This window comes from Cervus canadensis, chromosome 18, assembly GCF_019320065.1.
Source record: "Cervus canadensis isolate Bull #8, Minnesota chromosome 18, ASM1932006v1, whole genome shotgun sequence".
Taxonomy (NCBI): domain Eukaryota; kingdom Metazoa; phylum Chordata; class Mammalia; order Artiodactyla; family Cervidae; genus Cervus; species Cervus canadensis.
Window position 1 is genome coordinate 39,527,000 of NC_057403.1, and position 71,493 is coordinate 39,598,492.

Genomic DNA, 71,493 nt, shown 5'->3' on the forward strand with positions numbered 1-71,493 from the left:
TGACTCATTGGGGAAGACCCTTATGCTGGGAAAGAATGAGGGCAAAAGGAGAAGGGGACCACAGAGTTTGAGAATGGTTAGATAGCATCACGGACTCAATGAACAGGAATTTCAGCAAACTCCTGGAAATGGTGGAGGACAGAGGAGCCTGGCTTGCTGCAGTCGATGGGTCACAAAGAGTCGGACATGACTTAGCGACTGAACAACAACAAAATGAAGAAGTGCTCGATTTTTTAATTCTGTTAATTCCACAAGAGATTTTTGAAGTATAGTAAAGCTCTTATTGGCATGTTTAAAAAACATTTTTAACAAAGCGCGAATGGGACATGAAGAAATATTTTCCAGAGGGAAAAGCAACCAAGTGGACTAGTAATCCAATTGTCACTATCTCCCAGGATGAAACTTTCAGTTTCCCAGAAGAAAATGTCAGCCCAGGTTTTGAGCTTGACGGGCTGACCCCTGAGCATGCGAGAACAGCCATCACTGAAAAAACTCTCTGTAGTTTTGGAGTCCACGTTTAATCTGAATACACTGAACTGAATATCTGATGGAAACTCTAGAACACACTGTGATTTCGGATGTCCTTTAGTTGAGAGGTAAGATTTTCTAACTTAATGAAAATAAAGAAAACAAGTAAAAAATGACAGGTTGAAAAATTGAATGTTTCATGCTGTCACTGTCCTGAACATGAAGCCCTTGGTGTAAGACTGCAAATGAATTTCCTCTCAAAGATATAAAATAAAAATTTTATTATTAACCTTATGGAATCAAGTAATTATTTTAAATGTTGTGATGAATTTTTAAAAAAATTATCTAAAGTTGACAGTCTGTATTAAGTGGCCCAGAGAGGATGGAAATTCGAGGCCCACTGTCTGTAAGGTTGGGCTTCCCTGGAGGCTCAGTGGTAAAGAATCCACCTGCCAATGCAGGAGACGTAGGTTTGATCCCTAAGTCAGGAAGGTCCCCTGGAGAAGGAAATGGCAACCTGCTCCAGTATTCTTGCCTGAGAAATCCCATGGACAGAGGAGCCTGGCGGGCTACAGTCCGTGGGGTTGCAAAAGAGTAGGGCACGACTTAGGGCATGCATGTACACATGTCTCTAAGGTCTGCTGGACACCTGTAGGTTTCTAAGTCTTTCTTACTGTGGGTTATGCTAGCTCCCTCCTGTGAGGAGACAGAGTGTTTCTGGCAGCTTGCACATGGCTTCTTTTCTGCAGAAATTTAAGAAGGAATCTGGAGAGAGTCAACATCTTGGGTACCAACGTCAGCATCCCCATTCTTCAAGAGCAGCCCCCGACTTTGCCCCAATCACTGTTTCTACTTCCATCCTCCATCAAGCATGTGGTCCAGGCTGAGAAATGCCGACTTGGAGCTGGTTGACCACCCTGGAGTTGAAAGGTTGGAATCCTGCCCATGTTTCCCAGGTGTTCGGCTCTAGGAAGTGACTTTCCCACCCTGAGGCATGGTGTTTCCACCTGGAAAGCTTGGGTAATTCCCTCATCCTGGCAAGGGTGATTGTGAGTCCTGAATGAGAAATTGTGAAAACTCTTTGAGACCTGCAATATGCAGAGCATATTGAAGGATCAGCAACTCTGGTTTCTCCCACTGCCAAAAATCTTTCCCATTCCATTCTCCCTCCTTGGGGTTGGAGGTGATGCAGGCTGGCGAGGCACACAGCATGGATGTTAAGGAAACCAAGAAGGGAAGGAGGCCGTGGTTTCTCTCTCGTCAGGTTTTGCTTTCTATCCAGCCATCCTTTACCTATCAGTCATTCATCTGTCCAGTCAATGCCAGCAGCCCTCTGTGTCTGGGGAATTACATCTGACCACAACGTTGTCAACACTTTTCTGAAGTCCTGGCCCTTGTGCTGAAGCCTGGGCTGTTTGTAGCTGCTGGATGCAGATCCACCTAGCAATTGTGGTCTGGCAAGGCACTTCTGGTAGCTCCACGTGGACCCACAAGCTGGGGAGCTAAAGAAAACGGCTGAGCCTCCAGGAAACCACACTGGGAGTATAAGAATGCTGTCGGGGTTGGAAAAACCAAACCCTTCCAAGTCGTGGGCTTCCTCCCTCCAGTCGGACAGACTCATGTAGACACAGGGCGGGTGCCGAGGAGGCAGACAGACCACGGCCGTGACTGGACAGGGTGCTGTGACCTGGCGAAAGGGAAGTTGTCTCAGCCAGACTTGGGGAGAGGCAGGCTTCCAGAATAGCCCTGCCAAGTTTATGAAACAGGCCGGCTTTTCATCCCCGATCCTCCCGTGTCCCCATGTCCAGACGTTTGCTTCGTGGCTCCATGGTAACCGTGATGCCACAATGGAATATTCTTCCCAAGGTGCTAGAAGGAATCCCTAGGTTGAGCTCTGTGGTATAAGGTCAGAGTGAGTTCACTTCTCCTTTTGCAGGAGCAGTTCACGGAAGAACTCTGAGAACCATCCTGACGGCAAGAAACGTCTGGCATCATGAGCAGAACATGGTGACTGAGAACAGCCCACGCGGGTTCCCAGGGCCCTTGTGCATTGTCTGAGGCGAGGGTAGGCCTGGTGGTGCAGAGGATGGAGGAGCACGCCTGGGCTTTGAACTCCAGCTCCATGACCGGGCAGCCTTGGCTGACCTTGGGTGGGATTCTTATGGTCTCTGAGTATCAGTTTCTGAATCTGTAAAATGGGGATGAGGGCTTCAATCCCTGGGTTGGGACGATCCCCCGGAGAAGGAAATGGCAAACCATTGAAGTATTCTTGCCTGGAAAAAATCCCACAGACAGAGGAAACTGGCGGGCCACAGTCCATGGGATTGCAAAGAGTCAGACACAACTCAGCGACTTTACACACACACACATACACACACACACACAATGGGGATGATGATGGTTGTCCACTTCACAGGGTTACTGTATGAATGAACTGAGCGAAATGCTGGGGCAGTTACCATGTAAAAATCTGAGCTGTCATCAGTGAAAAGAAACCCAGCATTACTTAAGCCAGCAGAGTTTAATGTGTTCAGTTGCTCAGTTGCGTCCGACTCTTTGAGACCCCATGGTCTGTAACCCACCAGGCTCCTCTGTCCATGGAATTCTCCAGGCAGGAATACTGGAGTGGGTAGCCTTTCCCTTCTTCAGGGGATCTTCCCAACCCAGGGATCGAACTCAGGTCTCCTGCGTTGCAGGCGGATTCTTTACCGTCTGAGCCACCAGGGAAACCCATAAGAGGGGCAAAACCAGGGTGGGCTTTTACAGAACCCCCACACTGTGCTTTTCAGCGGCATCCTATGGCTACAGAGTTAAGGCGAGAGTTGAATTCCACGAGTCAAAAAATAACCTTTCTCTGAGACCTGACGCTGTGGGGAAACCCAGGGACCCTGGCGGGGTTGTGCAGAAGACCAACCAGCGTGGCTACCTCCTCTCCTTGGGCCGTCTTACGAGTCACTGGCTGAACATCAGGGCTGGGCAGCTGGTCCTGGCCTTCTTACTGCTCGGAACCAAAGAACAGGGACCTAACAGGTCTGATTCCCGTGTCTCGGAAGTTTTGTGGGTGGAAAGGCAAGGGACAGGGACTCCGATACGGGGGTGGGGGTGAGGGATGTCACCAGCTCGGGGAGGAGAGGAGAAGGCCAGGCGCCCGGCACTTCTGTGTTCACAGCTGCCCATGGTGTCTGCTGCGGCCTTCTCTGGGGATGGCAGCGATGACAGGGGCGCTCCTGATGCTGCTCTGCGTCTCCCACGCGTCTGCCAGTGAGTGAGCTTCCCTCTCTGCTCTCCCGTCACGACTTCAGCTGACCGTGCGACGTGGCAGGGGGAATCATCCCAGAAAAGGAAACTGTCCTTTTAATGTCCAGAGAGGGACTCGGGGGCGGGTGACTCACGACGCCTTGCTCCGGGCAGCATGAGTTGGTGGAGGGAACCAGGGGAAGAAGTGGAACGTCGGGGGTGGATGTAGGACACTGGGCTTGAGCAGTCTGGTGTCAGGACTAGTCCTCGGAGAGAGTCTGCTTAGGAAAATAAAGCTTAGGCTACAGAGAGGGCCCCCCTGGGGCGAGGGGGTCAGAGGGGGTTGGCATGAGCTCCTGGCTCTCCACTCCCAGCCCCTGCCCCTGCTCTCCCCAGGACATATCCTCCAGGCTCCATCCTTCCTGAGCTGGAGTGCAGGGGTGAGTAAGCGGAGGGCAAGATGAGTCTTATGCATTTGGGAACCAGGCCTTTCAAGTGTTTCTATTTCAGCTTTGGATGAAAGCCTTTATCCTTAAACTTTTAACATTACCTCTAAACTGATTCCCAGCTGCAGGGCTGGGCCCAGGGGCTGGGAGAGGTGCCTTAGAGGCTGCCTGGCCTCAGTCGGCAGAAGTGGCAACTGCAGTCACCTCCCCGATCCCCAGGTTATAGATTCCAGCCTGGAAGGGGGCAGATGGTGGGGCACCTGATGAAAGCAGCCTCTGTGCCAGCTCCTGCCACCCCAGCTGGCTCTCTCCTGTCTTCCTGGAGTTAAACAGGAGACACGAGAGAGCTCCCCACACACGTGCACACACACCAAGGGGACCAACCCACCTTCCTGGCCTCCTCCACCTCCTTGCAGGCCAAGGAGACAAAACACAGGAAAGGCCTCTCCTCCCCTCTAAAAAAGCCTCAGGCAAATGACCGGGGGCCAACATTTCATCTCTGGGACAGATTTCCTCATTATATCCTGGCCTTTCAAGGATTTTAAAAGGTCATGAATGAATGAATCAGCCAACAAGAACTTTGAAAAGGTAAAAGTCATCACACACTTATAGATTCTTGCTGCATGAGGAAGGGTTGGTTAGTGCCTTGTTCACCACAGATGGCCAATATCCTGTGGAAAACAAACAAACAAACCAGAATTCCCATCTCTGGTGACCCTGAAGCACTTGACGGCCTTGCAGCCATCATCCTGCTAACAACCAGCTCTGTCACTGTTCCAGCAAAGTCTCCAAGTGTCAATTCACAGAGATGTGAATCTGATCACATGGTACCCTGGCACGGAGTGGTCCTTTGATGACTGCGCTGAATATTCAGTCAACTCCAGCATCATCGTTTGGAAATGCTCTGCCATTGGTGCTCACCTCAGAGGTCACATCCTGGGGGAAGCCCTCCCAGACTTCATGTTCTGGGCAAAACCCATGTCCCCTCTTCTGGGTACTCTGGGGACATTCTCTTGTGTCACAGGTCTCTCTGTACACTGTCACTCTTCAGTGTGTCTGTCTCCCCCATGCACTGTGACCTCCCCTGGGGTGGGGACAGGACCCTGAAATGTGTCCCGTTAGCCCAGCCCCTAACTCAGCAGCGCTGTGTGTGTAGTTAGATGAATGAATGAAAAAGAAGCCACCGATGACCTGACCTTGTCAGCCGGGGCTACCCACCACGTGACACACAGCGCCAACTTAGACACACACGCTGGGTACTCAGGCAGTGGCTGCCAGAGCAGCGGGGGTGGGTAATGCCATCATCCACTGGGCTCAGCATTATCAGTCATGGGGACACACCTCTCCTCTTGTGAGAGGTGTGCATTACCCCACCTCTCATAAAAGGAAACTGAAGCCCAGAGAGGTGAGTGGCTCTCCCCAAGTCCCAACGCATAAGGGGCCAACTGGACTTGGGACCCGGTGTCCAGATAATAGTTTTAACCTGGCAGACCCCAGAAAGGGTCTTGAGGACTCCCGAAGGTCCCGGACTACACTTTAAGAATTGCTGATATATATGAAAGATTTCAGATAAACAGCTTAGTATAAGCTGAGTGGGACTTCCCTGGTCTCCTTCATTGGCAGGGAATCCTTTTTCACTGAGCCACCTGGAAGCCCCCAGTGGTAAAGAATCCGCCTGCTAATGCAGGAGATGTGGGTTCAATCCGTGGGTCAGGAAGATCCTTTGGAGAAGGACTATGACTATGGCAACCCATTCTAGTATTCTTGCCTGGAAAAATCCCCTGGATAGAGGAGCCTGGCGGGCTACAGTCCATGGGGTCACAAAGAGTTGGACCCGACTTAGCGACTAAACAAATGGCAAATCTGCTAAGAGCTAAGCGTGCAATAGACGAGAGTGATCATTGTTAGCCTAACATTTTCAGATTCAAAGATGTCACCAAGGGTCTTTGATGGGGAAGAAGACCTCCTAGGAAAATAAACGAGGGTGGTATGGTTATGGCAAGCCAGAAGAAGTGGGGGAAACGGCAGGAGAGCGAGCGGGTCCTGAGGTCTGATGTGGCGGTGGTGGTTGCGGCCACAGGCCTCCAGCTGCTTGCCCGGCAGTCAGGCGCCTGCACACCCCCTCCAGGTTGCGGCATCCAGAAAAGCAACATTGCGGTCACTTCCGAGGAGGGTTTGGTGGAAGAGAAGGAGTTCCCGTGGGTGGTGTCGCTGCAGGATTCCCAGTACACCCACCTGACTTTCGGCACCATCCTCAGTGACTTCTGGATCCTCAGCATCGCGTCCACCTTTCAGAACAGGCCAGTACCCCTGCTTTGGAGCCGACACAGCCCACTGAGGCGGGTGGGCTCCGGGGACTCTGCTTCCTGCTCAGCTTGGGGAAGCCTGGAAGGTGGATTCGTGGTGTCAGGGCAACACGGCTTTTTTTTTTTTTTTTTACCAGCTCAGGGCTTGCCGTGAGCTTGGGGGTCCTAAAATCACCAGCTGCCAAGGTCGGCACTGCAGTGCAGAAGACTGCAGTCTTCTCTGCAGTAAGGACTAAGAGCTGCACCACTGTGGAGTGAAAGGATGCGCTCGCCATCCTCTGTAGGAAGGATATTGGCTCCCATTTTATGTACTACAATCACAAAGGCACGGACTCTTGACACTTAGAGGTCCTTACTGTTTATCTTGTTAAGGGAACTGATAAGACTCCTAACAAGGAGTCTTGTTAAGGGAATTGAGAACAGCATGTATATTATCTATGGTGAAACAGATCACCAGCCCAGGTGGGATGCATGAGACAAGTGCTCGGGCCTGGTGCACTGGGAAGACACAGAGGAATCGGGTGGAGAGGGAGGTGGGAGGGGGGATCGGGATGGGGAATACGTGTAACTCTATGGCTGATTCATATCAATGTATGACAAAACCCACCGAAATGTTGTGAAGTAATAAGCCTCCAACTAATAAAATAAATAAATAAATAAAACACTTAAACCTCAGACTTTAACCATGAGACTGCCACAAATATACGCACATAGAGAAAAGGCTTGAAGGAAATACACGAACACTTGAAGAGAGCCCATCTCTGGATGCTCAGAGCACCCATGATTCCTGTTTTCTTCTTTGAACTTCTCTGTATTCTCCAAATGGTTTACGGTAAAGGGACATTCTTTTAAACGAGATTTAAGAAAAAAAAAAAACAAAACACCATATGTGCTACATATATTGCCCACCAGCCCGCCAGAGAGGTTGTTTTCTTCTTAGCGATTTCATTTCTGCTATTTTCTATCTGATCTGCTGGTTTGGTTGATTTCCTTTTTGACTCCGGGTTTTATTAAAGACCATTTAAAAATATCCAGTTGATAGGATGCTTTGCTTTGTTTTCTAACATGATTTAATTTTGAGTTAGACGGCAAGGTGATCTATTAAGGAATTCGTTCATGTTGTCTTTGGGGTCTGCTACATGGTCCGTGTGACTATTTTCATAGGTAAATTAAAAAGTTCACCTCTGTCCTTGGAATATAATTTAATATATAAAATTGGAGCATGGAGTCTACTTGATCTTTCCTGGGCTGACCAAGGCAAATTACAAACTCCTGGCTTTTTTTTCATTTCCTGGAATTTAATTCATGAACATTGTGTCACTTGTTGCAATGAATTCTTCATTGTAGATCAAATTCCTTATCACCATGAGAAGCCTTTCTTTGTCTGTTGCATGCTTTTCTGCTCTGATATTCAGAATAAAACTCCTGCTTTTTGTTTTTAGATTATGTCTTCTGTTTTTCTTGCTTCCAGTTTTCCTTTTCGTTATATGGCTTTGTTTCATAGGTCTCTTCTAACAGATATGGAAAGCTTGAATTTGTTTTCTTACAAATGTGTTCATCTTAGAGTTATAATTTCATGGAAAATACCCAAGTCTTCTGTTTCTCTCTGGATCATCCTCTCAAGACTCTCCCATGGCTGATGCCAGAATTCCTATCGTTTCACTCTTTCCTTCTCTCCTCATGACCACTCAATGTTAATAGGTTACTTATGTACTTTAATGTCTGCACACTCTTGTTATTTCATATATTAGCTGTAAATAAATAACAGTTTAGACTCCCATGAAAGATGAGAAAATTGGTGTATGCAACCCACCTCTGCTTTCTTTTCAGTTTTTGTTACACCATTTGATTATTGCCAGGGTTTACATTATTACTCCAATCTATGGCTTTAAAAGTTTTTCTTTCATTTTAACTTTAGACCCACAAATAAATAAGCATAGAAGAAAGATAATCAGCCATAACATACCAGATTATCTTTAGGTGGTAGGCTATATGCTTCTAAGATAGAAGAATCTTTAAAGGATGATGACACAAGTGTAGGGGTTCAGAAAAGATTTCCTGACAAAGTACTATAAAATCTATAAACGACAAAGTCTTACTGTAGCATAGGGAACTATATTCAATATCTTGTGATAAGTCATAATGGAAAAGAATGTGAAAAATAAAATATATTATTGTAATATATTGTATATAATATATGGAATACATTTATATGTATGAAATATATTTCATATACAATATATGAATGTTTCATGTATTTCATATATAATATATATGAGCTGAATATATAAACTGAATCACTTTTCTGTATACCAGAAACTAATACAACATTGTAAATCAACTACACTTCAATAAAATGAAAAAAAAAAAAAAAAATTCCTGGGGACAGGGTTCAAAAAGCTGAGTAAAAAGTAGCCCCAGGAAGATGAGTTGGATAGAGCAGAAAAATCAATACACACGAAAACAGGGACGTGTGAAGCTTCCTCGGTGCCTCGGCTTCTCAAGACCTCCCTGTTCTCTCTCTCCAGGAAGGATGCTGTGGCTATAATCGGTATAGCTAAGATGGATGCAAAACTGATCGCTCATGAAGAGTATCCTATCAACACCATCATCATCCATGAGGACTTCGACAATAAGACGATGAGAAATAACATAGCCCTCCTGAAGACAGACACGGCGATGCAGTTCAACAGCCTGGTCCAGCCCATCTGCTTCCTCGGCCGAAAGCTGAACAGGCCGCCACTCCTGCTGAATTGCTGGGTGGCAGGATGGAACCCCACATCTGCAGTTAATGGCTTCCTTCTCCTAGAGGAGGCTGTGTGTGTGCCAGTGGTGGGGGTGACCAGGGTGAACCATTCCAGGGCTTAGCTCAATAATTCAGGTGGCCTGAGGTTCTGCAGTTGGGCTGGGACCCCCACTGAACCGGTCAGGATTCCCAGCGCTTGCCCTCTTTGAGGTCACTTTTACATTTGGTCCTTTTTCTTTTATCCTTACACCAAAACTGGACATACATGGGTAGCGAATGCCTGAAATGACTGCAAGGTTACTGAGGGGCGAGGGGACATCATTCCCTGAACCAGAGCTTTCAGTCCTCTTCTCTGACCCATCCTTATTTTCTCTGATTCTTGGGAAGCAAACAAGAAAAAGAAAAGAAAGGGTAAACATTCTCTGCCTGCTTTCACATTCAGCTTCTTGGCTTTCACAAAGGTAGTCTTCAGTAAAAAAGCCAGACACAAGTTGTGATTTCTATGAGGAAAAGGGGGTTTATTAAACATTTCTTACTGACTCCCATCTGATATATGAGTTGTAGTTGAGTTGACTTGGGGGAATGTCTTCCTGTTAATAATTCTTGGGCTCTCTGTTGCATGGTCCAGACAGGAAATCACATGACAATGAGTATCCTGAGGAAAATCTCCGTGAAAGACATTGACTCGTGTCCCTTAGACAGAGTGCAGAAAACAGGATGTGGCAACCACCTAGAGATGGAGACCAACGCTGTCTGCTTGGTAAGAACACGGTGGAATAGAAGCTGAGAGTAAGCAGAGGTTACTTCACGGGGGGCTTGGGGACTCCCCCTGGCTGGATGGTGAGCTGCGTGTGGTCAGGGACTATCACTTGGGATTCATAGATATCTCTAGGATGAGCAGCACTTGGCAAATAAGCTCAATAACTCAATAATACTAATACATAATAAAAATAATAATAATATGCTGAATGGACTAACCAGTCACCGTTGTCAGTGTGACATAACTAAGCATGGCTAAGTAACATGTTTTTTCATGAGCTAAAAGTCTGAAAGAATGAGTCCCAGCCACACATGGGGATATCTGTTGAGTGTGCTTACAGCACAGACTCACTATAATTGGCTTCTTTGGAACCTAGACTGATGCTATTGCTCATCAGTTACTGGGTTTCTTTTTTCCGATAAGAAACCCTGCCCTCTACCTGGATGTGGGCTGTCCTACTGCCTCAGGAAAATGCACAGAATTCACAAACACCTGTCCATGGCCCTTGTATTTATACCTGGAAAAAGCGTGGCTTACCAGGGCCACATAGTTAATAAACATTAAAGACGAGAACCCAGGTCTGCCAGACTTCCAAAGTTTCCCTCCTCTACTCCATCAACCACTTTTCTCAGAATAGTCTTCAGGATTCCCCAGTGGGAAAATTTTTTCAGAGGGCTAAGGGAAAGTTTTTTTAAGAGAAAGGGAAAAAATACTTAGATATGGACAATTCTTTCTCAAAGTCATTTCACTGCAAAAGCATGAAGGACTGCCTTTCATCAGACAATAAGTTTGCTCTCCCAAAGCCGGTTTAACATTTATTGAGTGTTCTACATTGTACTGCAATGTAGTCCATGGGGTCACAAAGAGTTGGACCCGACTGAGCGACTGAACCGACATTGTACTGAGCTCTGTCAGATGCGGGATTGTAGCAACTTCTTAGAGAATGTGTTAAAATACAGAAGAAGATGTAGCTACTTAGCAAAATCCTGTCATCAGCCACTACGTCAATCTAGAGCACACTTCATCAGATCCAGATACTATCAGTTGTAGAGCACACCATTATTTTATGTAATATTGAGAAGGGAAAAATGCTGGAAGAAAAGTGCATGGAAATTCTGGAATCAACTGATTAAAAGACACATCCCATTTCAAAGATAGAAAGTTTTAAGAGAATCTTAGAGCATAGGAATATGGTAAACTCCTTGCAGGCTTCCCCAGTGGTTCAGGGGTAAAGAATCTGCTGTAATGCAGGAAACTCCAGTTTGATCCCTGGGTTGAGAAGACCCCCTAGAGGAGGACATGGCAACCCACTCCAGTATTCTTGCCTGGAGAATCCCCAAGGACAGAGAAACCTGGCGGGCTACAGTCCATGAGGTCGCAAAGAGTCAGACACAACTGAAATGACTTGGCACACAGCACACACAAACTGCTTACAGTCTAAATGATCACTTCTTTAAACCACCCACAAAATTCAGATGGGTTTTTAACTGCAGCACACCTGTAGACAGTCCTTTGCTTTTTAAGAGAATTATGCTTACAAACTGTCTCAGACCATTAAAAGAAACTAGAAACTAGCTAGAGTCCCAGGAATTGTGTTCTAGTGTCCAGGAGTCCTCAAAGCCACACTTCTCACATGTAGAATAATTCACCTGGGTTCAGTGTATGCTCTGGGTTTCCCAGATAGCTCAGTTGGTGAAGAATCCACCTGCAATGCAGGAGACCCTGCTTCGATTCCTGGGTCGGGACGATCTGCTGGAGAAGGGAAAAGCTACCCACTCCAGTTATTCTGGCCTGGAGAACTCCATGGACTGTACAGTCCATGGGGTCTCAAAGAGTCGGACACGACTGAGCGACTTTCACTTTCACGTGTCTGCTCTAATGAGTCCCCAGAGACCCAACAGAAGCCGAATCACTCTGAATTCACTCCTCCTTCTTCCCAAACTGTTCGGGCTTTTGCTGAATGTTGAGGTTGAGGATCGCCCAATGAAAGGGTCGCTCCCCCAGGAGATGAACTGAGACTGCTCCAGAGGAGCAGCTGGTACTTTTTGTCTCCATTGCTTATGCTGCAGAGGTCTCAGCCTTACAGGTTATGGCGAAGAGAAAAAGCAGCATATTCTACATCTGAGTGGAACAGCAGCTTGCAAAACCACCCGAGAGCCAGGGATGGCAACCACACAATCATTTGTCAAACCATTTATCCTGAACTGCATTCCTTTTCTCCCTCAAGCTGTAAAAACACAGTTAAAACAAACTGGGAGTGGGTCTGGTGAACACAGTGGAGATTACTCCACGCTTGGCCAGAAACCCTCTGTGCCCCAGGCAGACACAACAGGGTGCAGATGAAAGAGCCTGTTCACCAGTCCCAGGAGGACTGGCCAGCGCTCTGGGATGAAGTTTCTACCTTCTGCTGTTTGGCAGCAAGGGATGAAAACAGTAGAGTGTGAAAAGCTGAAAAATGAAGAGTTCCATACTCAAGCATCCCCTTCCATCTGATGAGAGGCACAGAACGAAATCCAGAATGTTATCCTCATGTGTATGTGTGGCCGTGAGATAACCAGGGAATTACGGCAGCCTTGCCGAGCACGCCTCCCCTGGCCCTGCTTGCGGAGTGGCTCTTGTCTTCTTCCGTTCATTTCTGTTCTGGCACGGCTTCCTCAGAAAAAGGAGGGTTCAGTGAAAGAGGCTGCAAGTGCATAGATACCCAGGAAGGCTCGGGCACCGAGGCCTGGCAACCGGCAGGGACTGATGTGACCACTTTTGCGCCTCTCTGATTCTCATGGTTGAATTTGTTCAGACTGTTTGCTATTGTCAACTGTAAGCCTCCTCCCCCATGCCTCAGTCCAGACAGTGAGAGTGAAGTGTAATCGCCCAGCCTTCGATGATAAACCCACCCCTGCCTGGACCAAGAGGACCACAGGCCAGGGCTGGGGAGCAGGTATTCCTTTAAGAGGAGGCCTGGGGGATGGGGGCGGGAGAGGACTGTTAAGATAAATTATTCCTAGTTGCTGCCTTATTTCTTCTTCCACATTTCTCAGTTTTTCATGTAAAAACGATGGCCTTTTCTCGACACCAGGGTAATAGCAGCTAATTGTTTACTGAGTGCATCCTGTAGGTCAGGCACTGTGCTAGGACCTCGGCCGGTGTCACAGAGGTGAACTGAGTCCCAGTTTAGCTCAGAGAATTAGGTAACCCGCCAGGGTTACATGTCCAGCCAGCTGTGTCAGGCTCCTGCCCACTCACCTGAAGGGAGATCAAGTCTGTATGGCAGAGCTCCCGAGGCCCGGAGGACAGCTCTCTAGAGTCTTGGACGGGGATTGCGGGGGCAGGGTGCCTGGCTGACAGCTGCCAGGCTGATTCATCTGTGAGTCCAGCCTGGCGGCATATGCTCCCCCAGAAGCCCGACTCTGACCCTAGCTGGACTGTGGGTGGGTGTGAGCAGCTTAAATCGAAACAAAACAGAGAAGAGAAGGGAAAAACCGGCCCATTCCAGGCCAGAAAGGAACAAAATAACATTTGAGAAGTGAGAAACCAGAAGAGAGGTAGGGTTTATTCAAAGGCCTGGAAAGGGGCAAGAAAATGAAATGGGAACCAGGAAGCTACAGGCAAACTGCAGGAGCCTTCAAATAATTTGTATGATAAAAGAAAAGGGCATCTTGTTGGAATTTGTGGGGACAGTGGCCTAGATTAGAAACAGTATCTTATAATTTACCTCATTTCTAGTGAGAACCAGCGAGAACAGGCCAGAATAGTGTAAAACTTTTCTAGAACAGAGAGTAAATAGCACTAGGACATATTTTTTAAAAAGAGAGAACGCGTTTTTTTCCTAAGACCTGAAGCCTTCTGTCCTTTATCACAGGGGGACCCGGGAAACCCAATGATGTGCCAGCTGAAGGAAATGAGTCTGTGGGTGCTGAGAGGAATCCTGTCCCAAGGAGGGGAGAAATGCCCGGGCCTGTTTCTGTACATCAGGGTGGAAGACTACAGCGACTGGATCACGTCCAAAACCAGGAGGACCAGCTCCCCCCTGTCTTCCTTCCATCACTGGGAGAACCCCAGTCCTTTACCCAGCTACTCATCACGGGATCTCATCACACACAGAAAACAGGCTGGGCTGAGCCAGCTTGCGTGGCCCCGACTATCCTTCCAAGGACAAGAAAGGTCCACAGTGCATTCCACGCGTTCACTGCCAGACAATGGCACTCAAATGAGTCTAGACTTCCGGGAAAAGGGGCGGAGGGAGCCAGGCGGGTCTGAGATGGCCATCCAGCCCACGTACTATGACTACTACGGTGGGGAGTTCATGGCGCCTGCGCCCCCTTCAGGCCAGACCAGGTTACATCAGCCCCAAGAAATTACCTTATTTTTCCTTTGCGCTCGTTTTCTTTGGTAATGGGATCTTCGTCTAGGAGCTAGCCCTCCAAACCGAGGAGGAAGCTCAGAACGCTGAGTGCCAGGCATTCACCATGCTGTGTTTCGGTGTCTCTTTTTGAGAGTCGCGCAGCTGGGCTGCCGCGGATAGGCCCGCGGCTCAGACTTGGGCCGGCTCCCTCTCCTCTAGCCCCACTCCCGCGAGCAGGAAGGTCGCTTTCGTGTGTGCTTGTGAACTAAACGTGGGCTAACAAGTGTCAAACCATTAGAGTGCCCTGTGTTTCTTTCAGTGTTCCCGGGTTCCCGGGGCCAGGCTGTGAAAACACTTCCCCAGGGGGCTGAGGTGGCCTGGGAGGTGACCGGCATCCTGGCTGGAGAGTTGGGGACCCCAGCCAGCACAGAGAACAGTGAGCCGACTCCATGACTTAGACAGGAGCTGATGACTTTAATGGATCACTTTTTGGTTGGCAGCCGTAGCTTCCTTCTGGCTATTTCCCAGGGCCGGAAGTTGCCTGCAACTGCTCATTGGTGGTTTTCATCTTATTCCAAGCTTTGCGGTAGCCTTTCAAGGACATCTACAAAAGGAGAAAGGGGGTGGGGGGAGATAGTCATTTGAGACAAACGGATTGTGCTAATCGCACCCGCATCCAGCCCTGTGATGGCGCGGATGACCTTGTGTTAGGCGCAGTGTCTGCGTGCAGGCGGTGGCCACCGGCCACCTTGGGGCATCGGAAGATTCTCCTAAAGAGCTTGTTTCTGTTCTGTGAAATGAGAAGTTGCAGGCTCCTGGTGTGATTCTCTGCTACTTCTTGGCCCCAAATATGATGGGCCCATGTTTGGACCCTAGTTTATTATCCTGCTGCCAAGTGACCACGGGAAAGGCAGAAGGAAGCACCCTGGAAAATGGACCTGGGGTTTACATGCCAGAATGCTAAGCTTCCCAAGTGACCTGACTGGGTTTTTGCGCTGCTCTAAGGCTGTCTCTAGTGTCCTGTGTGTGCAACCTGGCCTGTGGCAGTCTCAGTGCTTCCCTTTTATCTTTTTTTAGACCGCAGCGTTTCATTTGCACTTTTCCTTTTTCTTCTCCACAGCTCACAATGGGCAAGGGGGCTTCCGGGCACACTGTACCGTATGAAAAGGCTGCGGACTTAGCGGAAAGACCCATGTCAACTGTGTAAATGCATGGAATCAGGCTCTGAGTGGTATTAAAATCCATTATTATCTCATTTTTTAAAAACCTGGCTTATCCATGTATTAAATAGCAATCACTTAATTATCCATGGTGGGGAGAGGGACTCAGAAGCTTCCAGAATTCAGTAAGAAAATAAGCAACTAAAAACACACAATTGCTACAGAGTGTCTTCCTGATAACCTGAAAAGGCCCTGTCTCTAACAAGAAAAAGGAGCTTTAAGGGAAAAACTTTTTCAAAAAGCCATCTTTTATTTTGGTGTAAGCCTTGAAGCAATGACTGAGACTTCTCACAGACATTACACATCCAAACGCCTGCATTCTTAGCTCAGAAAACAAAATCCTAAACAAAAGATGGGGATGGGGGCAGTGCATAAGACACTGGGGGTCTTGGGACTCACCTCTGCGATCTCCACTTTCCTCTCCCACACCCTGATGGTCTTCTCCAGGTCCCCGTTGCGGATCTTCTCCCGGATATACATCATCACCTGTGGAGCTCGGAACTCAGACAGCTGCTTCCGGAGCTGCCTGTTCAGAGCCAGGGCCTTGGCCCGGTCCTGGGTGGGGGAAGGGACCAATTAGACCGTGGGGCTCCCAAGGCAGTTCCAGCCTCCTGGGACTTACTGGCCCTGGTAACTCCCCCTACTTTCAATGTCGTTCTAAAAATAACATTTACATTTTCAAAGGAGTGGGTGAAATCACAAGATTCTGACTCTTTACAGATCCTGACATGTTTGTCCAGTTCAGAAACACTAAGGGCAGTCTACAGTCTTTCTTCCTCCCTTCCTTTCTTCCTTCTTCCTTTCCTTCCTTTATTAAGGAATGTGCTTTACTTTTGATTGCTTAGGGTTTTTGTGTGTGTGTGTGTGTGCAAAATATACATAACATGAAATTGCCCATTTTAACCGTTTTTAAATGTACAGCTCTGTGGCATTCAGTATACTTGAATTGTTTTGCAGCCTTCATCACCATCTGTCTGCAGAAATTTTTCATTTTCCCCAACTGAATCTCGGTATCTATTAAACACTTAACTTCCCATACCCATCCCCAACAGGTCCTGCAACTACCATTCTATTTTATGTCTCTATGAATTAAAAAAAAATTTTTTTTGGTCTCACCGTGTGGCTTAAATGAGCTTAGTTCCTTGGACTGCTAGGGGATTCATTCCTCCACTCTCTATGAATCTGACTACTCTAGATATGAGTGGAATCATATAATAGTTGCTCTTGCATGACTATCTAATATTCACTTAGTAAATGTCTTCAGAGTTCATCCATTTAGTAGCATGTCAAAATTTTTTCCTTTCTAAGGATGAATAAAATTCTGTTACATGTATGTACAGCTCATTTTGGTTATTCATCCATCTGTCAATGGACACTTGAATTGCTTCTACATTTCAGCTATTGTAAATAATGCTACTGCAAACCTGGGTGTACAAATATCTGTTGTTCAAGTTCCTGCTTCCAAATTATTTGGGGTATATACCTGGAAGACAACTTGCTGGATCATACGGTTATTCAGTTTTTTTGAGGAATCTGTCTTTTAAATTTTTATTTTTTTAAATTATTATACAGTAAAATTAACTAGTCTTTTTCTTGAGTGGATTTGGAATTAGCATTGTCCTTTTAACAATTGTTTTGAATAGGCAACACATTCCATCCGAACGGTATAAAAGTGCACATGACAAGCTCCCATCCCACCCCCATCTCCAGCCACACGGGTCCACCTTCCGAGAAGCGTATACTGCTCTTAGGTTTCCTTCATCCTTCTAGAAATCTCTCAGTTCCATTCAGTCGCTCAGTCGTGCCGGAATCTCTGCGACCCCATGGACTGCAGTACACCAGGCTTCCCCGTCCATCACCAACTCCCAGAGCTTGCTCAAACTCATGCCCATTGAGTCAGTGATGCCATCCAACCATCTCATCCTCTGTCATCCCCTTCTCCTCCCGCATTCAGTCTTTCCCAGCATCAGGGTCTTTTCCAATGAGTCAGCTCTTTGCATCAGATGGCCAAAGTATTGGAGTTTCAGCTTCAACATCAGTCCTTCCAATGAACACCCAGGACTGATCTCCTTTAGGATGGACTGGTTGGATCTCCTTGCAGTCCAAGGGACTCTCAAGAGTCTTTTCCAACACCACAGTTCAAAAGCATCAATTCTTCGGTGCTCAGCTTTCTTTTTAGTCCAACTCTCACATCCATAAATGACCACTGGGAAAACCATAGCCTTGACTAGACAGATCTTTATCGGCAAAGTAATGTCTCTGCTTTTTAATATGCTGTCTAGGTTGGTCATAACTTTTCTTCCAAGGAGCAAGCATCTTTTAATTTCATGGCTACAGTCACCATCTACAGTGATTTTGGAGCCCCCCCACCCAAAAAAGTCTGTCACTGTTTCCATTGTTTCCCCATCTATTTGCCATGAAGTGATGGGACCGGATGCCATGATCTTAGTTTTATGAACGTTGAGTTTTAAGTCAGCTTTTTCACTCTCCTCTTTCACTTTCATCAAGAGGCTCTCTAGTTTTTCTTTGCTTTCTGCCATAAGCGTGGTGTCAGCTGCATATCTGAGGTTGTTGATATTTCTCCTGACAATCTTGATATGTTTGAATGGATAGAAATCTCTATATTTACCTTTTTTGACCCAAAGAGTAGCCAATTTTATTCACTTTTTTTAACTACAATAACAGGAAGATCATTAATGAAGGGGTATAAATCATTGTTTAGAACTATAATAAAGCCTACAGTTTATCAAGCACCTTACATACACAACTCCTTTCAGCTCTCAATGATTCCAGGAGGTAGGAAGGAATCACTATCCGAGACTCAGAAACATTAAGTGATTTGCACAGAAATCTCACAAATTGTATCACTTTCAAACACCTGCTACCAAATTCCAGACTTTCTCAATGTTAAAGTAGATGGTTGTGAATATCTGCTTTGAGCCTCAGTTTCCTCATCTAGAAAGCAAGACTAATCAGATAACCTACATAGTGGTTATGCAAATCCAATGAAACTCTTAAGTGGCTGTCAGCTCTTAGCACAGGGTAGGGTACACAGTAGCACTCAGTAAATTTTAAGAATGATCATACAAAGTTGTATCAATTCGATACACCTTCAGCAATATAAACATGTCTGCAAGCTGATGAGGACCAGAAAGAGGAAGGAATAATGAAAATGTATGCTGCATGGGTAAGGCAAGAGCCAAAGAACCCCTTCCCTTTTTGGAATTAATTTGGCTTTAGTACAATAAGTAGAAATCTGGGGGAAAACAAAATTAGAATATACAAAATTCTCCTAAAAGGAATTGGCATCTCTGGGTGAGCCTCATATTAAATCTGGGATCACTGCCTCTGGGATACTTTGAAATAATAAACTCAGCAAATGTGCCCACTGGAGACATCTCGTGGTGTGGGGAAGCGGCCAGTGGATGGCGCGGTTTCACCTGCCCTAGGGACCAAGGAGGCATTTATTGGCCTCAATAATATACTAGGCTTCCCCAGTAGTTCAACTGGTAAAAGAACCCATCTGCAATGCAGGAGATTCTGGTTCGATTCCTGTGTCAGGAAGTTCTCCGGGAGAAGGGATAGGCTACCCACTCCAGTATCCTTGGGCTTCCCTGATGGCTCAGACGGTAAAGAATCCGCCTGCAATGAGGGAGACCTGGGTTCGACCCCTGGGATGGAAAAATCCCCTGGAGGAGGGCATAACAACCCACTCCAGTATTCTTGCCTGGAGAATCACATGGACAGAGGAGGCTTGCAAAGAGTCAGACACAACTGAGCGACTAAGCACAGCACAGCAATGATATACTAGGGCTTGTTGATCAGACTCCCTTAAAGATCGCTCCTTTTCTTTTCTCCTCCATCTTAAAACTGAGACTCAGAAGCTTCTCAAGCAAATGTCCAGGTAGTTGGTAAATAGATTCAAGTTTGCTCCCCATGAATAGCAACATTCCAGGGGAGACACTGCAATGAAGAAGTTCATCTAGCATGAAGATGGTCTCCAGCTGGGCATACAGTCTCAACTCTGCCGGCTTCTATCTCTGAGAGTTTTCTCCAGAAGCATCAGCTTAGATCTGTTCTAGATTCTAGAAGAGGCACTTCTGCTGCTCCATTTCCACACTTGTTTCTCTCCAAGTAGGGAAGCTGGGAGGTACAATCTCTGTACAACATAATCTCCGACACCGACACACTTGAGAAGCTGCAAGAAGCCGCGAAGTCACCATCACCCATTCCAAAATCCCAAACCTTAGTGGTGGTTTTGTAAGACAGGAAGAAAGAGGACTGGATCTTCCAGTTCTGAGAGCTCCTTATCTTAGACACCTTTGCTGAGCTTTCCGAGTAGGGCAGGGCCCCAACAAGGGTCCTCCTGCCAGGGGTTGTTGGAGCCAATAGAATGAGAACGCATTCACTTCAAAAGCAAAGGAAGGTTTTCTTCTTTGATTAAACAAGTGAGATCTAGGAGTACCCACTCCAGAGCACACCGCTCCCGACAGGCTGCTTTATGGGGATCTCTATTCACTTTTATTTATCCAACGTTTTTCTCCCCCTCAATACATCTTGAAGAATCTTCTGTATCAGCACATGAAGAATTTACTCTTTTTAAACAGCTGCATAATTTTCCATTGTATGGATATACCATAATTTAACAAGTCCCTACCCACAGTCACTTAGCTTCTCCATCTCTTGTTACAACAAACAGTGCTGTGATTACAAATCTTCTGGGTATACATCATTTTGTAAAAATGCAAATATATCAGTAGAATAAGCTACTGAAAGTGAAATTGCTTATTCTAAGGCAGTGGTTCTCAACCAGAAGCTATTGGCCTGCAGGAGACATTTGGCAATGCCGGGAGACATTTTTGTTTGTCACAGTTAGGGGAGTGCTACTGACATCTAATAAGTAGGCTGAGGTCAGGGATGCTACTGAATACCCTACCAGGCACAGGACAGACCCCACAACAAAGCATTATCTGACCCAAAACGTCAGTAGTGTCTAGGTTGAGAAACTCTGCCCTAAGCATGTGAGTGTACACAATTTATGGTGCTAACTTGCCTTCTATTATAATGATCAAGCCAATATACTTCTGCAGCAATGTTTGAGACTGCCTGTTTTCCCTATTCTCTCAACACAATCGTACTATTTCATCTTTGTTAGTTTAATGGAGGAAAAGGGTACCTCATTATAGTTTTACTTTTTTCTGACTCTTATGGGTGAAGAGGAACATTTTTCATATGTTTGAGATTTTTTAGCTTTTTTGTAAACTGTTTAAGTCTTTAGCCTACTTTTCCGACTTTTTGTTAGATTTTTCCTATTAATTTCTAAAATGCATTTATGTTATAAGAAAATTAACTCCTTGTGATGTTAGATACAACATTTTCCCAGTAACTTATCTGTTGGCCTTACTTATGATGGTTTTTGTCATGCAGAAAAATTTTTATTTTTATATAGTTGACTTTATTGATTTCATGGTTTATGGGCTTTACATTTTAAATGTCTTCCCCATTCCAAGATCATAATAAAAATGTTCCCACTATATAAATTTAGGACTTTAATGGCTTTATTATTTACATTTAAATTTATGATACAACTGGATTAATTTCACTATTACATATAAGTTCCAAGTTAATTGTTACTAACTGAATAATCTGTTGTCTTTTATTACAATGTCACTTTTATCATAAACTAAATGTATCAATATTAATGGATACTTATATCAATTGGCTTATAGTTTTTCTTTGATCTTCTAGTCTATTCATGGTCTTTTTTTTTTTTATGGTCCTGTTTTAAATACTGTAACCTCATGACATGTTTCAGTTTCTAGTAGGGCTAGTCTCCTCCTTATTAAGAATTTTAATTTTCTTATTTTTCCAAAAAATTTTTGAGTCAGTTTATTTAAGCCTTTCAAAAATTTTTGCTATTTTAATTGGAATATTGTTATTTCACAGATCAACTTAAATAGAACTAACATTCTTATGATGTTGACTCTTCCTAACCTAGTATGTTATTTTGATTCCTTGCTTCACAAAAGAATCACCATCTTGTGACACTGGCATCACCTGGGAACTGGGTGAAAATGCAGAGTCTCAGGCCATCTATCCAATCAGAAGCTGCTTGTAACAAGATACCCAGTCATTGATTGTCTCCTTCTGGTTTGAGAAGTGCTATTTTAATTCAGTTTAAGGCAACCTAATAAAATTAATTTTCTATTAACTTGTTTTCAGAATACAGTAAAAATTTGTCGGGAGGGGTACAGTGCATACCTACTATCTGTCCAGCATGTCACACAACTGTAGGGAGACCTAAAAATATATTCAGAACCATCAGTGGACACTCCTGTGAGAATGATGATTAGAGAATACCTGAGATGAAATATAATGAAGTAAGAACTAAAGCATTAAGTACTAGCTATGAGGGAAATGTTCAGAAGAGCAGGGACTGCAATCCTACCCAGAACCCCGCTTGAAGAGCAGAGTAAAACCACAGGAAAGGCAGGCCACCGTTCCCACGCCCAGCTCCAGAGCAATGGTGCAGGGGCGAGGCTGTGAAACAGAGCTCGGGAACGCGGCCTAAGAAATGAACTTGACTTGGAACAGTGGGGATATCATACCTAAGGACTTGGTGGGAAACAGTGGAGATCTTTGGGGTGAGCGGTTAAGATCAATCTGATAGTTTCATAGTAGTAGCAACAAGCAAAAAGTAGATCAGTTAGATCTTTAACATAACTAGAGAAAGAGACAATTAAGAAGAGCCTTCCTGAGAGTCTCTTAGACTCAAGGAGATCAAGTCTGTCATTCCTAGAGGAATCAACCCTGAATATTCATTGGAAGGACTGATGCTGAAGCTCCAATACTTTGGCCACCTGATACAAAGAGCTGACTCATTGGAAAAGACCCTGATGCTGAGAAAGATTGAGAGCAGGAGGAGAAGGGGGTGACAGAGGATGAGTTGGTTGGATGGCATCACTGACTCAATGGACATGAGTTTGAGCAAACTCCAGGAGATAGTAAAGGACAGGGAAGCTTGGCGTGCTGCAGCCCATGGGGTCGCAAAGAGTCGAAACAACAAATACGGGGTTAGAACAAGCCTTAGTGACTGACAATGCTTTGCCCCTGTGATCGAGTCTGATTTTAATTAGATCAAGAATGTGGAGCAATTAACGTCTCAGGGTGTTAAGGCAGTAGCGCCATCAGCTAGTAATGAATGGAGACTAACAGCTAGGTGTGGTACCAATAGAGGCAGACAGGTGAGAGGTTTAGCTGGAAGATGGAGGAGTCAAAGAGAACTCAGCTGAAACCGCCCTGGTTGTCAGGGAGATAGAATCCATGAGCAAGGCTGTACCCTCTGAGGAGCCACATCAGAGGCGACTAACAGCAGGAGAGGGAGACCTTACTGAATAGTGCAGCCAAACCAGTAAACAACAAGCAAAACCAATAACAAGACCAAGATACTGTTGCTAAAATATATTATCTAAAATGTCCAGTTTGCAAGAAAAATTATGAGATAGGAAGAAACAAGGAAGTGTGATCCACACAGGGATAAAAAGAGGCAACATAAACTGCTTTTCAGAGAATCCAGAAGAAGGGCTTGGCAAAGTCTTCAAAGCACCTATCATGAAGATGATAAAGAAACTCAAGGAGGGAACTTCCCTGGTGGTACAGTGGATAAGAATCCGCCTGACAATGCAGGGGACAGGGGGTTGATCCCTGGTCTGGGAAGATTCCATCTGCTAAGGGACACCTAAGCTCATGGACCACAACTACTGAGCCTGTGCTCTAGAGTCTGTAAGCAGCAACTGCCGAGCCCACACGCTGAAGCGTCTGAAGCCCGTGCACCTAGAGCCTGTGATCTGTAACAAGAGAAGCCATTGCAACTAGAAATCCTTGAAGAGTAACCCACGCTCGCCACAACCAGAGAAAGCCCAGGCGGCAACAAAGATCCAGCACAGCCAAAAATAAATTAAATAAATAAATCTAAAAAAAAAAAACAAACTGGGCAAAGGGCTTGAATAGACATTTTTCCAAGACAGACAGACATGTAGCCAGAAAGCGTATGAAAAGATGCTCAATGTCGTTAGTCATAAAGAAATTCAAATCAATACCACTTCCCACCTATTGCAAAGCATTGAAGAAAGCACCTGAAAATAACAAGTGTTGGTGAAGATGTACAGAAATTGGAACCTTCACACATACCTTTTTGATGGGAATGTAAAATGGTGCAGCCGGTTTGCAAAACAGCTTGGCAGCTTCTGTAAATGTTAAGCATAGAGGTACTATATATACAGGGCTTCCCTGGTGGCCCAGGGGTAAAGAACATGTCTGCAATGCAGCATGCGGGAATGCTGCTGCTGCTGAGTCACTTCAGTCGTGTCTGACTCTGTGCGACCCCATAGACGGCCTGCTAAGTCTCTCCAATTGTGTCCGACTCATTGTGACATAATGGACTGTAGCCCACCAGGCTCCTCTGTCCATGGGATTCTCCAGGCAAGAAGACTGAAGTGGGTTGCCATGCCCTCCACCAAGGGACCTTCCCAACCCAAGGACCAAATCCACGTCTCTTCCGTCTCCTGTATTGGCAAGCAGGTTGTTTACCACTAGAGCCGCCTGGGAAGACCCTATGAGAAAAGGCCAATTCACAGAGACACGAAGCTGATTAGTAGTCACCTGTGGTTACCTAACAGAGGCAGAAGATATTAAGAAGAGGTGGCAAGAATACACAGAACTGAACAAAAAAGATCTTCACAACCCAGATAATCATGATGGTGTGATCACTCACCTAGAGCAAGACATCCTGGAATGTGAAGTCAGGTGGGCCTTAGGAAGCATCACTACAAAAAAAGCTAGTGGAGGTGATGGAATTCCAGTTGAGCTATTTCAAATCCTAAAAGATGAAGCTGTGAAAGTGCTGCACTCAATATGCCAGGAAATCTGAAAACTCAACAGTGGCCATGGGACTGGAAAAGGTCAGTTTTCATTCCAATCCCAAAGAAAGGCAATGACAAAGAATGCTCAAACTATCACACAATTGCAATCATCTCACACGCTAGCTGGAGAAGGAAATGGCAACCCAATCCAGTATTCTCGCCTGGAGAATCCCAGGGATGGAGGAGCCTGGTGGGCTGCTGTCTATGCGGTCGCACAGAGTCGGACACGACTGAAGCGACTTAGCAGCAGCAGCAGCAGCAGCACACGCTAGCAAAGTAATGCTCAAAATTCTCCAAGCCAGGCTTCAGCAATACGTGAACCGTGAACTTCCAGATGTTCAAGCTGGTTTTAGAAAAGGCAGGGGAACCAGAGATCAAATTGCCAACATCCGCTGGATCATCGAAAAAGCAAGAGAGTTCCAGAAAAACATCTATTTCTGCTTTATTGACTATGCCAAAGCCTTTGACTGTGTGGATCACAATAAACTGTGGAAAATTCTGAAAGAGATGGGAATACCAGACCAGTTGACCCACCTCTTGAGAAATCTATATGCAGGTCAGGAAGCAACAGTTAGAACTGGACATGGAACAACAGACTAGTTCCAAATCAAGAAAGGAGTACGTCAGGCTGTATATTGTCACCCTGATTATTTAACTTATATGCAGAGTACATCATGAGAAATGTTGGACTGGATGAAGCACAAGCTGGAATCAAGATTGCCAGGGGAAATATCAATAACCTCAGATGTGCAGATGACACCACCCTTATGGCAGAAAGCGAAGAGGAACTAAAAAGCCTCTTGATAAAAGTGAAAGAGGAGAGTGAAAAAGTTGACTTAAAGCTCAACATTCAGAAAACTAAGATCATGGCATCCGGTCCCATCAATTCATGGCAAATAGATGGGGAAACAGTGGCTGACTTTATTTTGGGGGGCTCCAAAATCATTGCAGATGGTGACTGCAGCCATGAAATTAAAAGACGCTTACTCCTTGGAAGGAAAGTTATGACCAACCTAGACAGCATATTAAAAAGCAGAGACATTACTTTGCCAACAGAGGTCCGTCTAGTCAAGGCTATGGTTTCTCCAGTAGTCATGTATGGATGTGAGAGTTGGACTAAAAAGAAAGCTGAGCATCAAAGAATTGATGCTTCTGAACTGTGGTGTTGGAGAAGACTCTTGAGATTCCCTTGGACTGCAAGGAGATCCAACCAGTCCATCCTAAAGGAGATCAGTCCTGGGTATTCATTGGAAGGACTGATGTTGAAGCTGAAGCTCTATTCAATACTTTGGCCACCTGATGCAAAGAGCTGACTCATTTGAAAAAACCCCAATGCTGGGAAAGATTGAGGGCAGGAGGAGAAGGGGATGACAGAAGATGAGATGGTTGGATGGTACCACTGACTCAATGGACATGAGTTTGGATAGACTCTGGGAGTTGGTGATGGAGAGGGAGGCCTAGCGTGCTGCAGTCCATGGAGTCACGAAGAGTCGGACATGACTAGCGACTAAAGTGAGTGAGTGAGCACTTGGCGGGTGGGAATGAGGTGAGGTAAAATGAAGGACTTCTAGTGGATCCAGGGTTTCTTTCTGAGGTGATGAAAATGTTCTAAAATACTCAAGCTGATGGTTACACAACTCTGGAAGTATACTATAAACCACTTGAAGCTATACTTTAAATTGATACATTATTTGATAAATGAATTATATCCCAATTGAGCTGTTTTTTTAAAAGTTAAGAAAATGAAAATATACTAAGTAGTTAATGCCAGGCTTTTAAAGGTTGATCTCACATTTTACTTGTCATCTAAGAAGTATCAACCCAAATAAAGAAGGACCACAGGAATTCCGCATAGAGAGAACACACAGATCTTTGCTTTGACTTTGTTACAGGCCTCTGTACTGAGAGTGGCTTTTTTTTTTTTTTTTTTTTGTAAAGGATTCGGGCTCTCCACCAAGAATATGATGCGGACACCATGGCAAAACTGAGTCACATGTAGTAATCCCGTGGCTTCAGGACTGTTGTAGGCAGAGTCGGGGACACTTCAGACTCATTTGAGACAATGACAATAATAACTGAACAGGTGGATGGTTTTAAGAGGTTGACAAAGCACCCTGTCTGATCACCGCAACAAAGGCTGTGACGTCTTTTGCCTGGGTGAGGAAACTGAGTTCTGTCTACTTCAAAGGCTTACTCAAGGCTAAAGACGCAACATCAAACCTGATGCCAGGCCTTCTGAATACAAGTCCAGGGCTCATTGTCCCCCGTCTTCCCCTCAAAGTCCCTTTTGAGGATCCCAGGTGCATTTAGGTTGCTGGAATTCAACTCTAGGTGCTCAGCAAAATACTGAGACACTCAACCCCCATGCAAACGGAGGGAGCTCAGATGTTCGCATGGTGACCACGGGCCCTGGAGCGCACTGGGACAGAGGTCACAAGTCTACCATCCGAGCAACGATCATACCAAGGGAGAGCTCCATGTTTAAGAAGGTTCCTCTCCTTTGCAGAGAACATTATAATTTGCTGTGTGTTCTTTTTCTCATATTGGTTACATTATTATATGCATCGTACATTTTTTTGCCAGGTTGAATACACTATACTTTGAATTTGGTACCTTATGAATCACTTAAGGAATTCTCGAGGGTGATTTGGACTCTGTGGTTTCTAGATGATTTCTGACTCTAGGTTCTAACCCAGCAGTAATTAAAACACCAACACCATGGACTGGGAGCCTTCTCCTCTGATGGCCGAGAACTATTTTGATTTTTCTGATCTAGGCTTTTCTAGACAAAAACCAAGGTGGCTGACTCAGAGTCCTTGTCGACAGAAGGAGAAAAACACCAGAAAGAGCGTGTTTTACCCTCGCCTACCTCCTCTGCTTGTAGGGTTTCTTTTTCAATTTTTTCAAGTAACTCTTTTCTCAGCAAGAACTCCTTGGTCAGAGTGAGGGACATTTCCATGGCGTGGTGTAGCTTGCTCTGCAATATAACAACACGGGAAATCTTGAGCAAAGATGATCGCTATAGGAAAAAGAGACAGACAACTCTTTATTCAGCAGAATAGCAGGACCATCCAGGAACTTGGGTCTGTCCTTCTTATGACTCCAGATTTTCTGAATCCTGGTGCCTAAGAGTCAGGGGAGGAGAGGTCCTCAGGAGGCTGCTCACCTTCAAAGTACCTAGACACACCTGGACCCAAACCCCACCCCACCGTTTACTAAGAGAACCTCTCTAGACTTGGCTGACTGCTTTGTAGGGCTGTGGTGCTGAGTCACTCAGTCGTATCTGACTCTTTGTGATCCCATGGACTATAGCCCTCCAGGCTCCTCTGTCCATGGAATTCTCCAGGCAAGAAAACTGGAGTGTGTTCCCATTTCCTTCTCTAGGGGATCTTCTCAACCCAGGGATCAAACCTGGGGTTCCTGCATTGCAGACGAATCCTTTACTGTTTGAGCCACCAGCAAAGGCTTAACAGAGACAAATCCTGGTGAAGTGTTGAGCACAGCGCCTGACACACGGAGATCACATGGCATGTGACCACCATCATTTGGACAAAGAGGTGGATGCTACTGCGAGCATGTGAGACCGCATATGTGAGATCTCCCCAGACCAGGGATCGAGCCCATGTCTCCTGCAATGGCAGGCAGACTCTCTACCATGGGGCCACCAGGGATGCCCCAAGGGGCTCCCTTGACTGAGACTCACTCATACAGCTCACAGAAGAGAAGACACTGTTTCTGCCTCCTTCATGGCTAAACCCCCAGCACTTAGCCCTGTGCCTAGTATGCCATAGGTTCTCATATATTTAGTAATAGAGGCAAATTACTCTGCATATTTTTTTTATTATTTTAAAAATATGCATTTGTTTGGTTGTGCTGAGTCTTAGACGTGGTGTGCAGGATCTTTCATCTTTAGCTGTGGCGGCATGTGGAATCTAGTTCTCTGATCAGGGCTTGATCCCAGGGCCCTGCATTGGGAGCAAGGAGTCTTAGCTACTAGACCACCAGGGAAGTTCCATTCTACATATTTTTAATGACATCTCCCACTTGGGTGCTTGACATTAAAATGAAAATGATCCAACCTGCTGCCCATCCATCCGTAAACATACACCTGAATTTTTAGCAGTTTTTTGACAATTCTGACTGAGCACCTGCTTTGGTACTGTCTTCAATGCTAGGAACACATCACAGACCAGTCAAGCTCTGTCCTGATGGGTAGTCACAAAAACCTGCTTCTGAGAGGGGAAGCATCGGCCCATGGTTCCCAGTGGAGTCACCATTCAAACCCAAGTGAGGCCTGACTCGACAGCTCACCAGTGCTGGGCCCTGCTTTCCGCAGGAGACCTGAGAACTGAGATACAGAAAAGTGAAACCGTGTTTCTCTCAGCTTCTTGCTGTGTCACCTTAGGTCTCCTGTAGGCGTCTACTCCCAGCTTCACCATCTGTTTGCTGTTATTCTCAACAGGCCGACAGGTACCCTAGCCCCTGGGATTCTGACCAGAATGGCTCCCGTCCTGCCCACCACGGCCTGTGTTCCAGATGCTTGGGTATCACCATCAATCTGCACTGTGCGTTCTGGAGCTCGAGACCTGGGCCTGGCTGTCATATTAATATTTTATAGCCAGTAGCTCCACTCCAAAGCCCTGGCTTTTCCCCACAAGACCAGACTGGCCCTGGGCCCCTTAGTTGATTCCTCAGGATCAGATCAAGGTCCAGTGTGATGTAACCACATACCTTGCAGCTCTCCAGCTGGACACAAGAATTTCAGAATGTGAGCACAACCTTGTCTACACACATTTTGCCAGAGGAAGGCAGTGGGATACACACCGGACTAGGAGCCCCAGCTCCGTCACAGCATGTGGCTTGAGTCCAGCAATTACTCTCCCTCTTTAAGCCTCAGGTTTTTTATTTGTAAAAGGAAAACATTGAACAAACATAAGCCTAATATAAACACATTCGAATTCACAGTTTTAAATGACACCATGTGGGCCAAATGAAGTTTACTTGTGAGCTACCTAAGTCCATCGTTGCTGTTGCCACCGAGGCACTAGGCCAAGGGTCAGCAACCTTGTTCTGTAAAAGGTTAGATGGGAACTATTTCAGGTTTTGCAGGCCAAGAGGCAAAATTGAGGATATTGTATATTAACAAGAGTGCTCACTTCGGCAGCACATATACTAAAATTGGAACGATACAGAGAAGATTAGCATGGCCCCTGCGCAAGGATGACACGCAAATTCGTGAAGTGTTTCATATTTTTCTTTAAAAAACTGGAAATAGAACTGCCATATGACCCAGAAGTCCCACTCCTGGGCATACACACCGAGGAAACCAGATCTGAAAGAGACACGTGCACCCCAATGTTCATCGCAGCACTGTTTATAATAGCCAGGACATGGAAGCAACCTAGATGCCCATCAGCAGACGAATGGATAAGGAAGCTATGGTACATATACACAATGGAATATTACTCAGCCATTAAAAAGAATTCATTTGAATCAGTTCTAATGAGATGGATGAAACTGGAGCTCATTATACAGAGTGAAGTAAGTCAGAAAGATAAAGACCAATACAGTATACTAACACATATATAAGAAATTTTAAAAAATGGTAACAATAACCCTATATGCAAAACAGAAAAAGAGACACAGATGTAGAGAACAGACTTTAGACTCAGTGGGAGAAGGCCAGGGTGGGATGTTCTGAGAGAATAGCATTGAAATAAGTATACTATCAAGGGTGAAACAGATCACCAGCCCAGGCTGGATGCATGAGACAAGTGCTCAGGGCTGGTGCACTGGGAAGACCCAGAGGGATGGGATGGGGAGGGAGGCGGGAGTGGGGATCGGGATGGGGAACACATGTAAATCCATGGCTGATTCATGTCAATGTATGGCAAAAACCACTACAATATTGTAAAGTAATTAGCCTCCAACTAATAAAAATAAATGAAAAAAAATTTACATGTAAACTATATTAACAAGAGAAAAAAACAAACTGCCACAATTGTTTTATTGATAAATTCAAAATTAAATAATTAAGTATAATATTTTGGGATACCGGTCTACAAATGAGAAGAATGAAATTTCTAGGGGAGAAATCAATTTTACTTAACTGGGTGTCAAAGGGAATGTTCTCTATCAAAATCAGTTGCAAATATTCCTCTGTAAAAACCATCCTTGTCTCCTAGGCCAGTGGGTAGGGTAGATGGGCCACTGCATCAGACAGTTGCCAGCAGAGTGACCAGGCCGCCTGGTCTGCCAGGGTCAGGCCATGCTCATGCCCATAATCCCTGCTTAATTATCAATATTGCCTCTTTCTCACCAAAAACAGTTCTGTGTAGGTAAGGAATTATTTAGTAGTTTTTTTTTTTTTTATTTATAGCTAAGATGATTTCCTCTGCAGAGTTTTAAGCAGGGAAGTGCTTACTGTTGTTCAGTTGCTCGGTTGTGTCTGACTCTCTTACAATTCCACGGACTGTAGCCCACCAGGCTCCTCTGTCCATGGGATTTCCCAGGCAAGAATACTGGAGTGGTTTGGCATTTCCTTCCCCAGGGCATCTTCCCTGTTAAGACAGGGATCGAGCCCAAGTCTCCTGCATTGGCAGGCAGGTTCTTCACTACTGAGCCACCAGGGAAGCCCCAGGGAAGTGCTTATTACAGACTAAATTAAATAGAGCCCTAATTGTGGCTGGTTCTTAAAACTCACAGTGCATAAAAATCATCTGGGGAGTTAAAAAAATGTATGGCTCTCACCTCCTAATTCAATTGGTCAGGGTTGAACTAGAGTGTCTATCTTTTAAAAAAAAATAAAGGCTCCTCAACTGGTTTTAACACATAGTCAGGGTTATAGAGACATTTGGGGGATTTTAGGAGATATGGCTTTGTCGGGAGAAATCAGAGAGCAATGGGGGATATCTAGGCTCTCAGTGAAGCCACAGTGATGTCCCAGAACCTCGCTGTGGCATGGGAAACCCCAGGCACCGGGGCATGAGCTTGGACCTTACTTTGTACGCGTTAAGGATCTGCAGGGTGTTTCCAGATGCCAGCTTCATCTGGATCAGCTCTTGATTCCTTGCTTCAATCGTCTCTAAAAACTGAGCATTCTCGATCTTCAGCTGCTGGAAGTCAACATCGTGGAGGGCCTCGCCTACCTCTTCCTTCTACAGCTCAGAAAGGAGAGTGACACAAGTCAGAAAGACAAAAACAAACATATATTAACGTGTAAGTGTGAAATCTTAAAAAACTGACACAGAGGAACCTACTTGCAGGGCAGGAATAGAGATGCAGATGTAGAGAATGGACTCGGGGACACAGCGGGGGAAGGGATGAGCTGGGAGACTGGGAGCGACAATGTGTAAAAGAGAAAGCCAGTGGGAAACTCCAGTACAGCTCAGGGGGCTCAGCTCGGCGCTCCGTGATGACCCAGAGGGGTGGGACGGGGTGAGGGGGGCCGAGGGATGTATGTGTACGTATAGCTCATTCACTTCATTGTACAGCAGAAACGAACACAGCCATATAAAGCAAATATACGCCAGTAAAAAAATAATAATAAAGAATAGAACATGGCCAAAAACGAAAAAGAAATGATGTGAGGTTGTGACTTCTGTATAGCCATACATTCAATTTCAGGTGAGCTTTTGGAAGTCAGTCACCATTCAGTCATTCTACAAACTTGGACTGGGGAATCTGCTTGGTGCCAGGCATGGTGTTAGGCCCTTGGGATAGAGATCTGAGTAAATACAATACTCCCATGCTCAGTGACAGTTCACAGGCAGGTCACAGCGTGGTGTCGTGGGACACACAGGGGCAGCAGGCAAACAGAAGCCCCTCAGTCAGGCCAGGAGAGTATGGAAGGCGAGGTCAGGGGAGGCTTCCCCGAGGAGGTGGTGCCTAAACAGGACTGTGAAGGAAGAGGCCATTATAAGTTGTTTCTAACCTGGAAAACTCAGAATAAGCAGCTCATAAATGCCTTTCCTTTGCTCACATGACGTTTCTGCACTCGGGCTGCATCAGCGCGTTGGGTTGCCTCCCTAGCCTTCACCCCACTTACCTGTCCCACCAGCTCTACGGCATCTCACGTCTGTGGTCACAAAAGCCAAACTTGGGACTGCTCCCCACACCCACTTGCTGTTCAAGCTGTATACCTCCTAAAAGACAACTTCTTCCCTTCCCCCAGAATAACACAACAATTTCCTTAAGCCCTGACTTAACCCATCCTCCAGCTCAAGCTGTTTCCATCTTCCACACCAGAAGGCAACCCCTCCCTCCAGTCCGTCTCTGGATTCTGTGGCTCCTGGTCGTGGCTTCTGTGGTCTCCATCTAGCAGTTACGCATCTACGCCTTTTCTCACCATCACCTCTCCCTGTGAGCCTGTGAGGACAGGACCCCGGCGGTGTCATCTCTGGGTAGCAATGGCTTTTAGGTTCAAGGTCGGCCAACTGCGTCCCCTCTCATGCTTCTGGATGCCTGAGCTTGCAGGAAGCCCAGAGAACCAGGAACTCGGTATCAGGAGGCACGTTCTCGAAAACGTGCTGGGGCCACATTCCTTCTTCCGCTGAGCTCAACTCTCCTTCTCTGACATCTCCACCCTGGCTCCACCCTGGGGACGCCCCCAAGCGGTATGTTCCTTTCCCACAGCAGCCAGAGCACTTGGAGGCAGCAGCCACAGGCCTCGTGGGCGCCTGCTCCTTGGCCCCATGAGCCCCAGGTCCCCTGATGTGTCCTCGGTTACCTCTCCTATGGAACTCTAGTTTGCAGATTCCCTCAACTGTGGAGCTCTCCGTGAGACACGATGCTGCAGGTGGGGTTACTCAGAACATCAGAACAGAGGGCAGAGAGACCACCCCTTTGGGGGTGGGCACTGTGGAGTGCACCGTAGGCCACAGCATGGCCCCCAGCTGAACTGAATGTATCAGCTGCTCCATGACTAAGCCACCCAGGACCTGTGCAGGTATTTGGGGGGAATCAAAGTGAAGGATTTCACATTTGTCCTTAGTTACCTCACATGTTAAAGTTGCCCCCAACCTGTTGAGCCTTTGGGATCCCAAGTCAATCAACCCACAGGCCCCAGACATTAATTCTCCTGCCTGACTCTGTCACTGTCAGCAGCCACCTCTGATGCACACGCCATCAGTGCCTGCATTGGAGTTAATGACAGAAATACTGAGCCCAGAGAGGAGGGAACCATGTAACCACATTCGAGAGGCCCTGTGCCGTGTCTGCCTTTAATCAGGAGCCTTTTGGATCAGCTGTTCAAAGACTCAGCAAAGCCACACTCCCCAAAAGGGTCAACAAGTATGTCATGAGGGGTTTTTTCAATATATAATTTTCTTTACTTTTTTTGGCTGTGCTGGGTCTTTGTTGTGGGGGCTTTTCTCTAGTTGAGGTGAGCGGGGCTACTCTCTAGTTGCAGTTTGTGGGCTTCTCATTGCAGAAGCTTCTCTTATTGTGGAGAGTGGGCTTGCACACGGGCTTCAGTAGTTGTGGCGCCTGGGCTCAGCAGCTGTGGTTCCCGGGCTCTAGAGCACAGGCTTAATAGTTGTGACGTAGTTGTTTTGCGGCATATGGAAGCTTAGTTACAGGACCAGGGATCGAACCTATGTCTCTTGCATTGGCAGATGGATTCTTTACCACCGAGCCACCAGGGAAGCCCCATGAAGGTTTTTTAAATTCAAGCCAGCTCCATTACAGATTTATCAGCATGGAAACTGTATTAGTTTCCTATTGCTACCATAACAAATGACCACAACTGCAGGGGTTTAAAACAACAGAAGTGTATTACACTTATGAGCTCATTACACTTACAGCTCATGAGGTCAGAAGTCCGAAACAGTTCTTTGGATTAAAACCAAGGAGTTGGCAGGGTGGCATTCCTTCTGGAGGCTCTAGAGGTGAATCTGTTTCCTTGCCATTACCAGCTTCTACAGGTAGTCTGCATCCTTCATTCATGATCCCTTCCTTCACTCTGATGTCTGCTTCTATTCCCACATCTTCTCTCTTACTCTCCTGCCTCCCTCTCCTAAGGACTCTTGTGATTACATTGGACCCACTCAGATACTCCAAGATATTATCCCCATCTCAACATCCTTGATTTTATCACACCTGCATAATCTTTATGCCACGTAAAGTAACATAGTCACAGACTCCAGGAATTAGGACATGGACATCTTTGGAATTTGGGGTCATGGACATTTTTGGGAGGATGTTGTTCTACCCACTACAGTAACCTTGAAAAAAAAAAGAAAGAAAGAAAAACAAATCCACATACCTGTCTCAACTGTAAAAGCAACTTTTTCCTTTGGACTTTGAGTGAAACATTTTTCAAACGTAATTTATCCTTCATATTATCCTAAAAAATAAAAGCAAAGTTTAATCCATTGTCCTTCTTCCCTATCGGCAGTCTGCAACTGCAAAACTAAACTTTGAGCCCTAACATACAGTCACTTATTTTCAACTCTTTGATGTCTACTCAAGCTAGTGTTGCTACATTATCCTTGCTCGTGAGCAAGCAGCAGGGGAAACGGTCTGCTCTATACAAAATTTATATTAGTTTTAAATTCAAGATAACTTGAGTATATTGTTGGACATAGGGGCCTTTCCTGACAAAATGATCTTATGATTCCTTGATCTATTATCCTCTTGGTAATTTACATAATTTTTTATTACATATAACATGTTAGGGTTAGTACCACTACCTATCTGCAGGATCCAAAGCTTGATACGCTACAAAATCTTTGAACGTAAAGGAATATTTTGTCTCATTCTTACACTAATGGAACTCAAAGAAATTAAGGTTTACTTGTCCTACACTATGTAGTCACCTGACTAAACAGGTTCACACTTTTCTCAAGAAAACTGCCAATCTTGAAACAAACAAGAAAATTAAAAGGGAGAAGCTGATCTGAGATAACTATGAATATCCATTCTGCCTGTTTGATTTTGGCTTTGATAAACTTGCATTTTAAGACCCACAAGCTTTGAGGGACACAAAAAAATGTTCATATGTGGGCAACAGTTATGGTGGAAAAAATGGAGTGGGGCAGCCTCATGTGGACCACTTCTGTGTCATCGTTCTATGAAAGTATTCCCCTCTCTAAGCTCTAACCACCTGCCAACTCACCCTCCGGCGATTCATGTCCTCAATGTACTTCATCACTTTCTGAGTGGCCAAAATACTCCCTTTCTTCTTGGATATGGTCTTTAGAATATCTTTTTCAAACTCATGCACTTCTCTCTGGACTTCTGTCCATCGAATTTCAGCTTCCTCGATGATGGCCTGGGGGAGTCAGTGCAAAGAGAAGACAGTTTTCAAAACTTTTCAAGAAGATTTCCATCTAAAGAAACCTAAGGTCTCAGGCCTATTTGGGTCCCAATGCCTAATGTTTCTTCTTAGTCTTAGAAAGATATCCTGAAGATACGAATGGGACCATATGAATATTGTTATTAAAAAGCATGCCTCAAAAAAGTTACAGTGTCTATTATATATAAAGGGGAAGAACAAACAAAAAAGGGCCTCAAGTATCTCCAGAAATATGTATTTCCATATCTGAAATATTATTTATCATTAAAATTATAACACTAATATCTATCATATATCACCATATCATATATATATGTATATGTCACACATATATGTATATATCATATATATACCATATCATATATATGTGTGTGTGTGTATATATATATATATATATATATATATATATATATATATAAAATATCTGGAAGGTTATATGCCAAAACAATAACCACAGCTGTATCTGGAAAGATGGACTAAGAGGGAGGAAGAGAAGTATTCTTACTATATACTTTTATAATTTGAAAAAAAATGTTATAACAAATCTATAAATTGATACAGAAAGACATTATTAAGTGAAAAATACAATTCACAAAATAATATGATACCTTTTTATAAAGACATTCATACATACATAGGAAATCTAAACTCTAGGAGATAAACATAGGAACCAACAGTAATTACCTCTAGGTGGATGTTTTCAAATGTTTCTCTTTTAGCTTACCTGCATTTTAAATTTTGCTACAACAGAGATTATCTTTAAATTTAAAAATGCAAACACACATACATTATTTTAAAGAATAAAATGAGTAGCCACAGAACAAATCATCTTTGTTCAGGCTCTTTCACTGGGCTCCAAGGAACAAAAGCATCTTCCTTCGCTGGCCAGCATCTAGCCATAGCCTCCTCCCTCTGTATCAACTTCACAGGCCAGGGCATCCATCCACCTTAAACGCTACTTTCTATACATTACTGGAATGCAAAAGTAGGAAGTCAAGAGATATCTGGAGTAACAGGCAAATTTGGCCTAGGAGTATAGAATGAAGCAGGACAAAGGCTAAGAGAGTTTTGCCAAGAGAATTCACTGGTCATGGCAAACACCCTCTTCCAACAACACAAGAGAAGACTCAACACATGGACATCACCAGATGGTCAATTCTGAAATCGGATTGATCATATTCTTTGCAGCCAAAGATGGAGAAGCTCTATACAGTCAGCAAAAACAAGACCAGGAACTGACTGCGGCTCAGATCACAAACTCCTTATTGCCAAATTCAGGCTTAAATTGAAGAAAGTGGGGAAAACCATTAAACTATTCAGATATGACCTAAATCAAATACCTTATGACTATACAGTAGAAGTGACTAGATTCAAGGGATTAGATCTGATAGACAGAGTGCCTGAAGAACTATGGATGGGGTTTGTGATATTGTATAGGAGGCAGTGATCAAGACCATCCCCAAGAAAAAGAAATGCAAAAAGGCAAAATGGTTGTCTGAGGAGGCCTTACAAATAGCTGAGAAAAGAACAGAGGCAAAAGGCAAAGGAGAAAAGGAAAGATATACCCATTTGAATGCAGAGTTCCAAAGAATAGCAAGAAGAGATAAGAAAGCCTTCTTCAGTAATCAATGCAAAGAAATAGAGGAAAACAATAGAATGGTAAAAAATAGAGATCTCTTCAAGAGAATCAGAGATACCAAGGGAATATTTCATGCAAAGATGGGCACAATAAAGGACAGAAATGGGACGCCTAACAGAAGCAGAAGATATTAAGAATACACAGAAGAACTGTACAAAAAAGATCTTCATGACCCAGATAACCACGATGGTGTGATCACTCACCTAGAGACAGACATCCTAGAATGCGAAATCAAGTGGGCCTTAGGAAGCATTACTACAAACAAAGCTAATGGAGGTGACGGAATTTCAGTTGAGCTATTTCAAATCCTATAAGATGATGCTGTGAAAGTGCTGCACTCAATATGCCAGCAAATTTGGAAAACTCAGCAGTCGTCACAAGATTGGAAAAGGTCAGTTTTCATTCCAATCCTAAAGAAAGGCAATGCCAAAGAATGCTCAAACTACCGCATAATTGCACTCATCTCACATGCTAGTAAAGTAATGCTCAAAATTCTCCAAGGCAGTCTTCAACAGGACATGAACCACAAACTTCCAGATGTTCAAGCTGGTTTTAGAAAAGGCAGAGGAACCAGAGATCAAATTGCCAACATCCACTGGATCACTGAAAAAGCAAGAGAGTTCCAATGAAGTTTTTGCTTTATTGACTATGCCAAAGCCTTTGACTGTGTGGATCACAATAAACTGTGGAAAATTCTGAAAGAGATGGGAATACCAGACCACCTGACCTGCCTCCTGAGAAATCTGTATGCTGGTCAGGAAGCAACACTTAGAACTGGACATGGAACAACAGACTGGTTCCAAATCAGGAAAGGAGTACGTCAAGGCTGTATATTGTCACCCTGCTTATTTAACTGATATGCAGAGTACATCATGAGAAATGTTGGGCTAGATGAAGCACAGGCTGGAATCAAGATTGCTAGGAGAAATATCAATAACCTCAGATATGTAGATGACACCTTCCTTAGGCAGAAAGCAAAGAAGAACTAAAGAGCCTCTTGATGAAAGTGAAAGAGGAGAGTGAAAAAAGTTGGCTTAAGGCTCAACATTCAGAAAACAAAGATCATGGCATCCAGTCCCATCACTTCATGGCAAATAGATGGGGAAACAGTGGAAACAGTGGCAGACTTTATTTTGGGGGGCTCCAAAATCACTGCAGATGGTGACTGCAGCCATGAAATTAAAAGATGCTTACTCCTTGGAAGAAAAGTTATGACCACCCTAGACAGCATATAAAAAGCAGAGACATTACTTTGCCAACAAAGGTCTGTCTAGTCAAAGGTATGGTTTTTCCAATAGTCATGTATGGATGTGAGAGTTGGACTATAAAGAAAGCTGAGGACTGAATAATTGATGCTTTTGAACTGTGGTGTTGGAGAAGACTCTTGAGAGTTCTTTGGAGTGCAAGGAGATCCAACCAGTCAATCCTAAAGGAAATCAATCCTGAATATTCACTGGAAGGACTGATGTTGAAGCTGAAACTCCAATACTTTGGCCACCTGATGTGAAGAACTGACTTAGTGGAAAAGACCCTAATCCTGGGAAAGATTGAAGGCGAGAGGAGAAGGGGATGACAGAGGATGAGATGGCTGGATGGTGTCACCGATGTGATGGACGTGAGTTTGAGTAAGCTCTGGTAGTTGTTGATGGACAGGAAACCTGGCTTGCTGCAGTCCATGGGGTCACAAAGAGTCAGACATGACTGAGCACCTGAAATGAACTGATACATCACTCTCCTGCTCAGTTATCCTCACTGGGGTCCTGCTTCCTAAGACATCAGAGAGAAACCCCTCTGCCTACTTAACCTGATTTCCTAATACAGCCCCCAAAGCACCTTCTTCTCTAACCACACCCACCTCCTCAGGGTTATGAACTTACTGTGAACATTCCCACCTCCACTTCCTTGTTCATGTCATTCACCTTACTCAGGGTGCCCTTGTTTTCCTGTTCCTTAAACAAGTGCCGTCATTCTTCACACGTCAGGTCCTATGTCCAGGCCTACCTCCTCAACATGTCTTCTCTGACCACTCTAACCCACACCGTGATGTTTAATCACACAGTCCAGCATGTGAGGACAGTGATACCACATCCTGAGCTCTTTTAACAGGTTAGAATTCAATGCAGCATGTTGGGAAAGAGAAAGGAGGAGAGAGGGGGAAGGGCAGGAGAGGTTTATGCCATTGAGATGGTTCTATCAATGGAGACATGAGTTTACTATCTGTCCCTTTCGAGGAAATGAATATGATGCCTCTATTAGAAATGGAAAAAATTCAGAAATAGAATAGAAACATCTATTTTTTTCATACAAGATGGCTATCAAATGCAAGCCAGCAACTTCATCCTACTGGCAACCAAATGAACAGTGATGTTTCTTCCCTGTTGGAAAACTGACCACCTTGGTCTCCCATATGGAGTGAACTATGGTCATGGATGTAGCCCATGGAGGGTGACAAGGGATTTTTCACCCAACTCACTGACTTAAACCTCAAGCCCCATATATCATTAAGGAATTATTTTGAATTTTTAAGAGCATTTATGGTTGGATGGCATCACTGACTCAATGGACATGAGTTTGGGTAGACTCTGGGAGTTGGTTATGGACAGGGAGGCCTGGAGTCCTGCAGTTCATGGGGTCACAAAGAGTCAGACACGACTGAGCAACTGAACTGAATTGAACTGATGGTTATTGATTATGGGTTTTTTTTAAAGAATCTATATCTTAGAGACATATATTGAAATATTTACAGATAAACAGTACCTGTAAGATTCCCTTCATAATAGCCCACTGGCCAATTACGAGTGGGAAGTTGGTAGGGATATGGAGGGAATAAGAGCAGCCACATGTTGATGACTGCTATGTGTGGGTATTGAATGAATAAGGGCTCACTGTGCTAGCTTCTCTACATTTGTGTATTTTGAAATTTTTCACTTAAAGAGCTTAAAAATTTTTTTGATTTTATTTATTTATTTATTTTTAGTTGTGCTGGGTCTTTGTTGCTACATGAGGGCTCTCCCTAGTTGCAGTGAGCAGATTCTTCTCTCTGGCTGCTCTTGTTGTGGAGCAGAGGCTCTGGGGCCCTAGGACTTCAGTAGTTGTGACACAGGGGCTTAGCTGCCCTGTGGCCCATGGAATCTTCCCAGACTAGGGATCAAACCTGTGTCCCCTGCATTGGAAAGCAGATTCTTAACCACTGGAATACCAGGGAAGACCAGAAAGTTTAAAATTTGATATCCCGTCAAGCAAGTGGTAAGTTCCTTAAAGGTAGGTCCTCAGTTTATTTTATCCGAGTCGTGTTTCTCTCAAAGCACCAACAGTCATATGAACGTACTAAAGATACTTCTCGCCGAGGCAGAAGCAGGGATCCCAGGGAGGATGGCCCACTGGAAGGCCTACCTCGTGATGCTGTAGGTCGCGCTCAGCGTTCGCTCTCATGTGCCTGATCTCATCCTTTGCGTCTTCCAGCTCCTTTTGCACAAGTTCGAATTTTTGGTCCACACTGAGGCCCATCACACGCTCCATGCCCATGCGGGACTTGGATTTACGCCTGCTCCGTAACTGCAACACAAGCAGTACAAAGCCATTGTCAAGTAGGAACTGGTAAGAAAGCAACCCAAGGTGGGTATCAAAACGACCACTCGAACATGCTGGAAATCACTCTGAATGATGGCCAGAGTGAACCAGCTCCATGATAAATGATGCTGGACACTGGGCCCGAGGTGATGTTCATTTTACAAGTCAACCTAAGGCACTGTGCCAAATACTTCAAAGGTCTATGCTTGACAATGAACTGAAAATAAGTAAGGGAAAGTGTCTTGAGCATGGGGAAACCCTGAACTATAGTAAACTGCTATGGACTAGCAATCAAATCAGTGTCAGGGAAAGCCTGGAGCTCAGTGCTTCCCGAGCTGAACGTAAAAGAGAAAATGCACTGGGGGCCATTGTTTTCAGCAAAAAACAGACAAAAATGTTGGATTTCCTAGGCACTGACATGGTTGGATGGCATCATCAACTCAACGGACATGATTTTGAGCAAACTCTGGGAGACAGTGAAGGACAGGGAAGCCTGGCGTGCTGTATTCCATGGGGTTGCAGAGAGTCAGACATGACTAACTGACTGAACAGTGACAACGGGACACTGAAGCCTAAGGTCAGAAGCAGGTGACCCAGGAAACGTGTGGACCTGAAGACGGCATTGTTTGATCCTCAAAAGGTAGACCGCCCCCATACTATTTTTTTGAGTCAGCTTCCCCCTTTTTTTTTTTTTAATGGAGTATAATTGTTTATAATGTTGTGTTAATTTCTGCTGTACAATGAAGTGAATCAGCTATGTGTATACATATATCCCCTCCCTCTCGGGCTTCCCTCTCACCCTTTCCACCCCACCCCTCCAGTTCACCACAGAGCACTGGGCTGAGTCCCTGTGCTATAAGCAGATTCCTGCTGGCAACCTATTTCACACATGGTAGTATATATATGTCACTCCTAATCTAAAGAGAAACCTTGGAGGGAAAAGAGCCAAACTTATAACAGGGGAAAAGTCATATGCCACTTGGCCAAGAAGGGCACAGCAAAGGCAGATAACAAACGTTAACGTGCATCTAAAGGGGCAAAGAGCTTTAAAGAATTCTTAGATCTCCCTTGCATACCTGTGCAATTTCTGCTCCTGTTATTTTGACTTCTGATAATCGTGGAGGTCGCTGGTCCCTGGGCTCCAGTTTATTGTAATATTTTTCAAACATCTCCGTCTCAGTTTTGAGAGCAGAGTTTCCATAGCTGCAAAACAGAGGGTGCCCTTGAGCAAGTTCCACCAAAAGGAGTTTAAATCCCAAGTACCTAGTATTTAACACTTACTAGCTTTGTATGACCTTGTAAGATACTTAACCTTTTGGTGCCTCGCTTTCCTCTGTAAAATGGGAATAATAATAGCACCTATCTTTGAGGGTTGTGATAAGGAAAGCAAAGACTTTGGGACAGTGCCTGGCACACAGTAAACGCTATTTAAGTATTCTATATATATTTTTAATATACATCTAATGAGCCATAAAGTTCAGAGCACTAGGATTACAGGCACACATTGGGGATATAATGGATTCAGTTCCAAACAACTTCGATCAAGCAAATAGTGCAATAAAGTGAGTCACATGAGTTTTTTGGTTTTTTGGTGCATTAGAATTATGTTTACATTATTTTGTAGTCTACTAAGTGTGCATGCCATTATGTCTAAAAAAGTACATACTTTAATTAACAATGCTTTATTGCTAAAAAACGCTAACCATCATCTGAGCCTTCAGCAGGTCATAATCTTTGCAATAGTAGCATCAAAAACCAGTGACCACAAATCACCATAACAAATATAATAATATAAAGAAAAAGCTTGAAATAGTTCAAAAATCATGGAAATGTGACAGAGACACAAAATGAGCAAATGTTGTTGGAAAAAAATGGCATCAATATGCTTGCTCAATGCAGAGTTGCCTCAAACCTTTGTTTTGTAAAAACCACAATGTCTGCAAGGTACAATAAAGCAAACTGCAATAAAATGAGATATGCCTATATACTGAAAATTGGTACAAGTTTCATCTTCAAATATCTTCTAACCCACCTGTGAAATTCCTTCTGAATTAATACCGGATTTTTTATCTTAAAATTTTATTTATTCTTGGCTGCACTGGGTCTTTGTTGCTGCAAACAGGCTTTCCCTAGTTGCAGTGAGGGGTTTCTCTCCAGTTGTGCCTGGGCTTCTCACTGCGGTGGCTTCTCCTGTTGCAAAGCACAGGCTCTAGGCACACAGACTTCAGTAGTTGTGGCTCTCGGGCTCTTGAGCACAGGCTCAGTAGTTGTGGCGCATGGCTTAATTGCTCCGTGGCATGCAGAATCTTCCCAGACCAGGGATCAAAACTGTGTCCCCTGCATTGGCAGGCATATTCTTAACCACTGGACGGCCAGGGAAGTCCACTACAGAATTCTTGAAGTTACACACATCCACAATCTTTAGAGGTTTACTTTGGTTTATGTTTCTCAGTTCTTTTATTTCCAGCCACTCAATGGATGAAGTATTCACTAGATGTCTACTATAAAAGGTGGGAAAGCTTTGAACAGATGGTCTTTAAACATTAGAGATGACAAACCTAGTTTATCCTGTATATGCCAAGATTGTGACCCTTTCAACTTATATAACATACCCATATGTTACATATGAGTGTATAGGGTTTCCCTGATGGCTCAGCTGGTAAAGAATTTGCCTGCAATGTGGGAGACCTGGGTTCGATCCCTGGGTTGGGAAGATGCCCTGGAGAAGGAAAAGGCTACCCACTCCAGTATTCTGGCCTGGAGAATATAGCCCATGGGGTCTATATAGTCCATGGGGTCGCAAGGATTGGGGCAAGGATTGCTCATGCCTGAGCAACTTTCACTTTCATGTAATACATCAACGATAAAGAACCCATATGCCAGTGCAGGAAATGCGAGCTCAATTCCTGAGTGGAGAAGATCCTCTGGGGAAGGGAATGGCAACTCTCTCTAGTAGTCTTGCCTGGGAAATTCCTTATGGACTGTAGGGTCACAAAGAGTCGGACACCACTGAAGCGACTTAGTATGCACTCATGGACTATAGCCCTCCAGGCTCCTGTTCCATGGGGTCACAAAAGAAGTCGGACACAACTTATCGACTGAACAGCAACAATATAATACACATGTATGTATGTACGTGTATATATAAGAGAGAGAACAGCTTTGATATTTTCATATGTTATTGAGCTGAACATCTGTTTACTGCGCTGAAAATCCTGTTTGGCTGAATTTTAATATTAGTGGGAAAGATTCAACAGAAAAGCCTGATACATCAAAGCATCTTTCTTTTTCAGCAGATGTCATGTTCCCAGTGTAGGCTGTGGAGTTGCACCAGAGTCTTTGTTTTAATTAATTTTTTATTGGAATATAGTTGCTTTACAAAGTTGTGTTAGTTTCTGCTTACAGCAGTCAGTTTCACATATACATATATCCATTCTTTTTAATTCTATTCTCATATAGGTCATTACAGAGCATTGAATAGATTTCTCTGTGCTATACAGTAGCTTCTTATTAGTTATGAAGTTTATATATAATAGTGTGATCTGAGTCTTAATCTTGGCTCTACCACTGACTAGCTGTGTGACTGTACAAAAGTGACTTAACTTCTGTGTCTGTTTCCTCACCAACTTACTAGGGTTATTTTGTCATTATATTAGGTCATATGTGCAAAATACTTGGCACATAATAAGCACTCAAGATTGCAGCTATTTTAGTAATAATACCTCAATTCTGACCTAACTATTTATAAACATTGTGCAGTAACAGCTATTCAGCTGCCAGGCCAGGATGTTCTATGTGAAACCAGTCAGTTGTACAACTAACCTCAATTACCTCACAGAATCTTGATATCCAATTTACTTGCTATAGCAGATATTAAAACAGACTGCTAAAAATATAGAAAATTGGGCTAGCCCTTCTTTGCTGTCCACTTCTATGCTTATACTCCGGCTTAGGTATATTGCTTCACACTAAAAGTATCTCAATAGCCTCCCTTCTATCTGCTTCCACCTTAATTTTATTATAGAATCTTAGCATTGGAAAGGGACTTAGAGTTTACCTGGTCCAAGCTGTCATCGCCCAATAGAGAAGTGGCCAAGCACACAGCGTGGCACCAGACAGACCCACCAGGCTGAAGCTCTAGCTTCACCAATTACCCTCTAGGCTTCGCATCTCTGTCTCCATCAGTGGCTTGTTAGTGCCCTGAAGGTGGAGACACGGGAATAAAAAGCAAAGGTAGGCGCCTTTCCCACCTTTTTTTTGGGGGGGGGGGGGGTGGGGGGGTGGCGGGTCTCAGTTTCCTCAGCGTTCAGCTTGCACTTGGAGTATCTCCGTGCTGGACCAACCTCGGAGCCCACACGCTGAGTAGGGACCACCCTCAGAATCCGGCAGGCGGGTACCTGAGCTCTTCCACCAGCCCGCACAGCTGGAAAACAGGCAGATCGCTCTCGTCCTGGGCCTGTGTCTCCGAGGCAGAAGTCTCAGAGTCGTCGTCCGTCATCACTGCCGAAGCTACCCTGGTCAATACCGAGTGTGGCAAGAGCGCCGGGGACCGGCGACCGCGTCACTCGGGCTGCGACCCAGCAGTGCGTTGCCAGGGCGACCTGACGCGGTAGTGGCGGGGCGGGGCTTCCGGAGGCCCAGTCCGGCGCTCTGGCCAGCCCAGCGCCGACCAATGGGAGATCGCTGGCCTTGGACTAGATACCTAGGCGCATTCGCTGTTTACCTTTTCAACAGTATTCTTAAAACGATGATAATAACAGCTGTTTGCTCAGCAGTTACTAATGCCCTTGGCACCATGTTGAGCATAGTTTATGAAAATCCTTGCAACAACCTTGTAACAGTATCTATTCTTGATTTCCAAATGGAGAAATCGAGACCCAGAAAGTTCATTGAATTGGCAGGAGTGTCTTCCTTCTTCCACCTCACTGTGAGGCCTCTCCTCTGTTCACCATCTGGAGCTTCATACATACTGCAGTTTCTCTTGGATACCAATAATCTGCATTCCTGGAAGGGAAAAACTTGGCTGGTTATTAAATGGGTATAAACTCAAGACATTTCTAAATAGGCATTGATCATACTAGTATATGATCTTGAGTATCCTGGGGGGAATGTATGGAGCAGACCATTCAGTCCGTCAAGGAGCTCCTGGTTAAATGAGGAGATAGCTCCTAAACTAAATGTTGCAACCTGGAGTGACGGTGGTGACAGTCTTGTGGTTCACACCACTTTATAGTCATTAACTCATTTCATCCTCAAAACAGTCTTATGAAGTTGGTATTTTTCTCTTCCTCTTACAGATCCGGAAACTGAGAAATATAGTAGCTTAGATGAGTTGCCTGGGCTTCCCTGATAGCTCAGTTGGTAAAGAATCCACCCGAAATGTGGGAGACCTGGGTTCCATCCCTGGGTTGGGAAGATCCCCTGGAGAAGGGAAAGGCTACCCACTCCAGTATTCTGGCCTGGAGAATTCCATGGACTGTATAGTCCATGGGGTCACAAAGACTTGGCCACGACTGAATGACTTTCACCATTCACCATTAGACTTTCACCAGGACCACTCTGCTTGGTCCTTTTACCATTTTTGCCCCATTAGCTTAGCAGTTCTTAAGGAGGGGCTGAGGGGGGACTATTTTGCATCTCCCGCACCCACTAGGAGACATTTTGCAGTATCTGGAGAAATTTTTGTTTGTTACAACTGAAAAGGGTACCTTTGACTTCCAAAGTTTAGAAGTCAGAGATATTGCTTGTATTTAATTTCCCAAGGCTGCCATAACAAATTGCCACAAACAGAAATTTGTTGTCGCACAATACTGGAGGCTAGGAGTCCAAACTTAAGGAGTTGTCAAGGCCAGGCTCCCTCAGAATGCTCTAGGGAAGAATTTTATCTAGCTTTTGATGTTTCCCAGCAATCCCTGGCATTCCTTGCCCTGTAACTCTGTCACTCCAATCTCTTCCTACATCTTCACATGGCCTTCTTCCTTGTGTGTTGTGTGGCCTTTCCTCTTTGTATAAGGACATGCAAGGATCATTATTTCAAAATCTGAGATTCCAGATGGACATAAATTTTTAAGGATGCTTTTCCACCCACTACAGTAATTCCCCTACATATGAACAAGTTCCATTCTGAGAGGGCATTCATAAGTCCAACAAAGTTAGCCTAGGTACTCAACTAACACAATCGGCTATACAGTACTGTAATGGATTTATAATATTAATACTTTATACACAAGTAATACATAAAAAGGGGCTTCACAGGTGGCGTTAGTGGTGAAGAAACTACCTGCCAATGCAGGAGATGAGAGTTTGATTCCTGGGTCGGGACGATCCCCTGGAGGAGGAAATAACACCCCACTCCAGGATTCTTGCCAGGAGAATCTCAGGGATAAAGTGGAGGGCTACAGTCCGAGGGGTCGCCAAAGAGTCGGACATGACTGAGCATCTGAGTAATGTGTAAAATACAGACAAGCACAGGACAGTCAAGTATGCCAAAGCACAACCACACTTGTAGAGGCCGCATGTACGTGACGGTGTATGTCAGACACGTGAACTAACTTACATGATTGGACATGAAAGTTCGCAACTTGAAGGTTGTACATGGGGGACTTGCTGAACTCTGTTCAACTACTCTTCAAGGCACAGGACAAGCTCCCCTAGCAAATATTTATATCAAAATATCAATAGTGTTGAGGTTGGGAAACCTGATTCAGAGAGAGGCGTTTCTTCTCGGGGAAGAAAGGAGAATGTATCTGCTAATCTAGGTAGCTACAAACAGAAAAGGTCTCAGAGAGGCTCAAAGTCCAGAGGTCACCCTCGCCCTTCATTTTCCAGGGACCACTTCTTCCTACAGACTTCAGCATTTCCATGTGGATGCTGCCCCCTGCCTGGCATTTTTGTAGCCTCTGCATTTTGACTTCAGAATCATAGGATCAGATCCATCCGAAGGATTAAGCTTCAACCAGGACTCTGACTTCAGAAGCAGACATTAGTGTTGCCTGTTTTTCTATTTATACAAATGCAATTGTGTAGCACATACGCCTCTGTGTCTGGCTTCTTTCCCTTGCCATCCTGTTGATGAGACCCAACAGCATCGATGTGGGTAGTTATAGATCACTCATTACCGCAGCTGCACGGTGTTCCATTGTGTTTATCCACACCACTGTCCATGAGTTTTGGAGGGGTTTCCAGTACGAGGCTATTGTCATAAGCACCGCTAGGAATATTTACCACTAGTAAAAGTCTTCTGGGAATGTGTGTACACATTTATGTTAAGTACACACTTAGGAGTACAGTTGCTGGGTCGTAGTCTGTTAAGCATTAGTCGATATTAGTTGATAACTGCCAATTTTCCGAGTGATTATACCAGTTGTTCACTTTTTAGAACATTCAGTGACATGGGGCACTGTGCCTTCCTCCCACAACGGTCGGTCATTTGTTCACATGTTTGTGAAGCCTGGGTGTGTGCCAGGCACTGGAAAATCTGCTGGAATGCCGAGGTGGAAAAGCCATGGGCTAGTCTTGGCCCCTGTGCCCTGAGATCTATTCCTTCCCCTTCATCTTCCATGTGGGGGTGGGGTGGGGCAGGGGGTGACAATGAGCCATTCATTCTGCATTTCCTAGGCTCCCAGGGCAGCTGGAGGGCCCTGTCTGGAGCCCAGTGGACAGGTGAAAGAAGAAGCTTGGGGCACAGGGGTGGGGGGTGGAGGTGGGAGGATGGAGTTCTCCTCTTTCTCTGCATTTGTTATTCAGTCACTAAGTTGTGTCTGACTCTTTGCGACCTCGTGGACTGCAGCACACCAGGCTTCCCTGCCCTTCTCTGTCTCCCGGAGCTTGCTCAAACTCAGGTCTACTGAGTCAGGGATGCCATCCAATCATCTCATCCTCTGTCGCCCCCTTCTCCTCATGCCCTCAATCTTCCCCAGCACCAGGGTTTTTTCCAAGTTGTGGCCACATCTCTTCCGCAGCCCCCAGGGGACCGGCCAGTTGTGGCTGCAGCTTCTGTGGGTGACCGTGGCCCTGGTCTCCAGTGACATCACCTGCCCCTTGCCCCTCCAGCTGTGAGGAGGCCGTAACTTCCTACTCTCAGCGGCTCTTTGGCTCCCCTCCGCTCTTTCAACTTGAGTGTATCTAAGTCCCTGCAGTCATGTGCTTTTCAGATGCTAGAAGTGGTTTCTCTTCTGGTTGGATCCTGACTGATCCTGGCAGGGGCCTGCAAGGCCAGTGGGGAGATCTCCAGGCAGAAGGACAAGTCTCATTCACCAAGGCCATGGCACTGATGGTGACAGATGAGACCTGTTGTGGGTTAGGACAAGGGTTCTGTTAGACATAGGCCTTCGGAGTCAGTCACCATGAGGACTACTGCAAGCGAAGGCAGTTGCTTCCTCCAGACTGAGGAGTGATATTCGCAGGCCTATCTCAGGGTCCTGCCGGCAGAGGCCACTCCCTCCAAGGTGTCCCTCTATCTGGTTCCCTGGACCAGATATCCACAGGCTGGTCCTCAATGTGAGATGCTTCCAGTGGCTGTTTACTTTTGTGGGGAGTAGCCTGGGAGTGGAGATTAGCATCTTAGATCTCATGGTGATCCCAGTGCCTTAGGCACAGTACGTACTAATAATTATTCACACATGAGTGTACAGGAACTATTCTGAGCATCTGAAGTGTCTTAATAAAAGTGTTACTATGATCCCATTTTACAGATGAGGAAACTGAGGCATAAGGAGCTAAAGTAGCTGGTACTCAACTGATGTCTATTGATGACAATAGCCTCAATAATTTGCATAGCAGAATGTTTATTTATTTATTTATTTATTTTTTAGCAGAACGTTTAAAAACACTGGCTTTGGAATTCAAAAGACAGTGCTTTGAATCTGGATCCTACCCTTTGCTAATGTGTGACCTTCCTCAGATTCCTTCTCTGTAAAATTAAGATAATCATGCCCACCTGGTCAGGGTCCTTAGAGGATTAAATAATGGGTGAATATCAGTGGTGGTCGAGCTTGCAAAATTTACATATGTATAATATAAAATTGTGGGCTTCCCAGGTGGCACCAGTGGCAGAGAACCTGCCTGCTTAAGCAAGAGACAAGAGATGTGAGTTCTGTCCCTGGGTCAGGAAGATCCCCTGGAGGAGGACATAGCAACCCACTCCAGTATTCTTGCCTGGAGAATCCTGTGGACAGAGGAGCCTCATGGGCTATGGGTCCACAGGGCCACAGAGTCAGACACAACTGAAGTGACTTAGCACACACATAGCACAGTGTAAAATTGTACTTTATTGCATGTACACTACCTTTCAAGTTTTTTCAATTATGTACTTTTAAATTTATGATGAGTAATGGACTGAAAACAAATTAAAACCTTCAGAAATAACAAACCAACAATGAACTTATTTTATCTAATAAAATAGTATTTTTGATGAATTTGCCTATTTTATCCCAGACGCTAGCCTCAGATCATAAGTTACCCATCTGGGGATCACAATAATAATCCCACTCTAAGCTATATTTTTTTTTAAGCTATATTTTTAATACAGCACTATTGTTATTATATTTGGTCACACTTCAAGGCATTTGGGACCTTAGTTCCCCCACCAAGGATCAAACTTGTGCCCCCTACAGTGGAAGCACAGAGTTTTAACCACTGGATTACCAGGGAAATCCTAATATTGCACTATTTTTAAATTGTGATTTTGAAATAAATTCAGCTGCAAAACATAATAAAAAATTATCATACACCTTTTGCCCAGATTTTCTACCTTCTCCAAATATTAACATTTCACTACATTTTCTTCATCATTCACATCTCTCTCCATGTGAAAGTGAAAGTCTCTCAGTTGTGTCCAACTCTTTGTGACCCCATGGACTATACAGTCCATGGAATTCTCCAGGACAGAATACTGGAGTGGGCAGCCTTTCCCTTCTCCAGGGGATCTTCCCGTCCCAGGGATCGAACCCAAGTGACCTGAATTGCAGGCGGATTCTTTACCATCCGAGCCACAAGGGAAACCCAAGAATACTGGAGTGGGTAGCCTATCCCTTCTCCAGGGAAATCTTCCCAACCCAGGAATCGAACTAGGGTCTCCTGCATTGCAGGAGGATTCTTTACCAACTGAGCTATCAGGGAAGCCCTTCTCTCCATATAAATATATATATATAAAACAAAGTAGACGTTCATCTATATTTTCCTTACCAAAACATTTTTCTTAAAATGTTTGAGAGTAGTTACAGACCCCATATGCTTCTTTATCCCTAAATAGTTCAGGGTGTGTTTCCTGAAAGCAAGGATATTATCTTATAGGATAATGTTAATCAAAACATTGACATTGATTTCATACTGTTATCTAATACAGAGATCTTATTTAAATTTTTGTCAGTTGCCTCACTGATGTCTTTTTAGTAAAATGGACACGTGAATTCTTCCAGTCCAGAACTGCATTTAGTGGTCATGTGTCTTCAGTTCCCTCTGATCAGGAACAGCGCCTTGGTCTTTGTCCTTTGTGACCTTGACATTTATAAAGAGTCAAGGCCAGTTATTTTGATCTGTGCTCCTCGATTTGGGCTTGTCTGGTGTCTCGCCATGATTAGATTCAGGTTCTATGTCTTGGGCAGGAAAACCACAGCAAGGATATGCCGTTCTCAGTACACTGTGTCAGGAGGCATCTGATAGTGTGTGATTTCAACTTTGATCACTTGACTAAGGTGGTGCCTGCCAGGTTTCTCTGCTTTAAGGTTACTGGATTTCTCTGTCCTTTATAAGCGTTTTGTGGAGAGACACTTTATGTCTGTAAATACTCTATTTCTCATCATGCTCTCACCCACCATCATCGGTAATTCTCGCCTGAATAAATTGTTACAGTGACAGATGCCAAATGGAGATTTTTCTAATCTTAGGAATCTTTTACATTTACTAGTCAAGATTGTACTTTATTTATTTATATCTGTATGGACCTATGAATTCTTATTTTATTTTATTCTATGATTTATAATCCCTTACTATCATTATTTAATTTAATGCTCAAATTACCCCAAATTTGGCCAGTGGGAGCCCCTTCAAGCTGGTTCCTTCATCCTTTTGACATATCTGCATTATTTTCTGTGTGGTTGCTTAGTTTCAGGCAAACTAGATGTTCATCTACATTTCCCTTACCCAAATCTAGAATCAGCCGTTTCTCCAAACAGTCCTAGTTTCTTTTAGAAGACAATTCATCCTTCATTTTTTAAAGGGAAGAGGAAGAAGAACAAGTAAAAGGAGGAGAAAAATGTCCAAAAAGTGGGGGATGGGGGTTGTACACATTGCAGTGGGTATTTAAGTGTTTACACCTAACAAATCAATAGTTTTTTTTAAAAAGGATATGATGCAAATATAATTGTACTCCACACTAGACCATTACACCAAAAGTCTACAGCTGAGGTTTTTCCTGAATGGGGATCTAAATTACTTCTCTACCTCCCCAGTGAACCCCCTGGTAGCCCTCTACTATGGTGCTCAAATGAAGAGGAAAAGAGAATTCCACAGTGATGGTGAGTCTCAGAGAGTGCAGCTCTGTCTTCTCTGAACCCAGATCTTGACCCCCACTCTCAGAGAAACTTTGCTAATATCTGTCTTATATCTTGATATATTGGGATTTTACTCTGTTTTATCTGGGGAAGTTTTAGGACAGTGGGGTGGGGAAGGTGGCTAAGAAGAGCCGGGCTGGTCCAGTGGTTAGCACTCCACACTTCCACTGCAGGTGGCATGGGTTCCATCCCTGGTCAGGAAACTAATATCCCACAAGTCACACGGTGTGGCTACAAAAAAAAAAAAAGGAAAAGTCAGATATCCTGGTTTCAAATCCTGGCTCTGCAAGTGACTTAATATCTCTATGCCTCAGTTTTCTCATCTGCAAAGTGGGCATGTACCACCCCCAGAGGATTTTGGAGAGGGTGGCACCATTTGATGTCTGTCAAGCACAGAGAAAGATGGTGGTGGTTGTCATGACTTCACACAGAGGCTGCTGCCCTTAGAGACAACTTCTCAATCTTTTATTCCCTGTCCCCAGTGAGTGTTGCTCATAAACTATCCCCCATGGCCCAGGAAGATCTCCACTCTGAGCTGCCTTCATCCCTGAGTGCCTTCAGGCAGCTGTGTATCAGTCAGAACCCTTTTGGTACAAGTGAAAGAATCCCAACTCCAATCTGCTCACATAAAACAAAATCCATTGGCCCTAAGGGTGCCTCCCACCTTCAGGCATGGCTGGATCCAGGGACACAATTATGCCATCAAGATACCAACCTCCTCCATTTCTTCTGGCCTTACTTTTCCTCTGTGTTGGCTTTGTTCTGAATCTTCATTCTTCTTATGTGGCCGCAAGATCATCAGTAGCACCAGGTTTAAATCCTACCAGCTGAGCAACTCCAGCAAAGAGAGAGAGTGAACTTTTACCCAGTAACTCCAACAAAGGCCCTGGGGCTGATGACTATTGATCTGCTTGCATCACATGCTGTGCTAAATCTCTTCTATTTACTCCCTACCCTGCTCCCCCCCACCCGTACCCCCCCCCAACCCCGCCACCATAGCCACTCCCTACCCTTTCCATCCCTCTCTGTGCCCTGGGGGACTGACCCATGTAGCCTATAGGATCAGGCTCTCCTGCCTTCTGGGGTTGGGCTCAGCAAATCGAAGGCACAGGCAGGAGACTGCAGGGCACAGAGTGGGTAGAGTCAGGATGTGTATTTTGCAGCTCCTTCCCTTCCAGGTCAGCGTGGGCTGTCTGTGTGTCTGCACTGAAGGTTCCCTGTCCCTTCTTCATATAGCACCATTCCTCCTGGGTCTAGTCATCACTCCCTCTCCTCGCCCCTCAGGCTACGGGAGACAACAGCTCCCTGCCAGGTCCAGCACCAGTTCTTGCTGGTTTCCCTACATCCTGCCTTCACCTTAATAAAGAGAACTTTGATTACCCTCTCCTCAGTGACCCAGTGGAATGTGTCACCTGTATCCTGCCGATGCATGTGTGAAGTCTGTCCTAATCAACCACAAAAGAAGGGACAGATGGTGTGATAAAGATGTGAGTGTCATCATGCTTCGTAAACCTCAAAGCCTCAGAGTAACTTGGGGGGTGTCAGTCTGTGAGTCAGGATTTCTCTCAGCCTTGGTTTCAGCCTCTATCCTCTGAGTTCCACTGAATGACAGGATGAGGAGGGGGACTGGATTTGGAGTCCAAAGCCAACCACCCCCCTCCCTCTTCTAGCTCCCACTAGCCGTGTGACCTGAACAAGTTACTCAGTCTTGCTGAGCCTCCCTTGAAGTGAAGAGACCTTGCCTGCCTCCCCCAAAGGTTGCTAGCAGAACTGATGGCTGTAGGGAGGGACTGCTGATGTCCGGAGTTCTCTACGCTGTGTATTGGGAACCCACACATCCAGGCTACCCACAGGCACCTCCTTCCTTCTTCCATGCGGTTCTGTTTGTTTCCCTTTTGCCCACAAATGACCTCAGTCCTCTGCCAGCTACTCTCTGCATGACCTCAGAGGTAACCTCCTGCACCAGGAGGCAAGGAGAGGTGATGGACCGGGCTGAGAGGACACTGCCCTCAGCTACTAACCTGCCTCTCAGATAAATGGTCTTATCTCGCCAGACCTCGGTTTCCTCATCTGAGAAATGAACATATTTGTACCAGTTCCTCAGAGAAGGCAATGGCACCCCACTCCGGTACTCTTGCCTGGAGAATCCCAGGGACGGGGGAGCCTGGTGGGCTGCCGTCTATGAGGTCGCGCAGAGTCGGACACGACTGAAGTGACTTAGCAGCAGCAATAGCATACCAGTTCCTTCTACCTCACAGGTGGCCCTGAAGCCAAATAAGAAAATAACTATACTTACAAGCTCTTTTATATAAAAGGTCACTAGGGATCTCCCCGGTGGTCCAGTGATTAACTCTGTGCTTTCAATGCAGGGGACATGTGTTCAATCCCTGGTCAGGAAACTAAGATTCCACATGTCACATGGTCAAAAAAAATTTTTTTTTAGTCACTAATGAAGCTCAATGGATGACAAAATCCTTTCATTAGCCCAAACTCGCCCCCCACCAGAGGTCCAAGGGGGGTCCCCAGATCCCTATTTTAAGGCTCTTTCCCAGCACCCCTCTAATCCTCCTCTTCATCCTTTGCTTTAATCAATGAACCTTGCCCAACCCCTACCCCCCACCCCATCCCCGGCTGACTCAAGAGAGCTTTGTGCAAAGGCCCAGATTGAAATGGTCCCTTGTTTCTATTGATTTGTAAAGGACTCCGCCTTTAGGATGGCTGAAACAGGGCGCTCTGTAGGCTGCAGCCCCAGGGGCGGCTCACAGAGAGGGAGCCACCTCCACCCGTCCCGAACAGTGAGTCAGTCACTCTGTCAACATGCCCATCTGAAGTCGCAGCTGGTTCTACCAGATCCCCCTGGAGCCCGCCCCACCCCGGCCAAGCTGGAACCCTCACCGCCCTTCAGTATCAAAAGCCAGAGACACAGGCCAGCCAGGACTGCCAGGACCCCAGAACCCCACTCTACTTAGAAGTCATTCAGACGATCACAAACTATTATTACTGAATGACACGGAGGAAAAAGAGGAAGTTTTCTCTTCTTCCCTGCCCTCCTTCTCAAGCCAGGCTCCAAAGGAAACCATTATTAACAGCTTGGTGTGGGACATTCCAGATGCTATATAATACATATGCAATTTTATTCATTACAACATTTGAAAAAATTTACAATGTTGGGGACTTCCTTGCTGGTCTAGCGGCTAAGACTCCACACTCCCAATGCAGGAGGCTGGAGCTGGATCCCTGGTCCGGGAACTAGATCCCACATGCCACAAGTAAAGTTCCTGCAGGCTGCAATGAAGATCAAAGATACCTGCCTGCCTTGCCTGGGAACAGGCCCAGTCAATGGATAAATAAATATTTAAAAATAAATAAATAAAAATTTAAAAGTCCTCTGTACTCTGCCTATTCACCCTTCTCTCCAACCCCTGGCAACCACTCCCTTTACGGTCTGCATAGTTTTGCCTCTTCCAGAATGTCTTATAGGTAGAATCCTATAGTATATAGCCCTTTCAGATTGGTTTCTTTCACTTAGTAATATTCATTTAAAGTTCTTTCATATATTTCATGCCTAGATTGCTCAAGGTTTGTTTTTTTTAAAGCTATTAATTTATTTATTTTACTTTACAATATTGTATTGGTTTTGCCATACACTGACTTGAATCCTCCATGGGTGTACATGTGTTCCCCATCCTGAACCCCCCTCCCCCCTCCCTCCCCATCCCATCCCTCTGGGTCATCCCAGTGCACCAGCCCTGAGCACCCTGTCTCATGCATTGAACCTGGTCTGGCGATTCGTTTCACATATGACAATTTACATGTTTCAATGCCATTCTCCCATGTCATCCTGCCCTCACCCTCTCCCACAGAGTCCAAAAGACTGTTCAATACATCAGTGTCTCTTTTGCTGTCTTGCATACAGGGTTATTATTACCATCTTTCTAAATTCCATATATATGCGTTAGTATACTGTATTGGTGTTTATCTTTCTGGCTTACTTCACTCTGTATAATAGGCTCCAGTTTCATCCTCCTCATTAGAACTGATTCAAATGAATTCTTTTTAATGGCTGGGTAATATTCCATGGTGTATATGTACCACAGCTTTCTTATCCATTCGTCTGCTGATGGGCATCTAGGTTGCTTCCATGTCCTGGCTATTATAAACAGTGCTGTGATGAACATTGGGGTGCACGTGTCTCTTTCAGATCTGGTTTCCTCGGTGTGTATGCCCAGGAGTGGGATTGCTGGGTCATATGGCAGTTCTATTTCCAGTTTTTTAAGGAATCTCCACACTGTTCTCCATAGCGGCTGTATTAGTTTGCATTCCCACCAACAGTGTAAGAGGGTTCCCTTTTCTCCACACCCTCTCCAGCATTTATTGCTTGTAGACTTTTGGATAGCAGTCATTCTGACTGGCGTGAAGTGGTACCTCATTGTGGTTTTGATTTTCATTTCTCTGATAATGAGTGATGTTGAGCACTAGATTGCTCAAGGTTTTTAACACCGAATAACATTCCATCGTTTGGACGTACCACAGTTTGTTTCACCATTCACCCGCTGAAGGACATCTTGGTTGGTTCCATGTTTCGGCAATAATGAATAAGGCTGCTATAAACATCTGTGTGCAGGTTTTGGAGTGTGCTTGCTGAATCATATGACAAGAGTATATTTAGTTTTGTAAGAGACCACTAAATTCTTTTCCAAAGTAGTTGTCCCATTTTGCAATCCCATTAGCAGTGAATGAGAGTTTCCTGTTACCCCACATTGTCTCCAGCTCTTGATGCTATCAGTGTTCCAGATGTGGGCCATTCCAATAGGTGTGTAATGATATCTCAGAGTTTTAATTTGCATTGCCCTGATGACATATGTGTAGAGTATCTTTTCATATGTTTGTCATCTGTATGTCTTCTTTGGTGAGATGCCTGTTAAGGTCTTTGGCCCATTTTTCTTTTTATAATTTTATTTATTTACTTATTTTTGGCTATGCTGGGTTTTTGTTGCTATACAGGCTTTTCTCTAGTTGTGACAAGCAGGGGCTACTCTCTGGTTGCAGTTCGCATGCTTTTCATTAGGGTGGCTTCTCCCATTGGAGAGCACGGGTTCTAGGGCACATGGGCTTCAGTAGTTCAGGCTCTAGAACATAGGCTCAATAGGTGTGGCGAATGTCTTTAGTTGCCCCACAGCATGTGGGATCCTCTGGGAGCAGAAGTTGAACCCATGTATCCTGCATTGGCAGGCAGATTCTTTACCACTGAGCCACCAAGGAAGTCCTAGCCCATTTTTTAAATTACATTGTTTGATTTCTTATTGAGAGTGTTAAGAATTCTTTGTATATCTTGTGTTGTTTTTTTTTTGAACAAGAGTAAAACAGTATTCATCTGTATATATATACATGTATGTGGAGAAGAAAATGGCAACCCTCTCCAGTATTCTTGCCTGGAGAATCCCATGGACAGAGGAGCCTGGTGGGCTACAGTCCAAGGGGTCACAAAGAGTTGGACACGACTGAGTGACTAATACACACACATACATATATGTATCACATTTTCTTTATCCATTAGTCTGTTGATGGATACTTAGATTGTTTCTGTCTTGGCTGTTGTAAATAATGCTGCAGTAGATAGGAATCTCTATAAATTTTGGATAACATTGCTTTATCAGATGTGTCTTTTGTAAATAGTTTCTCCCAACCTGTGGTTTATTTTCTTATTCTCTTAATGTACATTCAACTTTTAAAATTTAATGTTACAAGTAACATAAAATTTTACCTTCTTTGAGAAAAAAAGAAGAAACAGAACAAAATCTGCCTTAACCCCATCTGCGTCCACTCCACATGGCCCATGTGTTATGCCTGTTACCTCTTCCAAGTGTATTTTTCCCTACTTTTCTCTTTGCTCTTTTATTTGTACCTATTTCTATTCTTATGGGAAATACATAGTTCTATTTTGTGTGCATGTGTTTTACATAAACGCTGGCATATCATACTTAGTCTTTGCTAGTCACAGTCATGCTGAGTCTTGAAGATCCAGCCATGTCAGGACCTACCCAGCTATCTCGTTCTTGTAGTCCATTCAATGATAAATCACAATCCATTCAGCCTCTTCTTATACATGGATACTTGGGTGGCTCCCAGTTTTTTCTTCTGTCCCTTTATAAAAGTTATTTTTAAAAATTGTGATCAAAAAAAAATTTGATCATTCATGCATGTTAATGTTATCAAAAATTAAATAACAAAGGATGAGATGGTTGGGTGGCATTACCAACTCAACACACGTGAGTGAGCAAACTCCGGGAGATAGTGAAGGACAGAGACGCCTGGGATTTGCAGGCCATGGGATTGCAGAGTCAGTCACGACTTAGCGACTGAACCATGAAACAATGTTTATCTGTGCTATGATCAGTCATGTCCAACTCTTTGCGACTCCATGGACTGTAACCCACCAGGCTCCGCTGTCCGTGGAATTTTTCAGGCAAGAATACTGAAGTGGGCGCAGTTTCCTCCTCCAGAGGATCTTCTCAACCCGGAGATCAAACCCATGTCCCTTGCGTCTGCCCCTGCATTGGCAGGTGGATTCTTTACCAGAAGTGCCACCTTTTAGCAAAAGTCAGTAAGCATTCCCTACCCCACTGCCCCCCCACCTCCACATATATACACAAACCTGCTGTTACGGAGTCCTCCGCTCCTGAGAAAATGACTTACTCCTTCAGCTGTTTCTCTGGTGTTTACCTGCATATTCCTAAACAAGATGCTTATGTTCTATTTCCTGATTTATCAACATGATCTGGTGCTTTCCTGTGGCAGTAGTTGCAGATTTCTTGCTTTATATGCACCCGACCTAACTACTTACCTCCCCTCTCCCTGTCCTCCCCATATAGTTACATGACAACTTTCTGGTTAAATCAGTACTCTCTGTTTACTGTGACTGTGGAAGTATATTTCTTGCCAAGCAATGGTTCTCAATGCTCACTGCACCCAGGGAGGGTTTTTTTGGGCGGTGGCGGGGCGGGGGGTGGGGGCGCTGTGCTGGGTCTTTGCTGCTGAACGTGGGCTTTCTCTAGTTACGGAGAGCGGGGACTACTCCCCTGTTTTGGTGTGAGGGCTTCTCATCTCAGTGGCTTCTCTCGTTGCGGAGTGTGGACTCTGGAGTGCGTGGGCTCAGCATTGTGGCACTCAGGCTTAGTTGCTCCGTGGCATGTGGGATCCTCCTGGATCAGGGATTAAACCTGCATCCCCTGAATTGGCAGGCAGATTCTTAACCACTCGACCACCAGAGAAGTCCCCAGATCCTGTTTTGTTTGGTTTTTCCCTCCCCCCGGGTTTTTTGTTAAAAACCAGGATTTCTCAACTTTGGCACAATTCCAGTTGTAATCAGAGAATTCTTAGTTGTGGGCAGGTCTGGGAGTTGGAGGATATTTCACAGCATCCTTGGCCCCTGCCCACTGTGCCAGCAGCATTTCTCCACCCCCACTCCACCCCACCCCCCCAGTTATGACAAACAGAAATGTCTTCACACTTTGCCTAATGTTCCCTGGGGCAAAATCACCCTCAGCTCAAAACTGATCTGAAGTTCTCTTAGCAACAAGTGACCCATCTAGCTGTTTCTGCTTCCTTTGTTTCTGGTAAAACCAGTTATTTATGATTTTTGAGGTGGTTGTTCAGTTGCTCAGTCATGTCCAACTGTTTGCGACCCCATGGACTGCAGCACGCCAGGCTTCCCTGTCCTTCACCATCTCCTGGAGTTTGCTCAAACTCATGACCACTGAGTCGGTGATGCCATCCAACCATCTTGTCCATGTTGCCCCCTTCTTCTCCTGCCTTCAATCTTTCCCAGCATCAGGCTCTTCACATCAGATGGCCAAAGTATTGGAGTTTTTTCAAGGAGAGGATGTATATTCTCAGCCTGCCATTCTCCTGGGTGCCCAGATAAAGGGTGAATTTCTCTTCATTTATTCCCAGATTTTTTTCTATCAAGTTTATTTTGCGGGTTTTCTTTTAAATAACTTTGATAAACTTTCAAATGTAATACATATTTATGACTGAAAGTTGAAAGATACAGAAAAACCCAGGAAAGAAAATTAAAATTTTCCCTTTAGGTTCCCTCAGATACTCTGATAGCATAATTTTGGTGGTTATCCTCACACCCTTCTCCTGGTCAGGGAACTAGATCTCATGTGCTGCAATTAAGACCCAGCACAGCCAAATATTGATAAATAATTTTTTCAAAGTGCTTTGCAATCAGTCTCTGCTCCTACATCCAGAGAGGTACTCCTTACTATTCAAGTTCTGATGGGTTTATACTGATTAAGGTGACCACTTGTCCATATCATTTTTTAAATACAGAAAATGACCTCTGTTCCCTGTTAAAGTATAACTTTAAGAACATTCAAAACATGACTCATACAAATGAGCTGCACGCAAGATATGTTGAATTTGTTAGTGAGGGAAACAGCAGCATGGGGAAAGATGGTTCAAAGAGGAATCAGAGTAAAAGGGGTTATCTAGTCCATCAGAAAAGACATGCTAAAATCAGTTTACTGGTTAAAGACAACATTAATCACTATTCTACAGGGCAATAAAACTATGACCTTTGGGGTTATCTTTTCTACCAGGCAAAAATTATTTGCATCTTTACCAAATTCTACAAGTTAACAAACAACTTTATAGAACATGGGCTCCAAGCAACAGGAAAGTTTAAATCCAACAAAGATACATCTCCCAGACAGAGAAATAATTCAGAGATGGTCAGTTAGATAATGCTCCAGCATGAGTTGAAAGGAGATGTAGTCTTCCTTTTGCTTGATTTCTGAGTTTGGGGCAATTTTTCTTTTCTTTTTTTTTTTCCCCAATTTTTCTTAATATCCCTATTCTTTACCTGGTTCCCCAAGCAAATCCTGCACAGTATTTCCCTAAGGGAAAGTGGCCACGGATTCTTTGGTCCCCTTGGAATCTCTTATCTTTCTTCTATTCATCCACATTCTAGAAAGGTAAGACCAGTCCCCAGGGACCTGGGTATTTCCAATGAGCTGCTGTATATGGCAAGATTTCCTAGCCAATATGGCTCGCGCCTTCTTTTCTTTCCCTCTCTCTCTCTCTCTTCTTTCTTCCTTTCTTTTTCTTTAACATGTCATCCTATACTTTGATTTAATATGCTGCTTTTTTTTTTTCATTTTTTTTAGGCCACCCTGTGGGACTTGTGGGATCTTAGTTTTTTCTGATCAAGGATGGAACCTGGACCCTGCTAGTGAAAAGCACAGAATCCTATCCACTGAATTGCCAGGGAATTCCTTCTTCTTCCTTTCTTACTTTCATTAAACAAATATAGAGAGAGATGCTATTTTCAAATATCTTTTGACATTGATTTCTAACATAATTCCACAGTTATATGAGAACAGACTCTGTATGATTCCAATGCCTTTAGACCATGAAATTTTTGCCCCTTGTTTTATGTCCCCGGATATGTTTCAGTGTCTCCTAGTCTATGGTCTACAGGAGCTTGAATAGAATTTGTAGCCTATTGTGTGAAAATTGTATAGATCTTAATTATGTCGAATTGGTTCATAGTGCTTTTAAGGTCTACTATATCCTTCTATGATTCTGTATATTCATTCCATTAATTGTTGAGAGTTTGATATTGAAACTCCAACTAAAACTCCTAATTTATCTACTTTAAAAAAATAATTGTAATGTATAGTGGAACTAAACTTTGCTCTGTATTTTCCAAGTCTTCTGTAAATGTGTTATACTTTCATAATATAAAAAATAAAAAAGGAAGAGATAAATATACATATATAAAACTGCTTTACTGAGATATAACTTACTTACTATACACTCATTTAAAGTGTACAATTCCAGGGACTTCCCTCCTGGTCCAGTGGTTAAGACTTCATGTTTCCACTGAAGAGGGCATAGTTTCGATCTCCAGTCAGGGAACTAAGATTCTACAACCCCAAAAAAATGGTGTGGCAAAAAAAATTTTTTTAAGTGTACAATTCTATGTTTTTTGGTTTATTCACAGAATTGTGCACTGTTTCAAAACATTTTTGTCACCCCACAAAGAAACCCTATACCTATTAGCAATCACTCCCCATGACCTCCCAGCTCCTGGCACACGGTAGTCTACATTCTGTATCTATGTAGTTACCTGTTTTGGACATTTTCTGTAAATGGAATCATACAACCTGTGAGTTTTTTGTGTCTGGTTTCTTTCATTCGGCGTTGTATTTCCAAGGTCCATCCATGTCACACCCTGTGTCAGAGCTTCATTCCTTTTCATTGCCAAATTGTATTCCATTGGAGAGGTAGATCACATTTTAATCAGTTGATGAACATAAATTTTTTTCCAATTTTTGGGTCTTATGAAAAATGCTGCCACAAAATTTAGTTACAAGTTTTTTTGTGGACATATGTTTCCATTTCCCTTGGGCATGTGCCAGGAGGTATGATTTCTGGAGCATACGGTAACTTTATACCTGACATTTTTAGGAGCTTCCAAGCTGTTTTCCCAAGTGGCTGCACCAGTTTATATTCCCACCAGCAGTGTAGGAGGGTTCTGATTTCTCCACATCCTTGTCAACACTTGTTATTATCAGTCTTTTTGATTAAAGCCATCCTAGTATTACCTAGCCAGGTTCATTTGCCCAGCATGCAATAAGCCAAACACTGAGATACCGAGTTTTACCACAAAGAAAGGATTTATTTACGAGGTAGCCAAGCAAGGAGATGGGAGAACAAGTGTCAGATCTGCCTCCTCATCGGCGACGGGCTTGGGATATTTACGCGATAAAGAAGCAGGTTGGTCTTAGGAACAGGGAAAAGAGGAAGGGAAAAGGTGAAGTAATCGGTGTTCCATGCAGATCTATCTGAGCTATATGCTTCTTTGTGGGATGCATGTTCAAAGATAGAGGTGTTTAGAGGGTACGAGGAGGATTGGATTGGGAGTTTGGGATGAGCAGATGCAAACTATTATATTTAGAATGCATAAACAACAAGATCCTATTGTATAGCCCAGGAAACTATATTCAATATCCTGTAATAAACCATAATGGAAAAGAAAAGATAAATAAAAAGGAAAAAAAAAATGGAGGCACTTAACATGATCTAAGGGTGGAGTTTTCGGCCATCCGACATCAAAAGGTCACTGAGCAGACACTTGCGCGTGCTCAGTTGGAGGATCAGTGGTCCTGTTGCAGGAAGGGGGACCCTTCCAGGGCCCGAAACTGGACTCTTGTCTAACACTCGGAAATGAACTGTCTGAGGAGACACATGTGCTGACAAAGCAAGAGATTTTATTGGGAAAGGGCACCTGGGTGGAGAGCAGGAGGGTAAGGGAACCCTGGAGAACTGCTCTGCTACATGGCTCGCAGTCTGGGTTTTATGGTGATGGGATTAGTTTCCGGGTTGTCCTTAGTCAATCATTCTGACTCAGAGTCCTTCCTGGTGGTGCATGCCTTGTTCAGCCAAGATGGATGCCAGAGAGAAGGATTCTGGGAGGTGGTCGGACACGTGGTGTCTCCTTTTGACCTTTCCTGAACTCTTCCAGTTGGCGGAGGCTTATTAGTTCCGTGTTCCTTACCAGGACCTCCTGTCATAAAACAACTCATGCAAATGATTACTATGGTGCCTGGCCAGGGTGGGTGGTTTCAACCAGTGTGCTTCCCCAAACAGTCCCATCCAGTCTTAACGTGCTCAGCTCTAACTAGATACAGCTGACTCCAAGTTCCAGGGAAACAACTCCAGCAAACATCTTATTGTTTGGGCTACGTGCAACTTGAATGACATGCAAGGGATTCTGTAGCAATAAATTACCTTGATTGGTGAAGGCAAGTTACAGGCGTAATGGATTGAACTCTGATTATTCATAGTTCCACCAATGGGTCTGAAATGGCACCTCCTTGTGCTTTTGTGGTTTGGCCTCTTAAACCAGCGTTGCTCAAAAACAGATTTTGCAAACAATCAGGACTTCAGCCCAGTGGCCTCAAGGTTTAAGTCTCTCTTGGGGAGAGGAGCCTGATGGATGAGTGAAGACTGCTCTCCTGAACCATCCCACAGTTGGGGGCTCCTGAAGGGCCAGGGCAGCTAAACCAAGCCCTGACCATCTTGGGGAAAGCACCTAGAACTCGTGGTCTTCTAGCCAAGTGTGGATGGTGTTCTTGTGGTAAATGGAGGCAGGAAATACCCAGGTTGTTGTGGGAGGCAAAAGAGGGGAGGAATGCAGTCTGGCCCTGGGCTGGACCCTTTCAAAGAAATCCCATATTTCTATAAGCTCTCCTTTGAGTACTGGCCAGAACAAAATGACCTCCTTCAACACCCTGCCACACTGTCAGAGACTCCACCCTTACCCAGTGCTAAGTAAATAAATTGTCACCTTTTAGAAAATATGAATGCTTCTGGGAGGAGTATGCATCTCACTAGATGTCAATACCTTATTGTGAATTAGTTTATCAGATGCTCACCCACATCCTGCAGAGACAGGGCTCAGAGGAAGTGGGAGTTTTGACTCACTGGGAAGGGTGGGGGAGGGACAGGTTTAAAGGGGTAGCTCTGTTCAAGGGGTAAGGTTGCCGGAGGCTAGGATGGGGCCAGAGTTGGAATAAGAAGCCTCCTGGGTAAGTTTTCACCTCCATTCATCAACTGATAAACAGTGATCTGATTAGTTTATTAGGTGTTCCACATTGTGCTAAGCGCTTTGCATACAAATGTTCTACTTTATTCTTTTTTTGTTTGGTTGGTTTATGCTTTCGGGATCTCAATTCCCCTGACCAGGAATCCAACCCATGACCCCTGCAGTGGAGGTGGGAGTCCTAACCACTGGGCCACCAAAAGAGGTTCCTACTGACTAACAAGCACTTACGGAGCACCATTTGCCACCACCAATCTCTCACACCCCACACGCTACATCTAATTTATTACAGAGTCCGTTGGCTCCCCCTGAAAAGTGATTCTGGAATCTGACCCTTCCTCACCACCTTCCTAGCCCCATAGCTCACCCACTGGTTTATTGCAGGAGTCTCCCACTGGTCTCCCGGCTTCCATATTTTCAGTCACAGCAACCCTTTTAAAAAGATTCCTCTCCTGCATTCAAAATGCTCCAATGGCTTCCTATCTCAGTTATTATAAAAATCGAAGTCTTTACCATGCAGGGTGCTGCTACCTGAACTAGCCCCTCTTACCTGGCGGATGTCATCTGCTTACTGACTTACCTACAGGACCCCAGCTGCTCCTCAGACACACCCGTGGGCTTCTGCTCACAACAAGGACTGCAGCCTTCTGCCTACAACACCCCCAGCATCTTCATGTCTCAGCGTAAATGTTGCCTCCTCAGAGAGACCTTTCTTACCACTCCCTCCTCCATCTAAAATAGCCTGCATGTACCAGATTGCCCACTGTCAGAAAAGAGGGTTACAAATGGAGAGAGGGAGAAAACTAGGATGAATTCTATGGTGTTAGACTGGAATTGGAGATATGGAGAAATCCACATTGTGCTAAGTGCAAAGCACTTAGCACATTTGTAAATGTTCTACTTTATTCTTTTTGTTTGTTTGTTTTATGCTTTCCAGATCTCAGTTCCCCTGATCAGAAATCCAACCCACGCCCCCTGCATGGAGGCGGGGAGTCCTAACTCATGGTTTCCAATATACACAGATATAGAGAGAAATAAATATAGAAGGAAATGAGGTCTGTGGATGTGAGTGCACTCATGTACGTACACACACACATACCTACACTCACATATACACATGTATTCTACATAAATATAGCATATATACATTCTATAGCCCAGTCCACCTGAGAAGGCTCATTCCAAAAAGAATGAGCATACATTGCACCCAGATCTTGGTTTCTAAATGTTCTTCTCCACTAAAAGGAATCAGGACACCTTGGAGAAATTCCAGGTGTCCTGGCCTGGGATGGGGAAAGTACAAGATGCACTTGGAACATTTTTTTTGGTGCCAAAAAATAAGAAAGTGCTCAAAGGATGATGGAACATTGAAAGGATACAGGCACCAGCTTCAAGGAACTCCCACTAGCCAGAAAAGGGACAGTCTGAACACCAAAATAACTAATGACAAGAACTGATTATAACTCATAGAATAAAACAGGGATCTATTGGTTATGAATTCTTACCAACGGTGGTGGTTTAGTCACTAAGTTGTGTCCAACTCTTGCGACCCCATGGACAGAGGAGCCTGACAGGCTACAGTCCATGGGATTCTCCAGGTAAGAATACTGGTGTGGGTTGCCATTTCCTTATATCAAAATAAAGAAACAAACGGAAAGTCTGATGAGGACCAGGATAATTACAGTTTTCAAAACACTTCCCTATAGAATATGTATCCCTTAAAAAGGTAAAAAGAGAAAAAAAAAAAAAGGTAAAAAGAGTGACTTTACAGTGGAGAAATTTGGGAGACACTACCATGATAATCGCTTCCCAGTTGGCGCACTGGTAAAGAATCCACTTTCCAATTCAGAAGACTCAGGAGACTCTGTTGCGATCTCTGGGTTGGGAAGATCTTCTGGAGAAGGAAATGACAACCCACTCTAGTGTTCTGGCCTGGAAAATTCCATGGACAGAGGAGTCTGGCAGGCTACAGTCCATGGGATTGCAGAGTCGGACACAACTTAGCAACTGAGCATACACACCATGATAAACAAGTGATTGAAGTTAGAACCTCAGGTTAAGGGGACGATAGGCTTCTCTGGTGGCTCAGTGCTAAGGAACCTGCCTGACAATGCAGAGAGAGACTCAGGTTTGATCTTTGGGTCAGGAATGTCCCCTGGAGAAGTAAATGGCAACCCACTCCAGTATTCTTGCTTGGGAAATCCCATGGACAGAGGAGCCTGGTGGGCTATAGTTCATGGGGCAGCAAAAGAGTTAGCCATGATTTAACGACTAAACAGCAACAGCAAACAGGACAATAGAAATGATATATCACCTGACTGGATGCTACAAGAATATGGCATTATTTCTATAATATTTCTGTCAAGGCTATACAATCTGAGTCAAATCATGAAAAAATATCAGATAACCCCCAAATGAGGATCAAGCTACAAAAGTACTGGCCTATAATTTTCTAGCAGGAATTGAGGACCTGTCCTTAACTGAGAGAGACTGAAGAACCATGACAATGGTTACTGTATGGCAATGGATGTCATCAAGGCTCAGTAAATGTCCTTTGTCTCAGCTTGGAAAAACGAGCCGACTCATTGGAAAAGACCCTAATGCTGGGAAAGACTGAAGGCGGGAGGAGAAGGGGACGACACAGGATGAGATGGTTGGATGGCATCACCAACTCAATGGATGTGAGTTTGAGTAAACTCTGGGAGTTGGTGATGGACAGGGAAGCCTGGTGTGCTGCGGTCCATGGGTTCACAAAGAGTCAGACATGACTGAGCGACTGAACTGAACAGAAATGCCACATGGGTTCCTGGTTCAGTTCAGTTCAGTCTTTTCCAATGAGTCAAGTCTTCACATGAGGTAGCTAAAGTATTGGAGTTTCACCTTAGCATCAGTCCTTCCAATGAACACCCAGGACTGATCTCCGTTAGGATGGACTGGTTGGATCTCCTTGCAGTCCAAGGGACTCTCAAGAGTCTTCTCCAACACCACAGTTCAAAAGCATCAATTCTTCGGCACTCAGCTTTCTTCACAGTCCAACTCTCACATCCATACATGACTACTGGAGAAACCATAGCCTTGACTAGACAGACCTTTGTTGGCAAAGTAATGTCTCTGCTTTTTAATATGCTGTCTAGGTTGGTCATAACTTTCCTTCCAAGGAGTAAGCGTCTTTTAATTTCATGGCTGCAGTCACCATCTGCAGTGATTTTGGAGCCCCAAAAAATAAAGTCAGCCACTGTTTCCACTGTTTCCCCATCTATTTCCCATGAAGTGATGGGACCAGATGCCATGATCTTAGTTTTCTGAATGTTGAGCTTTAAGCCAACTTTTTCACTCTCCTCTTTCACTTTCATCAAGAGGCTTTTTAGTTCCTCTTCACTTTCTGCCATAAGGGTGGTGTCATCTGCATGTCTGAGGTTATTGATATTTCTCCCGGCAATCTTGATTCCAGCTTGTGCTTCTTCCAGCCCAGCGTTTCTCATGATGTACTCTGCATATAAGTTAAATAAGCGGGGTGACAATATACAGCCTTGATGTACTCCTTTTCCCATTTGGAACCAGTCTGTTGTTCCATGTCCAGTTCTAACTGTTGCTTCCTGACCTGCATATAGGTTTCTCAAGAGGCAGGTCAGGTGGTCTGGTATTCCCATCTCTTTCAGAATTTCCCACAGTTTATTCTGATCCACACAGTCAAAGGCTTTGGCGTAGTCAATAAAGCAGAAGTATATGTTTTTCTGGAAATCTCTTGCTTTTTCGATGATTCAGTAGATGTTGGCAATTTGATCTCTGGTTCCTCTGCCTTTTCTAAAACCAGCTTGAACATCTGGAAGTTCACGGTTCATGTATTGCTGAAGCCTGCCTTGGAGAATTTTGAGCAGTACTTTACTAGCATGTGAGATGAGTGCAATTGTGTAGTAATTTGAGCATTCTTTGGCATTGTCTTTCTTTGGGATTGAAATGAAAACTGACCTTTTCCAGTCCTGTGGCCACTGCTGAGTTTTCCAAATTTGTTGGCATATTGAGTGCAGCACTTTCACAGCATCATCTTTCAGGGTTTGAAATAACTCAACTGGAATTCCATCACCTCCACTAGCTTTGTTTGTAGTGATGCTTTCTAAGGCCCACTTGACTTCACATTCCAGGATGTCTGGCTCTAGGTGAGTGATCACACCATCGTGATTATCTGGGTCGTGAAGATCTTTTTTGTCCAGTTCTTCTGTGTATTCTTGCCACCTCTTCTTAATATCTTCTGCTTCTGTTAGGTCCATACCGTTTCTGTCCTTTATCGAGCCCATCTTTGCATGAAATGTTCCTTTGGTATCTCTAATTTTCTTGAAGAGATCTCTAGTCTTTCCCATTCTGTTATTTTCCTCTATTTCTTTGCATTGATCACTGAGGAAGGCTTTCTTATCTCTCTTTGCTATTCTTTGGAACTCTGCATTCAAATGGGAATATCTTTCCTTTTCTCCTTTACTTTTCGCTTCTTTTCTTTTCACAGCTATTTGTAAGGCCTCTCAGACAGCCATTTTGCTTTTTTTGCATTTCTTTTCCATGGGGATGGTCTTGATCCCTGTCTCCTGTACAATGTCACGAACCTCCGTCCATAGTTCATCAGGCACTCTGTCTATCAGATCTAGTCCCTAAATTTATTTCTCACTTCCACTGTATAGTCATAAGGGATTTGATTTAGGTCATACCTGAATGGTCTAGTGGTTTTCCCTACTTTCTTCAATTTAAGTCTGAATTTGGCAATAAGGAGTTCATGACCTGAGCCACAGTCAGCTCCCGGTCTTGTTTTAGTTGACTGTTTAGAGCTTCTCCATCATTGGCTGCAAAGAATATAATCAATCTGATTTCGGTGTTGACCATCTGGTGATGTCCATGTATAGAGTCTTCTCTTGTGTTGTTGGAAGAGGGGTCCTGGAGGGGATCCTTTTGGCCCACAGGATATTAGTGGGGCAAATGGAAAATTAGGATGAGGGTCTAAGGATTTTGGTGTCGGCAGAAAGAAGCAATTCTTGAGCTAATTAGGGTGAGTGCCTGCCTGACTCCTCGATGGTTCCAGCAATGCCACTGGCGTCTACTGCGCTTGCCACCAGGGCCATCTTCTCCCTTCCGTCTCTCTCACTGTGATCTGGGTCCCCTCTTCCACTTTTGCAGTGAACAGACTGGTCCCCAGTTAGGGGTGTGGAGTTGTGATTTTCCTCTTGGGCTTGGATTGCACTTTTGGGGGCTGGAGGTTCATCCTCAGGAGCCTCTGTTGTACGTTGTGCTCTTGTGAGCAGCAGAGGTGGCAGCCCCTCCATTCACAGGGTCGGCCCAATACTAGCATTTGGGCTTTCTGTGTCATCTTCCAGTCAAACAGAGGAAGGCTTCCTCAAGCATCCAGAAAATGATGTCCTTTCTAAAACAAAAGTAAAGCTTGCAAGTACATCATCTTTTCGTTTAGTTGCTTCTTTATTGGTTTATGTGCATGTGTGTTTTTCTTATTTCTCAGGGTATATCCCCTAGAATCTATTGGGGGAAATAAAAAGTATCAAATCTCAGGTTCAGAATCTTCTAAACAGAGGCCTCAGGGTGGCAGAGTAGGGACTGCAATCCAAGGGGAAAAGCCCAAAATCAGGAGGATTCTATCAGATCCTTTTGCCTCCAACACTCAGAGCAGCTGGTCCTTCTGGAGCGCAAACTTTTCTCATTTGAAATAATACCAACTGTAAAGTGACAGACACATATCTGGGATTTCCACAGGTGACAAACTTGCAGGGACTGCTAATACTACTGTGCTGTGTTTGTTTTTACTTTTGTTTTTCTTACTACATCCATAATGGAAGGAAATGCTAAATTTTATTTAGATGTTAATGGATAAAGATGTAATTATTTTTTACCCAGGGTTATGAAGCCACTGAATTCTAGCACACTGACCCAGGTTAAGGACCCTCCTCCACACACACACACAGACACAAACACACACACACAGACACACACACACACACACACACACACACACACACACTGGTTAGTACATGGTAAGCCTGACAACCAAGAAATGGCCGCAGAAAAGGACCCACAGAAAAGCTAAGAAGGAAATGATTCAGGCTTAAATCAAGACAGGATGGTGGAAGTGAGCTGCCAGTTGGACTTGGTGAAGGATGAGAGGTAGGAGTTGATGGTTAATTCTGGACAGTTTGGAAGAGCAGTTGGTTTGTCTAGACGAGGATAAATGTTTGTGAAGTACAGTGGTCTTGCCAGGGGGTGTGGTGGCTATTACCACAGTTCAGCCCGTGCATGCATGTTAAGTTAGTCAGTCAGGGTCTCACTGTCTGCGACCCTATGAGCCGCAACCTGCCAGGCTACTTTGTCCATGGGATTTCCTAGAC

The 71,493-nt window shown here is 44.5% G+C and overlaps 2 protein-coding genes, 1 long non-coding RNA gene and 1 other non-coding gene across 6 annotated transcripts; 3 read left to right on the plus strand and 1 right to left on the minus strand.

Annotated features, from left to right (window-relative positions):
* Positions 1-3,428: 3,428 nt before the first annotated feature.
* Positions 3,429-15,483, plus strand: PRSS54 (serine protease 54). Its single transcript, XM_043436330.1, has 7 exons — positions 3,429-3,498; positions 3,638-3,729; positions 6,280-6,451; positions 8,986-9,244; positions 9,832-9,963; positions 13,820-14,121; positions 15,423-15,483. Exons 2-7 carry the CDS (start codon positions 3,672-3,674, stop codon positions 15,481-15,483), a joined length of 984 nt encoding a protein of 327 aa, XP_043292265.1. The 5' UTR covers positions 3,429-3,498; positions 3,638-3,671.
* CCDC113 (coiled-coil domain containing 113) lies at positions 14,757-45,556 on the minus strand. 3 transcript variants are annotated; one of them, XM_043436327.1, is made up of 9 exons: positions 45,346-45,556; positions 42,025-42,151; positions 40,772-40,933; positions 35,560-35,715; positions 34,708-34,788; positions 31,445-31,600; positions 27,313-27,420; positions 15,922-16,077; positions 14,757-14,906 (listed from the first exon to the last, which is right to left on the minus strand). In XM_043436327.1, the coding sequence occupies exons 1-9, from the start codon at positions 45,444-45,446 to the stop codon at positions 14,820-14,822; spliced, it is 1,134 nt and encodes a 377-aa protein (XP_043292262.1). In that variant the 5' UTR covers positions 45,447-45,556; the 3' UTR covers positions 14,757-14,819. The 3 variants fall into 3 exon arrangements, with proteins under 3 accessions (XP_043292262.1, XP_043292264.1, XP_043292263.1); XM_043436329.1 differs by having other exon boundaries at positions 45,292-45,408; XM_043436328.1 differs by lacking the exon at positions 27,313-27,420 and having other exon boundaries at positions 45,346-45,533.
* LOC122421874 lies at positions 29,592-29,698 on the plus strand. The gene has a single exon (XR_006263675.1). It is a non-coding gene; the product is annotated as a U6 spliceosomal RNA (small nuclear RNA).
* LOC122420821 lies at positions 43,206-57,765 on the plus strand. Its single transcript, XR_006263387.1, has 3 exons — positions 43,206-43,217; positions 53,062-53,067; positions 57,622-57,765. It is a non-coding gene; the product is annotated as an uncharacterized LOC122420821 (long non-coding RNA).
* The last annotated feature ends 13,728 nt before the right edge of the window (positions 57,766-71,493 follow it).

Bases quoted from the DNA above. Each gene is read 5' to 3' on its own strand.
- PRSS54 (XM_043436330.1), top strand. From the start codon at position 3,672: ATGGCAGCGATGACAGGGGCGCTCCTGATGCTGCTCTGCGTCTCCCAC. The intron at 3,730-6,279 runs GTGAGTGAGCTT...CACCCCCTCCAG, and splicing joins CGTCTCCCACGCGTCTGCCA to GTTGCGGCATCCAGAAAAGC. The intron at 6,452-8,985 runs GCCAGTACCCCT...CTCTCTCTCCAG, and splicing joins GCGTCCACCTTTCAGAACAG to GAAGGATGCTGTGGCTATAA.
- CCDC113 (XM_043436327.1), bottom strand. From the start codon at position 45,446: ATGACGGACGACGACTCTGAGACTTCTGCCTCGGAGACACAGGCCCAG. The intron at 42,152-45,345 runs GTACCCGCCTGC...TCTGTTTTGCAG, and splicing joins GGGCTGGTGGAAGAGCTCAG to CTATGGAAACTCTGCTCTCA. The intron at 14,907-15,921 runs GTGAGTCCCAAG...CTCCTTTTGTAG, and splicing joins GGAAAGTGGAGATCGCAGAG to ATGTCCTTGAAAGGCTACCG.